General features: G+C 42.2%; 1 pseudogene; it reads left to right on the plus strand.

Moving 5' to 3' along the window:
• The first annotated feature begins 18,534 nt into the window (after positions 1-18,534).
• Positions 18,535-48,334, plus strand: LOC147345349 (small ribosomal subunit protein uS10 pseudogene; annotated as a pseudogene).
• The last annotated feature ends 23,755 nt before the right edge of the window (positions 48,335-72,089 follow it).

The following is a 72,089-nucleotide window of genomic DNA, read 5'->3' on the forward strand; positions in this document are numbered from 1 at the left end:
GAGGGACCAATGAAATGCAATAAACTAAAATATCAAAAAGAAAATTAGTGTGAAGAGAAGATGGAAGTCAGAGGTGGTGATGAGGATGTTTTGTCTTGGATGTGATAATTCCTAAGAGCCAATGACAAACTAGGAGAAAATTAGAATGTGCCTTAGGCCCTCCCTAGCCTGCTGCTGTCTGATCATCTGTCCAAACTTTACCCTTTAAACCAGCTGCCAGGATCACCAAGGTGAACAGAAGTCACCAGGCTGTCCCAGGAGATTGGGTTCCTGATGTCCCTTACTTCAAGTTCTCAGAAATTATGTGTATTTCCTTGTCTCTTCAACTTGGTAAAGAAAAGCATGAGCTTATGTTTTTCATATTGATGCTAATTGATAGTGATTGACATTCAGTTTGTTTATATTAGCCTAGACCTCTGGATGCGGTGTCCCCTCCACTCTGGACTTTCTCACTCTGACTCCACTCCTTGTAGACTAACTCCCTTTGTCCCAGGCAGGAATTATGAGTCCTGCTGCTGCTGCTGCTAAGTCGCTTCAGTCCTGTCTGACTCTGTGCGACCCCAGAGACGGCAGCCCACCAGGCTCCTCTGTCCCTGGGATTCTCCAGGCAAGAACACTGGAGTGGGTTGCCATTTCCTCCTCCAAGGCATGAAAGTGAAAAGTGAAAGTGAAGTTGCTCAGTCGTGTCTGACCCTCAGTGACCCCATGGACTGCAGCCTACCAGGCTCCTCCATCCATGGGATTTTCCAGGCAAGAGTACTGGAGTGGGGTGCCATTGCCTTCTCCGATTATGTGTCCTAGTAACCTCTGAATTCCTCAGTCCTCACCTAGGACTCCATAAAACACTCTTAAGTCTCCCCGTGATAGAGACAGTTGCTTTCTGTAATGAAAACTTTAATTGTTCATGCTTTTTGCTACAAATACTTATCACCCGCAGGGTGATTTATTAATATGGCTCTAAGAAATTGCATTATATTTTAGAGTATTAAAATACTGTAGCCTCATCTGAGGCAGTATTTAAAATATTTAAATATTTTAGGCTAATCTAAAGTAAAAATGGGCTTCCTAGCTGGCGCTAGTTGTAAAGAACCCACTTGCCAATGGAGGAGACCTAAGAGATGTAGGTTTGATCCCTGGGTCAGGAAGATCCCCTGGAGGAGGGCATGGCAACCCACTCCAGTATTCTTGCCTGGAGAATCCTATGAACTAGAGGAGCCTGGATGCTACAGCCCATAGGGTCACAACAGAGTCGACCATGACTGAAGCTACTTAGCACGCACACATGAAGCAAAAATATCTGAAACCAAGGCTTTGTTATACTAACCATGTGTACTTTTTCTTATAAATATTAATATAAACCCATGATGACTCAGCCTTAAAATGCCCATCCAGGTGCTACTTGCCTCTCTCTATAGGAAACAAAGTTGGGATGAGAAGGCATGGGCTTTGAACTCATCACAATCAGATTTGGCTTCACTTTGGGACCTTGGGAAAAGTTCATATTCTCTCTGAAGCCACTGTTTTTCCATCTGTACATAGGGTGTAATTACATCTATCTTTCTAAGGGTTGCTTTGAGGCCCTGAAGGATGTATTAGGCTGTATGTTTATTGCCTTGATCGGAGCTTCTGTCTCTCTACCCTCTGTGTTCAATTCTTTGAGAAGCTTGGATAAACTTTGACACAATTTTTATTATAAATATTGATCAAATGTCTCTCTCCATATATCATGCTTACTTCTGGTGGCTCATTTGGTAAAGAATTCACCTGCAATACTGGAGACTGGAGTTCAATCCCTGGGTCAGGGAGATCTCCTGGAGAAGGGAATGGCAACCCATTCCAGTATTCTTGCCTGGAAATTTCCATGGACAGAGAAGTCTGGTGAGTTACAATCCATTGGGTTGCAAAGAGTTGGACACGACTGAGTGACTAACATATAACACACACACACACACACACACACACACATATAGTGGAAGAGATGAGGACATTTGACTTTCTTTCATAGTAGAACATAAGCTTCTTGATACATGGGCAATATTTCATAATTCTTTGCATAACCTGGTGCCATGCATATGGCAGTGTTCCATCAATACCCGCTGACCATGTTGACTGATTTCTCATCCTGGCCAGAACCCTGAGTATTACCAAGGTGGGGCTCTGCTGGAGGTGTGGCAGTGAGATGGTCCAGCTCACGTGTTCCTTGTAACAGTTCTGGCTTTAAGACAGGGCCATAAGCAGATTCCCCAGCTCTCTCCCAGGCTTGCCAACTCCGGTACCATTTCCCATCTGTGTTTCTATTTTTCCTGCGAGAGTAGCTTTATTGATCTCATTAATTCTCTTTTCCATCTTTGGCATCAGGAGATGATCCTATCCATGCTTTAATGCCCCCTGTGTTCTGCAAATTACAAGATTATGATGAATAGAATGACAAGAAGTACTGTTTTCACCAAATCACAGTGAAAACCATGAACTGCCCTTCATTTAAATGGTGGGAAATAATCTGTCTTAGGGGGCAGAGGGTGGTCTGTTTCACCAAAGCTCGAGGGCTACAAACACAGATGTAGAATTTCTTATCAGCTGAGATATTTCCAGGCAAAGCTAAGCAACAATTCCTTCACTTGAGAATTTTTATTTTTGAATTCTTAAGGCATTTATAGATTTCCTAATAAGGGGATTTCTTTTCTTTTATAGCAATTACATTTGGGTTTTTTTTTTTTTCCTTCCTTAGATTGAAAATTAGTTTGAGGATGTCTTAAAAGGAATTATCTGAGGGATGCTGGGGCTCACAATTTAGAACTCAATAAGTACTTTATAAAAAAGATTTCTCTGCTCTGCTGTAAAGACAAGAAAATCTCTCTTATGCAAGTCCTTTTAGTTCGATAACTAATTAAAATCACAGCTACCACCAACAGAAAAGTTTCTCCTGATCTTATTGGGTTACTTAGAACTCTTTGCAAAAGAAGGAGAAAGAAGAAAATCAGCAGCTTCTCCATAGACTTGGAGCCCCAAGACCAGGGGTTCCTTCAGCTATATGGGTCTCCCCAGAGCTTAGTATGTAGGAGGAAATGGCAACCCACTCCAGCATTCTTGCCTGGAAATTCCATGGACAGAGGAGCCTGGTGGGCTACAATCCATAGGGTTGTAAAACTCAGACACGACTGAGCACAAACGCATGCAGAGCTTAGTAGCACATCCAGAATAAAGTTGGCTCCTAGTAGATGTTGACTATAGAACAAAATGAATAAACTTTCTTTAAAAATGTTTTATTGAAGTATACTATTGTACATACTCAAACAGGCATGCATCCTAAATGTACAGTTAGATGAATTTCTACAAACTTTGATTCACCTGCATAACCAGAGCCCAAATCAAGACACAGAAGAGTTCTGTGACCCCAGAAGTCTCCTTTATGTCCCTCTCTAATTGTTTTTCTCCAGATATGACCACCATCTTGACATCTAATAGCATAGATACATTTTGCTTATTGTGAACTTTATATAAATGGATCATAGAGTATGTTTTCTTTTATGATTTCCTTCATTCAACATTATGATTCTAAGATTCATTCCTATGGATGTATGCAGTTACTACTTGCTTATTCTGTGATGGCATGTCCTATATGGATGCTATGGAATCAATATGTGGTTTATGCCCCCACTGTATATGTTGAAGCCCTAATCCCCAGTTTTATGGTAATTGAAGGTGGGGCTTTTGGGAAGTAATCAGGGTTGGATGAGGTAATGAGAGTGGAGCCTTCAGGATGAGACTAATGTCTTATATAAAGGCCTCAAGCCTGAACAAGGAAAGACCATATGAAAATATAAGAGAAGACGGCTGCCTGCAAACCAAGAAGAAGGCCCTCACCAGACACCAAAGCTATCTGCATCTTGATCTTGGACTTCTCAGCCTCCAGAATTGTGAGAGGTAAATTCTTGTTGATTAAGACACCCAGATTATGGTGGTTTGTTAACGTAGCCCACACTGAGACATGGGGATATACCACAACTCACCTATCTGTTCCACTCTCAATCCACTAGGCAGTTTCCAGTTTGGAGCTATTATGAAATGTACTGCTTCAAATCATCTAATATGTATGTTTTTCTTTTGGATTATATCCCCAGGAAGGGAAATGCTGGTTACATATATTTCAGCCTAGGTAGAAACTACCAAAAAATTTTCAGAGTGTTTATATCAATCCATACACCCAGCAAGAGTGTGATTCCAGTTGCTCCGTATCCTTGTCAACACTTAATGTTGTCTGTCTTTTTAATTTTAGTCATTTTGGCAAGTGTGTAGTGGGATCTCATTGCATGCATGTGTGTGTGTGTGTGTGTTTCTTTTATTTTGAGAAAATTGAAGATTCACTTGCAGTTGCAAGAAAGAATACAGAGATCCCACATATTCTTTACTCATTTCCCCCCAGTGGTGACATTTGTGTGACAATAGCACAATATCACAGCCAGAAAACTGATGCTGGTACAATTTTACATCAATACATTTGTCAGATGCCATCAGTTTTACATGTACTTATCTGTGTGTGTGTTGTCTAGTTTTATGTAATTTTACCATATGCGTAGATTCAGTGAGCATCACCATAGTCAGAACACAGAATAGTCTATCACAAGGGTCTCTCCTGCTGCCTTTTATATCCACTGCTGCCTCCCTCCCTTTCTCACACTCTCTGCCTCCCTCCCTTTCTCACACTCTCTCCTCTGCAACCATTAATTTGGTCTCCATCTCTTTATTTGCTATTTCAAGAATGTTATATATACCATGAAATTAAAAGACACTTGCTCCTTGGAAGGAGAGCTATGACTAGATAGTATATTAAAAATGAGAGACATCACTTTGCCCACAAAGGTCCACATGGCCAAAGCTATGGTTTTTCCAGTAGTCATGTATGGATGTGAGAGTTTGACCACAAAGAAGGCTGAACACTGAAGTACTGATGCTTTCAAATTGTGGTGTTGGAGAAGACTCTAGAGAGTCCCTTGGACTAGGAGAGCAAACCAGTCAATCCTAAAGGAAGTCAGCCCTGAATATTCATTGAAAGGACTGATGCTGAAGCTGAAGCTCCAATACTTTGGCCACCTGATGCGAATAGCTGACTCTGATGCTGGGAAAGATTGAAGGCAGGAGGAGAAGGGGATGACAGAGGATGAGATGGTTGGATGGCAGCATCAATTCAAGGGGCATGAGTTTGAGCAAACTCTGGGACACAGTTAAGGACAGAGGAGCCTGGTGTACTGCAGTCCATGGGGTTACAAAGAGTCAGACATGATTTAGAGAATGAACAACAATATACATAGAGTTATACAGTATCTAACATTTTGAGATTTAAAAAAAGTATTTACTTATTTATTTTTGACTGCATTGGGGTTTAGTTTCAGCATTTGGAATCTTTTGTTGCAGCGCATAGGTTTCTTCTCTATTTGCGGTGCACTGACTCCAGAGTGTGTGGGCTCAGTGGTTGCGACACGTAGGCTTAGTTGCCCCGTAGCACATGGGCTCTTAGTTCCCCAACCAGGGATTGAACCCATGTCCCCTGCATTAGAAGGTGGATTCTTAACCACAGGTGGTTGTTATTGTTCAGTGACCCCATGGACTGTAGCCACCAGGCTCCTCTGTCCATGGAATTTTCCAGGCAAGAATATTGGAGTCGGTAGCCATTCCCTTCTCCAGGGGATCTTCCCAACCCAGGAATTGAACCCGAGTCCCCTGCATTGCAGCCAGACTCTTAACCTTTTGAGCCACGAAGGAAGCCCCTTAACCACTGGACTACCAGTTTTTATACTTAGCATAATTCTCTTGAGGGCCATCCAAAGTATTACATGTGTCAGAATCATTCCTTTTAATTGCTGAGTAGCATTCCACGAAAGAGCTTTTGAAAAGAGAATAAGCATTCTTTCCCAAACAATCATAGTGGCTTAATTGAATTCTTTTATATTCAAGAGGCAATAAGCTAGGCTTTCACATGTTCTTTCATTTGTTTATTAATTCACCAATATTTTTTGAAATATCAACTGCATGCCTAGCATTGTTCTAGATCCTGGGCATACAAGAGTCACTAAAGGGCTCCACCTTGTAGGGGATTTTCTAGAGTCTGCATGGGGAGATAGACATACATTTAATGAGACAATACAGTGTTACAGATGCCAAGACAGCTATTTATATATATATATTTCACCTAGGAATGAAGAAGGAAATCACTGACTTTATGAGGGTGGGGATGGAAGATGAGTCTAGGAGACATTTTGAGGGGCATGACACATAAGCTAAGTCTTGGAAGGTAAATGGTTTCCCTGATGGCTGTTGATAAAGGAGGAGAGAAGAGAAAAAGGGCTCTCAGAGCAGAAAGAGCAGCTTGGGTATAAAATGGAGGTAATATACTCACTTCCGATTTCAGCACACCATGACTAGCTAAGCCTGAAAAGTGGGTGAGGGTGTTGAAGAGATGGAGAGTTGAGGAGTATTATCATCTTTCAGGAGCACAGTCTTAAGGCAGACAGTCCCAAGCTGATGTCCAGAAACCATCAGAAGAATCCTGATACTTCAAGATCTGTCAGCTCCAGCCATGCTGACTTTGCAGTCCCTCTAGATGTGGCCAAAGACAATTGCTCGAGTCACACACCTTTCACACCTTTGTCTTGGGAACATTTACCTCTCAGTTGTGCATAGCAGCATGAAACACACATACACACATCCATCCACCTACCCTGATGTTAAACAGCAAGCTTCTTCTTATCCCTTTGCCTGAAATGGAAGTGAGGAAGATCCTCTGAGTGATAATCATATAGGTCTTCTTGCTGCTCCTCCTACAGGACGGGCACTGCCGCATGCCTCCCATCTAGTCCCTCCTCCAAGTAGCCCTCTACTCTAGGGTAGGTATTATCATTATGCCCAATTTTTAGATAAGAAAACAGGGGCACAGTGAGGTTAAGTGAATCAGTCAAGGTTACAGAACTTATAAAAAGCAGGAAGTGAAAGCCGCTCAGTCGTGTCCCAATCTTTGCGACCCCATAGACTATACAGTCCATGGAATTCTCCAGGCCAGAATGCTAGAGTGGGTAGCCTTTCCCTTCTCCAGGGAATCTTCCCAACCCAGGGATCGAACCCAGGTCTCCCGCATTGCAGGCGGATTCTTTACCAGCTGAGCCACCAGGGAAGCTCATACACGATTAGTCTCTGGAGTTCAAGCTATAGGTAGCCTTGTGGAAAAAGGGCATGGGGGCTCTTCCTGAGAACTGAGAGGTCTCTAGGGCTCTGGATTCAGCCAAGGTGGGGACAGCTCACCTGCCAGGAAGTGCTGCCAGGATGAGAGATCTGGAGATGCATACTGTTGCATGAAAGCAAGCTCAGTCCTCCTTTTAAGAGGCTAATAGGGTGAAAACACAGCTCTCACTAGTCTATGCATCTAAACCAAGACACTTGAACCAATCCTCCTGCTCTCACGACAGTATCCAGGCCACAATTATTTCTCAGTCATTTAAACAGAGTCCATTACTTGTATATAAGAGTGAGGCAAAATCATACCCAAGGGGCATTTCTGAATATTGGCACATGCTGGCCCTACCTGGATTGTTCAGAGGAAACAATATGACCTCCTCTGACCTCCTTAGGATCCCATCCCAGGCCCACTGCCCCACCCCCGCCCCCGATATTTACCTTGATTCCCCAGGCTTGTTCAGAGATCCTTTTTATGTGTTTGCAGAGTATTTTGTGTTTTTCCGTCTGAGTTCTGATCATAATTTATAACATTATTATCTACTTAATAAACATCTTTTCCACTAAAATATAACTGTAGTAATACTGAGACGATGTTTAGTTTTGCTTATCATTTTATATCTGTGGTGCAGACCTGGCACATAGTAGGTACTCAATAAATGTCTCCTGAGTGGATGAATGAAAAACTGAGGGAATGAATGAGTCGGCAACAGCTTCAGCCAAAAGGACCAGGTGTCGTGTAATGACGTCAGTTCCCCACAACATCTTGGCCCCTCTGATGCTCTGGCCTGCCTGGACACCCAAGGCACGATCTTTCAGACCAACTCACGAGGTTCCCAGGCTTCTGGGAGCCCAGCCAAGCCCAGCCCCGCCAGCCTGGCAAGCCTGTATTTCAGTTCCTCGGTTTGATTTCCATCATCATCCATTGCAAGTGGGAGTTGTTGATTTTCTTTAATTAAGGCTGGAGGGATGGCTTCCTGAGTGGGTAATATATTTCCGGAGTTCAGCATTTCATCCACACAGCCCACATTTCACTCAGAAATGGGGCAGATTCATTAAAAGAATGGCCAGACGGCTTCCTCTTTGGTTGCTTGTTTGCCTACGTTTAATGAATGAATAAATAACGTGCCTATTCATTACCAACTTTTGAGTGGAAATAATTGCTGGGTTCCCTCATCTGCTTGGAATAATGTTCTTCGCGTTTGGAGCAACTTCTGCCTCGGTCGCTGCAGTATTTCCCCATCAATGGGCCACAGGCATCCTCCAGGGGCTGACGTTCACCTCCAGCTCACCTCTGTGAGAAGCAATCGCTCTTCCAGCCCTCCAGGGTCCCATTTGGTGCACTGGGAATGCTCATTTGTGGAAGGAGACCCTAGGACCCTAAGGAGTAAATGAGACTGGTAGGTCCATTGATTCTATGAGCACACCCTGGGGGTCCCTGGGACATGATAGTGTAATTACTACTAAGAAAGTCTAAATTCCTGTGTACTTTGCCAAAAAGCATTTTCCAGACAAGAAAGTACTCATTTGTCCTGCCTGTGACCGTGTGCTTAACTTAGGCTACAGGAAGCCTAGAGAGTGGTCATGGTGACCCTTGGTTGATAAAAGGGGCAAGTGACCCCTGAGACTTCATCATGCATCTCAATCACTGAAAATTATTAGCCAAGTGCCTATGCCAGGCATGGATTAAAGATTACTGATACAAATGGTACTGAAGAATTTATTTACAGGGCAACAATGGAGAAACAGACATAGAGAATAGACTTATGGGCATGGGGAGAGGGGAGGAGAGGTGAGATGTATGGGAAGAGTAACATGGAAACTCGCATTACCATATGTAAAGTAGATAGCCAATGGGAACTCTCTGTATGTCTCAGGAAACTCAAACAGGGGCTCTGAATCAACCTAGAGGGGTGGGATGGGGAGGAGGATGGGAGAGAGTTTCAAAAGGGAGGGGATGCATGTACACCTATGGCTGATTCATGCTGAGGTTTGACAGAAAACAGCAAAATTCTGTAAAGCAATTATTCATCAATAAAAAATAAATTAATTAAAAAAATAAAAAGATTACTGGATCCCTCATCTCTATCTGGGTCTGTGCTAATGCTGCTCAAATGGTCTCCCAGCCTCTTCATGACTCTGCCAGTTTTATTCTCTTCATGGTTGCACGGTGGTCTTTCAAAAACACAGGTATCATCATCACAATCCCCTGCTGAGAATCCAGAGTTTCCCCAGTGATTTCAGGATTCAGGACAAAATCCTTTGCATGACCCACAGGGCCCTCCATGAGTAATTCAGCCCTCACCTGTTCTCCAGCTTCTTGTCTGCCTCCTCTCTGTCTCACTTCATCATCTGCCTGCCACTGCCATGAAATGATATGCAGTGCCTTGAAGGGACTCCATGTTTCCCACCTCTAAGTTTCTGCCTACACATTCTTCTCCACCTCTGCCCTGTGCCCATCATGTATGCTTTGAGATGCTTGATCAAAGACTACCGATTCAAATCCCTAGAGAGGATAGGCAAATTACATAACGTTATGATGGGGGCCATGCATAAGGTGATAGGGAGTGGTGGGGCATGCAACAAATTGGAGAATGCCTGCCCTTTCTAAAAGGCACAGCTACCACTCTGCCACACCTAACTGCAGCACACTGGGGTGTGGACCCAGTGTTTTCAGATTCACGGTTTTTCAAGAGAAGTTGGGAATCTGAATTTTTATTTGAAATCTTCCAATTTTTTAAATGTGGGAAACTACTTCTTATTAATTTATTTTTAAGATTGTGGTGGGGTGAGGGGCAACCATAGTGGATTGGGGCTCTAAGCATAGATCGCAGATGTTGATCCTTGACTCTTCCTCAAAACTCTTCCTTGTCATGGAAAGTTAGTAACAGGGAGCCTCCTTAGTGAAGCCATTGCTTCTCTGTGTCTGCCTTACAATTTATAGCTCAGTTGAGTACTCCATGGGCCAATCTTTGTGTCTCTGAAAGTTAGCATCATATATGGTGTATGTCATGCTCAGTAAATGTAGGATGGATAGACAAACAATTAAAAGAACAAATGAATAAAGACATATTTTTTCTCATCTGTAAGCTTATAAGTTACACCCACTTCAGAAAGACTAAGGGATATTGTCATATCTTTTTTAATGGTCAGGAAAAGAACAGTCTTATACAACCAACCTTCAACTCTGGTCATAAAAGGAGTTGGCACCCATCTGTGAAAAGCTATTTGAGAGAGAACACTCAGTTCCCAGTCCCACTGCCTAAAAATATCCACCATCTTTTGGATCTGAAATCTCACTATTAACACCTAAATGATTGCACCATAGAATATTACCTTCGGAGGCCTCCTTGGGCAAGTAGACCTTCCCTGGCAGGAAATGTAGGAACTATGGTCTGCTCCTGAGAGCTAATATAAAAATGTTCGTGGTCCTTTTCCCATTTATGTCTCAACTCGTGGTGTGACCTTAAACAACTTTCTTCCCTTCTTATCACCAAGTTGCCCATCTGTAAGGAGAAAATTGAGAACAGGTATTGTCTGAGGTCTCTATTATTCTTGACGTTTGATGTGAAATGAGATAAGTGCTAAATTAGAAACTCAAAGTCAAGAAGGAATTGGGTGAGTGAATGACATGGGCTGGACGTGGAAGCCAACAATCCACGATTTTACATAAAATATATCCATTGTTTAGATGTCAGCAACTAAACATTTAAACAAGCCAACAAATCAAAACAGTTGTAGCAAAACAAAACATCGATATTAACGATATTGGCTCCATCTCTGAACCAATCACTGGGGGTGGGGAGGATGAAAGCTGATTGGCTAAACCTGTGCTGCAGGTCTACTTCTCTTGAGATGATTCTCTAAGTCCAAATCAGGAAAAATTAGACAAAAGCTACAGGTACTTTCTATAAGCCACAAACTGAAAAGAACAATATTATCAGGCTTCCTGCTGGTTTTTTTCTTCCTAGAGGCATGGGTTGTTTGGCTCAAAATGGCTTGATTTGAAGAAACCCATATACCTATTTTTAAGTGGATCTTTCTTTCCCCACAGAGGATTTCTGCAGCCTCTTCTCAAGGAGGCGGTGGTCCTTAATGATCCATGTACTTTCACTTCTAGAACTGCCAGTCACAGAGCAAGTCTGTTCTGGGAGACTCTGGTTCACTTCTCAGTTATTCCGGGGACTAGCTTTTGTTTATTTTCTTCTCTCCAAAGCATCTATATTTCATTCCTGCAGCGTCTCCATATCAGCACAATCGGTGGTTCTAGCAACCGGGTTCCTCTCGTGCACTGCCTCCTTCCTGATCAACTCTATGTATACTGATATAATTTATTTTGGTTGCCTGTTTTCCATTTGGGAGATCAATACACATTTAAATGAGAAGTGAGAGTATTTGCAGCCACATCAACTGTTGATCAGACACAGGGCAGGCTGCTTGGTTCTGTCTTGTTGATGAGCCCTCAGTGGGATTGTCCGGATCGCATCTTCCCACAAAAGGGGAGAGATGGAGAGAGAGGAAGAGAGAGAGAAAGGGAGGAAAGAAAAGAAGGAAGTGGACAGGAAAGAGAAAAGGAAAAAGGAGGGGGAAGGTGGGGGTTAAGGAGGGAAAAGAACAAAAAGGATAAGGAAAGAAAAAGGTGGCCAAACTAGCTTTCCAGTTTTGTTGGCAAATGCTGAGCACTTCTAGCCTTTTAACTTCTTCGTAGGTTGCTGTATGTTGAGACCTGACAGAGGATGAGATGGTTGGATGGCATCCCTGACTTAATGGACATAAATTTGAGCAAGCTCTGGGAGTTGGTGATGGACAGGGAAGTCTGATGTGCTGCAGACCAAGGGGTCACAAAGAGTAGAACACGACTTAGTGACTGAACAACATTCAGTAAATGCCTATGTGCTTGTCCCCTGTCCCAGACATTGGTTTTCCTAATAACTATTGAACCAATGAGACATCGATTCCCCCATAAATGGTAACCTCCTTCTCTCCCCAGTAGTGAAGATTGCTGCCATGTCCTTATGCTGTCTGCCATGCATGGTGAGGTGTCTCTCCAGGAACTGTGATTTTGACATGTAAGATTTAGATGTGTAAGACATGTAATACTTGTTCAATAAACTGTTCATGTCTCTGTTGCCGTCTCCTGGCTCCTCCTTCAGATTCAAGGCTGGGCAACTCCAAGGCTTATAGGTCTTTGGGGTGCAGTCCTTCAGATGCTCTCAACAGTGATGGGTTTGAGGGCCAAGTCCTTCTGACTTGGACCAGATCCTGTGTACCTGGGGGTTGTGGGGAGAGACAGTCCTTTGGTTTAGACTCCATGGCCCTCTTTCACTTAGTTCTCACTCTAGACACTGCCTGCTTTTTAAAGAGGAGCAGATGGTTGTAGCAGGCGTTTTTCCAAAGAGAAGCCAGCCAGGTCTAGCGCATGTGGTCCATCAGAGGAGTGAGGAATTAAGAGTCATAGTTGACTCTGCTTCTCCAAGCTTCCACCCAGGCCTGTGATTCTGTCCTCAGAGCCGGCTGTGGCATTTCGATTGATGGGGAAGTTATGGTTAATTTAATCAACGGAACTGTATATTTGGTTCTCCATCTGGATGAAAACACTGCTTCACACATCAAATCAGATATAGAAATCAATTCTGAATAATTGAATATGTAAATATATAAAAGAAATCAGAAAGAAAATAAGAGACCATATGTATAAACTTGTGATGGGAGAGACCTTCTTAAGCTAGACAGAAAGTCCAGAAGCTGAAAAATAGATGATAGAAAAACAGATTACAATTTTTTTAAACCTGTTCAACCAAAGACCACATGAAAACAAAAGGCAATATTAGAGACAAATTGCACGTTTGCAATACATGTGACTGACAAAAGGTGAATATTCCTAACAGCTAAAGGGCTTCTATAACCCAATAAGAAAGGAAATAAACAACCCAGTTTAAAACTGGGCAAAACACATGAGCAGGAACAAGCAAATTGTGAGCAGGAGGCCATTAAACCTACGAACATTGGCTCAATCCCACTGATAATCAGAAAAAGGTAAATTAAGACAACCATGTGGCATCACCCTTCTCCTATTTGTGGTATAATTGATAGATTGTCATGTGCCAGTGTTGGTAAGGGTGTGTGTGCGTGTTTAGCCACTCAGTCATGTCCGACTTTTTGCAACCCCATGGACGGCAGCCCACCAGGCTTCTCTGTGCATGGGGATTCTCTAGGCAAGAATACTGAAGTGGGTTGCCATCACTTCCTCCAGGGGATCATCCCAACCCAGGGATTGAACCCAGGTCTCCTGCATTGCAGGCGGATTCTTTACCAACTGTGCCACCAGCTGGTAAGGGTGTGGAGGAATGCAATTACACAACTCCACGTACAACTCATTGGAAAAGACTCTGATGCTGGGAAAGACTGAAGGTGGGAGGAGAAGGGGAATGACAGAGGATGAGATGGTTGGATGATATCACCGACTCAATGGGCATGAGCTTGAGTAAGCTCCAGGAGTTGGTGATGGACAGGGAAACCTGGCATGCTGCGGTCCATCAGGTCGCAAAGAGTCGGACACAACTGAGTGACTGAACTGAACTGATGTGCAGCGGGGGGCTTCTCTGGTGGCTCAGATGGTAAAGAATCCACCTGCCTTGTGAGAGACTAGGTTCAATCCCTGGGTTGGGAAGGTCCCCTGAAGGAGGGCACAGCAACCCACTCCAGTATTCTTACATGGAGAATCTCCCTGGACAGGAACCTGGTGGGCTACAGTCCACGTGGTCACAAGAGTCGGATACAACTGAGCGACTAAGCATAGCACATGTACAACTGATTTAAACTGCATAGGTCTTTTGCAATATAATTCTAGCAATATTTATTAGAATTCAATATATTTTTACCATTAGGGCCAGCAATTCTTTTCTGGAAGTACCTATTCCAGAAATAAAAGTTGTACAAAGGTTCATTTGTAGAAGGACACAGAAGCAGATGAGAGAATGAGACAGAGAGAGGCTGAGAACCATTCTGAATGCCTATCAAAAGGAAGAAGACTTAATAAAATATAGTAAACCCTACAAAACAATATGATAGTAGTCATTTAGAAGAATGAGTCAGACTATAACAAAAAGCAAAGAGGAAACGATTTATTTAGCTTAGTTCCTGATACTGAAGATGGAGGTTCGGAGCCAGCCCACCTGGATTTGCTTCTCTCCTTCAGCATTGATGGCTCAGATGGTAAAGAATCTGCCTGCAATGCAGGAGACTGGGTTCAATCCCTGGGTTGGGAAGATTCCCTGGAGAAGGGAGTGGCAACCCACTCCAGCATTTTTGCCTGGAGAATCCCAGGGACAGAGGAGCCTGGTGGGCTCAGTCCATGAGGTCACCAAAGAGTTGGACACGGCTGAGCAACTAACGCTTTCACTTTGTCATTTATTAGCTTGTAAAGTAATTAGCGTCACTGTGCCTAGGTTCCCTCTGTCAGCTGGGAAAACTACTGGGGAGATTAGAAGACTTATTATGTAAATTGCTTAGAACTGTGTCTGGTACCTAGTAAGCTTTAACAATTGTTAGGTGTTATTATTCATGACGCATAACTCCACTTTTTGTGATGCAGTTAAAAAGAAAAAAAAAAACCTACCCATAGATATAGATGTTCCTAGTGTTTGAATGAGGGGCAATGTACCAGATTTAGGACAAATGAGATTTAAAGGGGAAGATGAATCACTTTATCACTATAGTCTCACTATTGAAATGTTACAACTAAGACAGTTGATATTCAGCAGTTAGGCAACCTTTGGGCTATAGCAGTTGAGAAAATACTGATTTTTGTACCAGTCAGGAAAGAACGTCCTTGCTATCCTGACCATCCAGGGCCCTTTCTTTCCCTGCAGCCTTCCCCATGATCCAGCAGGGAAAGGGTTACTGCTTTGTCTGCCAGATCCTTGTTCCAGTCTCAGGCTTTGAGCCCTTGTCTATCATAGTTGTGTATTCTGAATATCGCCCCTAAAGACAGAGATGTGTTTAATAATGTAATTTAAAAATAAATCAATAAACTGTAACATGGGATATGGTGCAAGCCTCATTTCTGCATCTTGGTGATCTTCACCAAAGCCCAGGCTGACTTGTGTGATTTGCAAACTGCTCCCCTCTCCACCCTCAGTTCCTCCTGACAGTGATATTCAAATTACTCTCCACCAGAAGCTAGCACAGTAAATAATTGAACCTCTGAAAGAATATTAAAGAACTTAAAAAAAACATCCTAACTATTACCTTCACACGCTTTTACTGCAACCTACAGGGTGTCTTCCTGAGATTCACTGCTCAAAATCTCTTGAGCCCCAGAAGTCTTTCAGAATAATACCAGGAAATGAATACCTACCTGGTAATGCATTATAATTTCTAGGTCTGGCTGTGGATGGAAGCCAAGCCCAGGTTTGTACAAGTTGGAAAAGGATGAAATGTCCCTGGCTCCAAGTAAACAGCAGTGCCAATAAGAGATTTTAATGTGCTTTATCCCCAGAAGCCTGGAAGAAGTGAGCAGAAAGATTAGATCATCAGTCTGAGAGGGCAAAGCAAGCCCCTGTAAGCTGTCTTTTTGTACGGGGGTGGGGAGCAGTGGGAAAGAGGGGGAAGCTTCTGTTTAAAAGCACTGGTGACAGCGTTTCAATCCTGGAAACTATGTGTCAGGACTTTTGAGGATACTCTGAGGGCACCCATTTCACAGATGTTGAAACTGAGGTAGAAGGAAGGTAACTCTTTTGCCAACAGGTCCCCAAAGCAATACACCCTGGTAGGCAGGATGTGAAAGCAGTTGCCTCTGTCACTGAAGCCTGTCACTCGTCCTCTAGAAAGGTGTTTTCATCTCCAGGAAACAGAGAGTCACAGAAATGATGGTGAGACAGGTAGGTCTCTGAGATGTTTTAGGATCAGGTTCATTTGCTTCAGTCCCTGGATTAAATCTGTCCAGTCAAAGCAATGGTTTTTCCAGTAGTCATGTATGAATGTGAGACTTGGGCTATAAAGTAAACTGAGCGCCAAAGAATCGATGCTTTTGAACTGTGGTGTTGGAGAAGATTCTTGAGTCCCTTGGACTGAAACAAGATCAAGCCAGTCAGTCCTAAAGGAAATCAGTCCTGAATATTCATTGGAAGGACTGATGCTGAAGCTGAAGCTCCAATACTTTGGCCACCTGATGCAAAGAACTGACTCATTGGAAAAGACCCTGATGCTGGAAAAGTTTGAAGGCAGGAGGAGAAGGGGAGGACTGAGGATGAGATGGCTGAATGGCATCACCAAGTCGAAGGACATGAATTTGAGCAAGCTCCAGGGGTTGGCGATGGACAGGGAAGCCTGGCGTGCTGCAGTCCGTGGGGTCCCAAGGAGATGGACAAGACTGAACGACTGAACTGAACTGCATTAAAAATTAGTCCACTTCTGGGTGAAGCAATTTCTAGCTCATGATGTGTCTCAGTTAACTCATTTGTTTATTCATTATTGTTAATGAATCTAGCTGATTCATTTGTTCATTTGGCAAAGCCTGGTCTTCCCCCAGCAGCACACACACACACACCTGCCTTCTTCTGGCCATATTTACCTGCCCTTTGCCACTGCTTGTGTGGCGGAGTGACTTTGGAATGAAGATACCGCAAGGATCCCAGGAGTTCCCACCATGCCCTCAAGTGTGAGATTGAAGTGAGAGGAGAGGAGGAAAGATCCCGTGGGCACCTGGTGCTCCTTGGAAGAGATGTACCATGATTATATTTACATAGGACAGTAATTCTTCACCTCCTGAAATGCAGTACAATGTTAGGCAAAAGTTCATTTGTATGCTCCAATTTCTTAGGAGAGATTTTTCCTGGGGCTATATTTCCTCCAATTCTCAAGGTGATCTGTAGTCCCTAAGAGGTTAAAAACCAACTGTTGTGGGGTCTCTCAATCAAATGTTAGGACATTCACGTCCATTCAGTCCTTTTTTACCTTAGCAGATACTAATTCTTCCTATGGGGGAGTCCAGGTCAGGTGAAAGGACTATTATGGGGCATCAGACTGATGCTCCCTCTTTTATGGAGCTTGCATGTGAGTTAGAGACACAGACATTAAATGTTTCACCTGGTGGCTCATGAATATGATGGTGTGAAGAGCTTCAAAATATAAGGACAGAGAGCAATGGGGATGTTTCCTGGTCTAGTCTGGTTAGGGATGGATTCCTTGAGGCGGTGATATTTAAGCTGAGCTCTGAAGCATGAATAGTCAGGAGATGAAGGGAGAGCTGAGTAAACAGTGTTGTAAATTCTGGCAACTCCAAATGTGGTCTTCAGACCAGCAGCATCACCTGGGAATTGGTTAGAAATGCAAAATCGCAAGCCCTTTTCTGGAGGCAGTAAATAAGAATCTGAAGTTTTTAACAAGATCCCCAGGTGATTTATATTTGCACTGAAGGCTGAGAAGTGCTTCTCTGAAGAGAATGAACAGCATCTGAGGGACTGCCAGGAAGGTTGGGTGTTCCTAGAACTTGGAGAGAAAAAATTGGTGGTGATGGTAGAGATGAGGTTGGAGAGAAGAGGCAGGGGCAGACTCCATCAGATTCTCATAGCCACCATGAGCAAAAAAGAAATATTTGAAGGCAAATAATAATTAGGCTTTGGGCAAGAACTTTTGAAACCCTAATTTGGCAGCTTGAGTGATGGGATTGTATATACACAATAAGTGTAGAAAATAGCAAATACTGTGGTTATCCATCTTCCCTACTATACTTACCACACATCACCTGTTTCCTCATCTGTAAAACGGGGATAACAAAGCCTCCATTTCAGGGTTATTGGCTTCCCTGGTGGTTCAAACAGTAAAGAATATGCCTACAATGCGGGAGATCAGAGTTCAATCTCTCGGTTGGGAAGATCCCCTGGAGAAGGCAATGGCTACCAACTCCAGTATTCTTGCCTGGAGAATTTCATGGACAGAGGAGCCTGGCGCGCTACAGTCTATGGGGTCACAAAGAGTCGGACATGACAGAGTGACTAACTCTTTTGCTTCACTTCACTTTGGGATAGTTTAATGGATCGTTGCCTACCACACTCATAGACGAAGGTTTGATGTACAGAAAGTATTTCACAAACGAGTTTGTTTCTCACTGATTCAACAGATATTTGTCCTGGTTCTTCATCTTAAGCCCTTGAAATAGGAGCTGAAGATGCTTCAAGGAATAAGACGTGACCTATAGCCTCAGGGAGCCAGCATCACGGTAGGGTAACTGGGACTCAAACAGGCAATTAGGATAGAGTGATAGGCATGAAGCAGGAGAGTAGAGGGGGCTGGAGGAGTGAACACGAGATGGATAACATGGATTCCAGGGAGCTTGGGCACTGCCTCGTGGAGGAAGGGATGTCCAGGCTGAGCCTGGAGAATCCTGGAAAGCGGGAGTCAGGTAGCCCCAGGAAGAGGGAGGTGAGCATGAGGCCTGGAGAGGCACTGACAACATCAGAATCAAAAGGGAACCCAATGGAAAGATGCAAACAAAGAAATAAAGCCCATGAACAGAGGCTTCAGACAATGAGAAACCTGAATAGCTCTGTGATTGGAAGCAGAGCTCAGATACTTTCCTATCCAAAGAAATGCAAAGTGAAGCCGTGAGCTGCCACCTATCCATCAGAACAGCAGCACAGTAAGACAGGAGGCAAATGCCAAGGGGCATGGAGCTGGGAACCCTCCTTCCTTCCTGGTGGGGATGTAAACTGGCAAAACCATTCAGCAAAGCTGTCTGGTTCTCTCCTATATGTACACCCTGGGAGAGTTCTCACATAGATTCATAAAGGGATGAGTTTATAGCATCAGGTTTGTTTGTACTATTAAGAAATTGGAGGGAACCCAGGTGTCCATCATTAGGAGTTTGGGTAAATAAAATGTGATAAATGCATGTTACAAAAAAAGCATACAACATAAGGAATTCTCAAGCTAAATATATAGAAAGCAATACAGATAGATCTTAAAACAGTGTTGAGTGAAGAAAGCCTCAGGATATGGGTTATAACACAATGCTATTTATGCTAATTAAAAACACATTCACAATCAAAATAACTCTGCATATTTTAGAATATTTACCAATATCTATCAAACAGATGAGAGAGGCAAATGATATTGGGGACTAGGTGTGCAAGGGAAGAAATAAATGAATAATACAATAAGACAGGGGCCATCCATTGACCAAGTATGATAATGTGCCATGGGCTAGAGAATATGATTAATTCAGCTCTGTGCTCCTGGGATCCAATAAACAAACAATCAGTCAATAAAAGGGGGGAAAAAAAGGATGGGAATAAAGTGTTGCAGGCAGAGAGAATAACAAGAATAATACAAGTACAGTTTCCAGAGGTGGAAGAGAATGTGATGCATTCTGGACACAAAAGAGTTCAGTCAGGCTGGAACAAACACTGTAAGGAGAGATCAGACTATTGAGGGTCCTTGCTGCTGCTGCTAAGTCGCTTCAGTCGTGTCCGACTCTGTGCGACCCCATAGACGGCAGCCCAGTAGGCTCCCCTGTCCCTGGGATTCTCCAGGCAAGAACACTGGAGTGGGTTGCCATTTCCTTCTCCAATGCATGAAAGTGAAAAATGAAAGGGAAGTCACTCAGTCGTGTCCGACTCTGTGTAACCCCATGGACTGCAGCCTACCAGGCTCCTCTGTCCATGGGATTTTCCAGGCAAGAGTACTGGAGTGGGGTGCCATTGCCTTCTCCGGAGGGTCCCTGAAACCATGCTAAATAATCGAGATTTATCTTAAGGTCATAGAGTATCACTGAAGGATTATAATTGATATGATTCTGTTTTCAGTCCAAACTCTAGCAACAAGAGAACAAGGCATTCAGCTTGAGTCAGAGGCTCAGAGCATTTATTTGTATTCACGTGGTATATTTATCAAGTGTTAATGAAACAGGCTTTGGGAATCTTAGCATCCAAATTATGGACTTAATTTTTTCCCACTTTTAAACAAATTATGAGATAGTTGTTGACATTTACATCAGTAGCAACACATAAGAGGCAATGCACAGAGTCATACTTATTATGTGACCTTGAGCATAAATAAGTTGCTCAGAGTCCTTATCAGTAACAAGAGCAGCAGAACACAAGCACTTCCTACAATCCAGTCACTACTGACATTAAGCAGACATTAACCCTAAATCTTCACAAGAACCTTATGAGATGGATATTATTTCCATTTTACATGAACAAGAAACCAAAATGGAGACAGAGGTAATAAGTGATTTGCCCAAGGTCATTACCATGAGCTAGGTTAGGCTGAAACAAGCAATTCCATTATTAGGCTGTTTAATATCTCATTATACTGCCCTTACATGGCTCACTTCAGGGTTTGAGCCTTGAAGCAGTTCCTGCATATAGGCTAGCTGGCACAGTAGAATCCAGAATTCTAGAACGAATGATCTCTGGGCTCTATGGGAACTGTACACATGTTTTATTCACCCTGAATAGTTTTTTAAAATGTTTTTTTATTAATGGTCTATATTTGAAATCAGATTTTACACAATAATCCAGAATTTTATTTTCTTGTAAAAAGTTAGAAAATTTGGAAGGATTGATCTCCCATACCCTTCTGGAAATAATCAGTGAGAGCTGAGTAGCAGCTGCTTATTTATCAGGACATATACTTTCCAATTTTCCACATTCCTCACTCTTCTCTAGTGCACCAGTAATATTTTTCTTATTCTCTTTAACCACCTTAGCAGTAATAGACTTTGATGTTATGATGTAGGCAATAAATGATCTAATCATAGAGCAGATAAAGTAGTCCATGATTTAAAAAAAACAAAGATTGACCTATCTCAAAACACGAAAATGGAAATCTTCCTGGAGACTTACTTCCCTTGTCTCAACCCTTACTGGTCATTTTCTCTTTGGCCTTAATTTCCTCTTTTATAAAATAGCCAAGTGATACAACAGTAAGTATCATCAAAGCATGAGCATCAGAATTGTTCCTTTAGAAGCTGAATGCTAGGCTCAACTTCCCCACTAACTCCCTGTTCATTCAAATCTAATTACAAAATGATTTTTAATCATTGTAAAATAAATTCACTCTTCATGTCTGGAAATGTTAAAGCCCTAATTTAACAGCAACAACCAAAAAAATACCTTCTAATGGATTTGCACTAAGAAACAGAACATGGCCAGTGTTGTCAGATGTTCAATAATTTAACTGCAAATGAAGTGTGCAAAATACAACATTTGTATCATAAACCACCCGGCTTGTCACATAATAGATTTTTGAAGAGTCACATTTCATGACACTGAACCATGTTATGCTGGAACAGTGGAGTAGCCAAATTGAGGTTTATAGGTTCCATTTGTTTATGTAGAAAAGGATTGAGTCTCATTTCATCCAGTGGCAAGGAGCATGGAAATGCAATATTTCTCTGGATCCTGGCATTTGAAAGCAGTGGCTGGAATCTTTCCAAACAAATTGGAAAATGTAACTCATGTTCAAGCTTTCCTATATGATGAGATGTGGTTTGGGTTACCTTTACAAGTCTAGAAGGATTTTGTGGTTTCTTTGGTATCACTGACTCTGGTTGGCAGAGTAACAGTCCTCCCAAAGATGCCCTAGTTTTAATTGCTAGAACCTGTAATTATGTGAGGAAGTGGAAGTGAAAGTCACTCAGTCGTGTCTGACTCTTTGCAACCCCAAAGAATTCTCCAGGCCAGAATACTGGAGTGGGTAGCCTTTCCTTTCTCCAGGGGATCTTCCCAACCCAGGGGTCGAACCCAGGTCTCTCACATTGCAGGCAGATTTTTTACCAGCTGAGCCACAGGGAAGCCCAAGAATACTGGAGTGGGTAGCCTATCCCTTCTCCAGTGGATCTTCCCAACCTAGGAATTGAACTAGGGTCTCCTGCATTGCAAGTGGATTCTTTACCAGCTGAGCTGCCAGGGAAGCATGAAATTTATGTGAGGAAACATGGCAAAAGGGTATCAGGGTTGTAGAGGAATTAAGTTGCTTATCAGCTGGCCTTATGACCAACAGATTATCCTGAATTCTCCAAATGGCCCCAATATAATCACAAGTGTCCTTAAAAGTAGAAGGCAGGCAAAGGAGCAGAGCCAGAGAGAGATGTGATTATGAAGAAGGGCAGAGTGAATGTGTTGTGCAAAGAACTTGACCTTCCATTGCTGGCTTTGAAGTAGGAGGAAGAGGACCATAGCCATGGAATGCTGGCAGCCTCTATAAGCTGGAAAAGACCAGGAAAATTGAATCTCCCTGAAAGAATGGAAGGCAGCCCTGTAGATACCTTCCTTTTAGCCTGATGACGTTTTCTGGGCTCTTAGCCTACAGAACTGTAAGATCATAAATTTGTGTTAAGCCTGTGGTAGTAGCGGTGGTGGTGGTTTAGTCACTAAGTCTTGTAAGACTTGTAAGACTCTTACAACCCCATGGACCGTAGCCTGCCAGGCTCCTCTGTCCATGGAAGACATTGAAGTGGGTTGCCTTTTCCTTCTCCAGGGGATCTTCCCAACTCAAGGATCAAACCAGGTCTTCCGCATTGCAAGCAGATTCTTTACTAACTGAGCTACGAGGGAAGCCCTGCTAAGTCTATAGCTGGGGGTATTGTCACAGCAGCAGTAGAAAACTAGTACACTGACATTAAAACCATGTCCATAGGAAGAATAATAGAGGAGCACAGAGTCTCCTTTCACTCAAAATTAGTAGATTAGTCCCTGGTGGGTCAGTACTTAAAGAACCCGCCTGCCAAAGCAGGAGACGTGGTTCCATCCCTGGGTCGGGAAGATTCCTCTGGAGAAAGAAATGGCAACCCACTCCAGTGTTCTTGCCTGGGAAATCCCATGGACAGAGGAGCCTGGCGGGCTAGGGTCCATGGGGTCGCAAGGAATCTGCCACGACTCAGCAACTAAACAACAACATACAAATATTACCGTATTTCTTCAATTTTGCAATGCCTGTTTTTTCAAATTTTAGCATTTTTCAAATCAGGATGTATCTTACAATGGAAAAAAACAGTTAATAGAGGTTTTTTCCCCAAATCTTTCTAACAAAATCGAAAGATGTTATTAAATAGATTGTACATTTTAAAATCTTTAGCACCTTAAAATCATAACAAAGAGTAGTCGTTTCATGAAGCAAGCAGGTGGAATTCAATTCAACAAGCATTGATTGAGTATCTTTTCTGTGCAAAGCATGTTGCTAGGCACCTGAGTGGGCTGGACCTGAAAAGAGGACCACTCCTTTCTCCAAGATTTTCTCACAAAAAATGGAAAAATTGACCTCTGCATGATAAATTATACTAAAACGCAGACTCATATTGATTATGGCTTCAAAGACAAAATGCTAGGCTCAGGGACCAGGCCTGGCGAGTTTATCTCCAAGTTCCCTGGAACTATCCTGGGGTCCTAGCACAGAGAAGGTGCTCCTTTGACTGACTACATAAGTGTTTTAGAGCAGCAGTCCCCAACCTTATGGTGCCAGGGACCGATTTTGTGGAACATAATTTTTCCACGATCTGGGGCTTGGGGGTATGGCTATGGGATAATTCATGTGCATTACATTTGTCATGCACTTTATTTCTAATCTAATGTCACCACTGACCTTACAGCAGGTGCTGGTCCGCAGCCTGAAATCTGGGGACCCCTGCTTAAGATGCATCATCTCATTTTTCCACCAGGTGGATTACACTGTGTCCCCATTTTACCACTGAGGAAATCAAGGCTTAGAATGAGCAACTAATTAGCCCAGACACGCAGCTGCTAACAGCTTATTCCAGGGTTTCTTAGCCTCAGTACTACTGATACTTTGGGCTAGAGAATTCTTTGTGGTGGAGAGGGGCTGCCCTCTACACTGTAGTATGTTTAACAGCATCCTGCCAGTAGCGCACTCCCCTCCGCTTGTGACAACCAAAAACGTTTCCAGACACTGACACATGTCCCCTGGCAAAAGTCTCCCAACTGGGGACTTAAAGAAAAGGACACCAACATGAAAGTAGGTGAAGCCTTAAGATGTTAACATGTTCCCCAGATCTTTCATGCTCTTCCTTTAAAGAGTTGGAGCCTAATTCCTACCCTCCTGAGAATGGGGAGAACTTAGTGACTTGCTTCTCAGAAACGGAAATATGGTGGACATCATAGGGACATATGAGGTTAGTTACAGAAGGCACTTCAGGATCCTCTTTCTTCTCTGAAAGTGCGTGCTCTAGGGGAGGTTGCCTGCTATGTCAGGAGAACACACAGGCAGCCCTATGGCCAGTGAGGAATAGGACCTGCAGCCTACAGCTAGTGAGGAGTTGAGGACCTAGTTAATTGCTTTGGAGTGAACCATCTTGGAATTAGGTCCTTCAGCCCCAGTCAAGCCTTCAGGTAACTGAATCCTCAGCTGACATCTTGACAACACTCTCTTGAAAGACCCTGGGCCAGACTCACCCAACTAAGTCAGCCCGGGATTCCCGACCTTTGGAAATTCACTGGGGTAATATATGTTTGTGTTTTAAGCTTTGCTAAGCTTTAGACTATTTGCTATGTGGCAAAAATTAACTAATACAAAACCAATGACATGTTGAGGGAAGGAGGAGATGGTCCAGATGGTCTAGTATTTGGGGTGCCTAGCAGAGGGGGATGGAAAGAAGGCAAAGAAGATAAATTGGAAAGGCAGAGAGAAGTCAGGTTGTAAAGGATCTTGAAAGGCATGCTTAGGCACTGACCTTCCTTCTGATGGCAACTGGGGCCACAGGTCTTGTGCATTTTTCATCTGTGGTAACGCAAATCTGGACACTCTTCTGTTTGTCTCCCAAAGGCATCTCCTTGCTTTAAGCATAAAAGATAAACACTAAATAAAGCCGGGAGGGCCTTTCATTTTCTTTCTCCTAACAAGTCAGCCTCATCGTCTGCCGCTCTGTTGCAGTATCGTTCCCATCTGAACATAAACACACACACACACACACACACACACACACACACACACCCCCACAGACACTCCTCTGTCTTCTACCCCTTCCACACTTTCAGTTCTCTTATGCATTGGTTTCTTTTTTGCTCTTATATGCTTGGCCTGGATACCTCTCACTATCTCTGCCTTCTGGATTCCCTGGACCAACTGTACCTTTTTTGAAACCCTTTTCTGTCCTTCCCGGTCTGGGAAGGTGTCCCCCCAAACCCCTGCCTACATATCCCCGTACCCTCCCATTTTAGTCTGGGCAGATCTTTCTCCCAGTACTTTTGCAACTTTTCTGGACTAAATGGGCTGCAACTTATCCATTTCTGTAATTCTCTCCCCTGCCTTGACTTGACATGGTCACTGGCTTCATTTTTTTTTTTTTTTAAATCTCTGAAGAGGGTAGGTGTTTAATAAATATTTGTTGAACAAGTGAGTGAATAGATGACAGCTGAGTTTTTTTGACTGCTGCATCTGGAGAAATCTGTGTCCTTTGGTAGCTGGGTGATTTGTCTTTGATGGCTTCTGAAGAAAAATAAGTCTGGTATTAAGGAGTCTTATCTTGCCCAGTGGATGTATGTACCCTGTGTTTGTGCTGGACATAAACACGGATATAGCAATTGCAGGCTCCTTCTCCACAAATCACTGGGCCAGTTCCCCTCCGAGCAGACCAAGAGGCATTACCCTCGCTTTGAAACACGACCTAATTTCACTGACTCATGGGCAGAAATCCTGAGATTCTGGTCCCTTTTCACCAATGTCCCCAATTTTTTCTCATATGACAGGGGAAAAAAAAATAAAACAATCTACCCGTAACCTGATCATTTTCAAACAAGTTTGTTCCTATTAAGTCTTTGTTTAGTTGCTGAGTCATGTCTGACTCTTTTGCGACCCCCATGGCCTGTAGCCAGCTATCTCTCTTCATGGGGTTTCCCAGGCGAGAATACTGAATGAGTTGCCAGCTCCTGCTCCGTGTTAACTCTTTAGAGTCCATTAACTGTCGTGGCGTCTGTAAACTGGATTTGTTTCTGTAAACTTGGTTTGGCTTCAGGATATGAACTGGGAGAGGCTCTGAAGTGCTGCTGCCGCTGCTAAGTCGCTTCAGTCCTGTCCGACTCTGTGCGACCCTATAGACGGCAGCCCACCAGGCTCCCCCGTCCCTGGGATTCTCCAGGCAAGAACACTGGAGTGGGTTGCCATTTCCTTCTCTGAAGTGCTACCGAACTATTAAGGCAAATCAGTGAGCCTGAAATTTGAGAATTATGTAGGACAGAGGTCAGCAGACTAGTCCGCAGGCCAAATCCAGCTCTATTTTCATGACCTGGAGCTATGAATGAATTTTGCATTTTTTTAATGGTTACATTTCAATGATTATATAAGTACCCATGACATAGCTTCGATTTTACCTCTTTGCTTGCAAAGCCTATTTACTATGGATGGTCATTGAAGAAGAAGCTTATTGATCCCTGATGTAGGAGAGAGAAAGATTCCATCAGAGACAGAATTTGGGGAGTAGACATATATATCATGGGTTTTGAAGTTGTCTACAATAGGTGTACCGTGTAACACCCTCTCTGTCCCCTAGGGAATCTGTGTTATTTCTGTACAGTAAGCCCCTTACATGTGAACAAGGCCCACTCCAACAGCATGTCTGTGAGTCCAATTTTTAGTAAGTCCAATAAAGTTAGCCCAGGTGCCCAACTAACACGATCAGCTTTATAGTGCTGTACTACAATAGATTTTTAATACTTTGCACACAAATAATACATTAAAAACAAACACAAAAAACAAAGAAAACAGTTTTAATCTTACAATACCTTCAGAAGTACACTAGTGTGGTACAATAGCTGGCACACAGGGACTGGCATGTTTGTATCTTTAAGAGTTCACAGCTTGAGTGTTCATATGTAGGGGATTTATTGTGTTGGCCATTGAGACTTGTGAGTTATGGGTTCTTTGGTGGAGGGGTGGGGGGCACTCAATGAATGCATCTGAAAACAGAGATAGGGGATGCAGAAGTGGAGGCTTGGGTACCAGAGGGTAGCAGTCATCTGGTCACTTACAGCCTCCCTGTTTAGTGTCTGCAGGGTCTCCGATCAGGCTTGGAAGGAATGACACAGACTCATCACCTTTCTCTTCTTCCTACTGCCTATGTGGGCTCCAGCTTGCTGGGTCTCCCTGGCACTGTCCTTTGAGAGGGCGTGTCTGGCCTCCACTTAATCACGGGGCCCTCTCCTCTCCCAGCAGCCCATCATCCAAGCACACTGCCACTTCTCACAGAGAGCCCTCTTACCCATCAGGGGACCATAATGCCTGGCAATCATTTTGGCTTTTCCAGACTTAATGTTCTCTCTCCTCAGGTCCTTCCTGCCCCAGTGGAAAGCGTAAGCATGCTATTTTAAGACATCCTTTAGTACCAAAATACCACTTTGAGACACTCGTGTCCTTCCTTCCAATAATGTCTTTTGTTTAAAGCATAAAGAACTTATCAGGCAGAGGCGAGTCTTGGCTTCCTATGGGAAGCTAGCCAAAGGGCAGGTGGAGCCTCTAACCGGATTTCTGCTGCTCCAGGGCATCCAGGCTTCCGATCGCAATGCTCGGGGCAGTGGAGATCCTTTGTCTTCTTCAATTACTCATTCTCAGCTTCACAGACTGAGGACTAAGGGAAGGGGGTCCCTGGGGACCAGGCTTCCCGTGGATGGAGCATCACGGTGAAAAAAGGCAGACTGGTGATAATGTGCCAAGTGGGCACTCAGCCTGGCCATAGGGAAAGAACTGGAAAACATGAAAAATAAGAGAGGCTAGGCCATGTAAAGAGGTTTTTCCTACAACAGCAAAAATAATTGAGACTATCTGAAGGTAGTGCGAGTAGAGGGTGTCCAGTGACATCATACAAACTAACAGCTATTTGGGAGAATGAATTACAAGCAGAGCTCCCCACAGTTTTAAGTCTTACTTCCAACACTGTATTCCCCCCTCTTCATGGTAGCTAATATTTATTGAATGCTAACTATGTGTCTAACTATTGATGTTTTTGAACTTTGGTGCTAGAGAAGACTCTTGAGAGTCCCTTGGATTGCAAGGAGATCAAACCAGTCAATCCTAAAGGAAATCAACCCTGAATCTTCACTGGGAGGATTGATGCTGAAGCTGAAGCGCCCATACTTTGGTCATCTGATCTGAAGAGCTGACTCATTGGAAAAGACCCTGACTCTGGGAAAGATTGAAGGCAGGAGGAGAAGGGTGCAACAGAGGATGAGATGGTTGGATGGAATCATCGACTCAATGGATATGAGTTTGAGCGAGCTCCAGGAGATGGTGAAAGGCAGGGGAGCCTGGTGTGCTGCAGTTCATGTAGTCGCAAAGAGTTGGACATGACTGAGGAAATGAACAACAACTCTGTGCCAGTTACTATGCTAATCCATTTATAAGATTCAGCTTACTTATTGCAAACAACAATCCTACTGTGTAAGATTTATTGTTTCCTGTATTTATAGAAGAGGAAACCAAATCTCACAGAGGTTAAGCCACTTGCCCACCATCACACAGCTCATGAGTGGCAGAGCTCAGGCTCACATCTGGCCTCGACCTCAGAACCTGAGCTCAGGATTTCTCCATGAGATCGGGTTTCCCAGGGAGTTTGCCTCTAGGATCTCATCTCCTGTGTGAGCCAGGCACCAGCATATGCTTTGGAGGAACCAACTCCCATAGACAGCTGTCTAGATGGTGTTGATATTATAAATGGTGTTGTAAAAAATCAGGATATGGCTTATAAATCAGGCAAAGGGAAGTTATGATTCTTCTGGACACTCTAATCTATCTCCCTATAATTGCTTGTATATGAAACGCCTGCATGAAGTTATCGGAGCCTTCCCTGAATCGTCTGCGAAGGTAAGATTGCAATTTCAGCAACCCTTGTTACACAAACTAAAGCAATCTGTTCTCCTTAGACACTCTGACACCACTGACTTGCAAAAGGGTTGGAGCCAGGGATGGAGAGGAATTTGTTCATGCTCCTATTTCCAGTGAAAGTATGAAGGGTTAACTATAGAGCATCCTCTCTGCAGGTGAGGGCTCTGGCTTCTCAACAAACTAAGGAAGCAATCTTGGGGGTACGTAAGGAGAAAGTCACAGCTCCATTTCTTTAAACCATCTTTAACCTTTAGTTCTAGGAACTCTAATCAAAAATCAATTCTGTTTTTTTGTAGTCGATTTGACAGTAATTCTATCTCTAATAGCAATGGCAAGAGGAATAGTATGTCAGATAAACTCAGCAGCAAAATGACATATTCATTAGCAATTTACTAGGTGTGAAATTTATATCATGAGAAAGCATTCCTGAACAATACAGGGTCACCGTCCCCCTAGGGCGGGCAACCCATTCTACTAATTAATGGGGAACACTGGTGGGATTAAATGTCTGCTACCCAAATTATTTGAGTATTTACAGCAGAGTTCTTTTGTAGATACCTTGCACTCCGAAAATAAGTCAGGATCCAAAACAATAAACAAGCTGACATAACAAGATGATTGCAGCCTATTGTAGCCCAGAAAAATCTAATCTGGTCTCCTAACAGCATCGCAATCTTTATTGAGACTGTATGTGCCCCAATTCATCAGCCCACTTCGGCAAACTCTCCCTGCCCGTAATCATTCACTTTCAGGGTAGGCTCTGAACAGGTATCGACTTTAGAGCCTGGCAATTCATCCCTGCTTCTGCATCCCTCCATCAACATTCTTTGACAGTCTCTGAAGCAAGTTGGGAGAGAAAAATGTGGCCTCTGCAGGCAGGACCTCCAGAGACACTCTGGGAGCAGGCAGAAAGAGGGCAAGCAAAATTCTCCAGCTCAGTGCAAAGGGAGGACAAAACACTGGTGTCATATCTCGTCCCTGTTAAAATCCAAACAACATTCCCTGTGATCTACAGATCAAGTGGAATCATGAAATATCAGGACAAAAAGTATAGAGGGGAGAGATGCTTACGTTTAATGAAGGCCTTCAAAATCACTGTCTCATTTCAATCTTACATCCAACCCAAGATATAGGCACAATTATTAACCCCTTTTTCAGATGAGGAAACTGAGACTGAGGGAGGTAAAGAGATTCACACAGGCTAACAAATGACTTCTAAACAAGATTATTTAAACTAGCAGTTTTCCAGCTCTTTTTATTGAGGTAAAATTGGCATGACATAAACTTAACTGTTAACCATTGGGAAGATCCCCTGGAGGAGGGCATGACAACCCACTCCAGTATTCTTGCCTGGAGAATCCCATGGACAGAGGAGCATGGTGGGCTACAGTCTATGGGGTTGCAAAGAGTCGAATACGAATGGGTGACTAAGCACAACACACACAGGGTCCATCCAGCAGCAGTTGGTGCATTCACAGTGTTGTGTAGCTGTCACTCCTATAGGGCTTAAAATATTTTCATCGCTCCCAAAGGAAACCTCATGCCCATCCCCCACTCCCAGTCCCTGGATCCATTAATCTGTTTTGTGTCTCTATAGATTAAAAAACAAAAACCCAATCTACAAAACAAAAGTTGTTGCTGTCCAGTCAATAAGTCATATCTGACTCTTTGTGACCCCCACAAACTGCAGCATGTCAGGCTTCCCTGTCCTTCCCTATCTCCAGGAATTTGCTCAGGTTCATGTCCATTGAGTCAGCAATGCCATCCAACAATCTCATCCTCTGTCATCTCCTCCTCTTGCCCTCAATCTTTCCCAGCATCAGGATCTTTTCCAATGAGTCAGCTGTTGGCATCAGGTGGCCAAAGTATGGGAGCTTCAGCTTCAACATCAGTCCTTCCAATGAATATTCAGGACTGATTTCCTTTAGGATTGACTGGTTTGATCTCCTTGCTGTCCAAGGGACTCTCAAGAGTCTTCTCCAGCACCACAATTTGAAAACATTAATTCTTCGGTACTCACCCTTCTTTATGGTCCAACTCTCACAACCATACATGACTACTGAGAAAACCATAGCTTTGATTATATGGACAAAATAAAAGCAGAGCTGCTAATTGGAATTGGGGGCAGCATCTTGGAGCTTTGTGCCTTTAACCTTCCCAGACTCTACTGGGGTCCCACTCAGCTCTAGAGGACTATTATGGGGGACTCTTGGGAAAATCTGCTATAAGGGCTTCTGTCACAGTGCCATAATTATTTTTCCCTCGAGGGAACAGATGAGACTATTAGACTGTGCGAAGTGTTGTTAAGCTGAGACAGGACAAGGTTTGCTGAACCCCTGCTGAGCAGGAGCCCACATATCTCCACTGGGGACAGATGAGTGATACACCAGGGTGTAGACCTCAGTCAAAGCACCGTTTTTAGGAATCCTGCTTGTCTGCTTTGCTTGTTATACACATCTCAATGGACAGATGGGGAAGGAACTTTGGGTCCTTCCCAAGATAAGACAAAAGGAAGATATCATTGGATTTTGCCATGGACTCAACATTTGGGCCACAAAAAATGTCAGAATACAGCCCTCTTTCTTGCTAGAAAGGTCACCTGATATTCCAACCTGTCAGGTTTGGAGTTGAAGTTGGTGCAACTCTGTGTGATTTCCTTCCCACCTGTACTTATTAATGGTGAATTGGAGTCACTCATATAAACTTAATGCTGACCACTCGGTGTGCTGTACCTCTCCAACTCCATCTCTTTGTGAGCTTCCATACAGCCTGCCTAGTGGAAAATGACCCTTGCATCCTGCCCCTTGATTACAGATTGGGCCAAGTGTAGACGTAAATCTAAGTCTAAATTTGGATAATGGCAGCATCGCTTGGGGATTGAGAATGCAGCTCAGTCTAAGTAATAAAACAAACAAATGTACATAACAAAACAGAAACAGACTCACAGATACAGGAAACAAACTGGTGGTACCAGTGTAGGGGAGTGAAAGGGGAAGATAAAGTAGGGGATTAAGAGATACCAACTACTATGTATAAAGTAGATAAACAATAACAATCTATTGTGCAGCACAGGGAAATACAACTATTATTTTGTAATAATTTTAAATTGAGTGTAATCTATAAAATATTGAATCACTCTGCTGTACACCTGAAACTAATATAATAGTGTAAATCAACTATATTTCATTTAAAAAAAAAAAAACAGCATGTGGCTCAGGAGCTCTGCATCGTTGCTGTCATTCACTTGAATGAAGAGCCACACAATTCTGAAACCTGCCTCAGAAAGACACAGCTGCTACCAGAGAGAGAAGGAGAAGAATGAAGCAGACAAGCCTGCAGAAAGACGCAGGGTGAGAAACTTGGGTCCCCATCCAGGAAAGACAGGTACCTGGTCCCAGTTCCAGGCCCCTGGGAGACACGGCTGAAATTCCTGCTCTTAGTCCTGAACGATGCCCTGCCATTCTAGTCAGGGGTGCTTTGCTTGCAAGTGCCAGAAACACAACTCAAACTCACTCACGCATCCAAGGAGGCTATTAGCTTACGGAGCTGCAAAGACCAGGCACGAGGGCTGTGGTTACCAGGTCGATGTCATCAGGGTCCTCCTTACCCAGCTTTCAGCTCTGCTTTCCTTGAGGTAGGCTTCATTCTCTGGTGGGCTCACCAAAAGCTCCCAGATGTTCTGGCTGAGAAATGGTAATGGAGGAACTGCTCACATCCCAGGAGGTTTAGAAAAACTGGGAAGCTGATGCCCATTGGATGGTTTTGGTCATAAAACCACCAGGAAACCAAGACACTGACACTGAGTTATATGTTAACTCATCAACCCATCCTTAGAACTCACCATGAGGTGGAATCAGACCCACACAAACCATGAGGACTAAGGGAAAGAATGCAAAGGAATGCCACTCAAAATGATATTAGGGTGCTGTTCCAGAACATGGGTTCTGGGCAGCAAAAAGAGGGAACCTCTGCCATATCCTAGTCTCCCTACAAAAAAAAAAAAAAAAACAACCAAAAACCCATTTTAAGTTAGTCCAATAAGTTTCTGTTTCTTGTCATCAAACAGCCCTTGACTAAATATCTAGAAAAATTTGTGGGAAATAAAAATTATTAAGACAGATTTCAGCTGTCAAGGACCTTATCTTTTTTTATAAGGAAGTTAAAACCCAGTGTATGCAAATTGTACATCACAAGTAAAAGTTGATTCCAGAGGCACAGAGAACCCCAGAATTTCAAAGGCAGTGATATCGCCTGAGATAAGCAGGAAGTTCCTTACGGTATTTATTTGGCTTGGGGTTTAAGTGAAGACCATAAGGTTTCAAATAGACGGTGTATTTCTCGTTAAAGACAATGGTGTCATCAAACACCTAGAGGCTGACAAGTACAAGGTGTAAAGAGAGATGGTCAAGTTTATCTCCTAAAAATCTCTTACATCTATTTCTCTTCAGTTCTCCCACCTCCCGCTTAGCCTAATGTCTCACCAGATTCCTGGGGCAACCACTTTTGCTCCATTCTAAGCCTTTCACCACTTGTCTGCTAGAATGATCTTTTTCATCTGTTGATGACATACCCTACTTGCCTTCCAATAAGTCTCCCATTGCTCTAGGCTAAAATTCTTCTCCTGCCTCCTCTCTTGCACTCCAGTCCACCATGTTCTCTGAGTTATATGAATTCTCCAAAACTTTAGATGTGCTGGGGAGGCCACCATGTTGGGGAAATGCTTTCATCCCCACTCTTTGTGTGGTGATTAATTTACACCCTACCTTCAGATTTCTAGCTAAGGAAGACCACTTGAGCCAAGCCATTCAGATTGCCCTGTGATGCACACTCAATGTCACTGAGTATTTATCATTATTGGCCTTATTTCAATTAGTAAATAAAACTTCATTTGAGTGATTATTTTTTCAATGCCTCTGCACTCTACAGCAAGTTTCTCAGTCTTGGTTCTATTGACATTTTGGACCAGATAATTCCTTGCTATGTGCAGGGGAAGAGGCTGCCATGAGTGTTGCAGGATCTTCAGCAGCATCCCTGCTTCTGCCAGCATCCCTCAACCTTGAATACTCATTGGAAGGACCGATGCTGAAGCTGAAACTCCAGTATTTTTGTCATCTGATGCAAATAGCCAACTCATTGGAAAAGTCCCCGATGCTGGAAAAGATTGAAAGTAAAAGGATAAGAGGGTGTCAGGGGATGAGATGGCTGGATGGCATCACCAACCCAATTGACATGAACTTGGGCAAACTTTGGGAGATGGTGAGGGACAGGGAGGCCTGGCGTGCTGTAGTCCATGGGGTTGCAAAAGTCAGACATGACTGGGCAACTGAAAAACAACCTAGGTGACAGGAGCACACCCTTCCCACTTTAGTTGGAACAACCAAAAATATATCCAGACATCACTGCAGGTCTCCTGGGTGGGTGAGGACCAAAATAGTCCCCCATTGAAAACCGCCACTGTACAGTCTAGTCCTATAGACTCCATGAGGAAAGAACCAATCCAATGCCTGGTAAATGTATCTATTTGGTTTTCAATACCAGCATTTCACTTAGAGAGCTCTAAAAATTATTAATATGATGCATGATCTGACACCCGTACTAAGTAAGTAGGAATCTCTGAGGGGATAAGGTGAAGGGATTGAGATCCGGGCATCCATAAAAAAACAGAAAACTTCCCAACTGAATGTCTTGTGAAGTTGGGGTTGATAATCACAGAAGCAGGTGACCATTGCTGAAATCTTTGCTTACTGAATGGAAGGGAGGGATGAAAAAAGAGAGGAAGCAATAGACGGGAAGGGGAAGAAGGGGAGAGATGAAAAGAATACAAGGCGAAGAAGCAAAGGAAATAGAGAAAAGAAAGGAAAGGGAAAGAAACTCTTGTTAGATTGGGGTCACAAGAGAAATTGGGCTTATTGAGGCTGGAAATCTAATTTTGACCGTATGTGAAGAGCTACAAATATTATTTTGTTGTTTTGGTGTGTAGGTGATAGGAAGCCAACAGACATTTCAGAACAAGGACGCTTTAAGTTCAAAGCAATGTGTTAAGAAGTTGAATGGGCCATGCAACACAAGAGGAACTGGAGTGAGGAGACCCAGGAACCAACTGTGTTGTATTAAAACATTTGGGATAATAATAAATGGAAAGGAAATAAAGAACACCAAGGAAGGTGATGTTCTCCACAGGAAGAAGAATTAGATGATTATAGGTGCCAAGTATCGGGCTGTATTTGAGAATATGACAGCCATGTGCCCATCATTCTGCAGTCTAGTGAGGAGGATGGACATGGAAAACCAGTCCTAATGTAACGTTAAAAAGGGAAGCAGAGGATGCCCCTTGACCACAGAGAAGGTGCCTAATCTGGTCTAAAGGATCAGAATACACTTCTCAGCAGGAAAGCCCTTGATGCTCAGATCTCTGGGGTGAAGGGGATTGGGGTGGATGAGTGAGAGTAAGAAGGAAGGGAATTACGAAAATATAACTGGGTTGGGGTGGGCAAGAGCAAAGCTTAGTAGTGTCAGGTGAGGCAAGAGAAGATGTGGATGATCCTGGAGGGCTTTGTAAACCATGGCTCAGGATTTTAGACTTTATTCTTAGGGTCAGGATAAGCCATAGAGGTAAGTGTTTCTTAAATTTTTATTTATTTTATTTTTTATTGGAATATAATTGCTTTACAATGTTGTGTTACTATCTGCTGTACAATGACGTGAATCAACCAATTGTTGTTCAGTCACTCAGTCGAGTCCAATTCTTTACATCCCCATAGACTGCAGCATTCCAGGCTTCCCTGTCCTTCTATGTCTCCCAGAGTTTGCTCAAACTTATGTCCACTGAGTCAGTCATGCCATCCAACCATCTCTTCCTCTGTCACTCCTTTCTCCTTTTGCCTTCAATCTTTCCCAGTGTTAGAGTCTTTTCCAATGAGTCAGCTCTTCAAATCAAGTGGCCGAATTATTGGAGTTTCAGCTTCAGCATCAGTCCTTCCAATGAATATTCAGGGTTGATTTCCTTCAGGACTACTGGTCTGATCTCCTTGCTGTCCAATGGACTCTTAAGAGTCTTCTCCAGCACTACAGTTCAAAAGAATCAATCAACCATACATCTATGCCCTTTCTCTTGGACCTCCCTTCCACTCCCTCCATCCCACCCCTCAAGGTCTTCACAGAACACCAAGCTTCCTGTGCTTTATAGCAGGTTCCAATCAGCTATCTATTTCACACATGCTAGTGTGTATCTGTCAATCCAAATCTCCCAATTCGTCCCACTCTCCCATTCCCCAGCTGTGTCCACAGATCCATTCTCTGTCTGCATTTCTATTCCTGCCTTTGAAATAGGTTCATCTGTATCATTTTTCTAGATTCCACATTTTTGCATTAATATATATTTGTTTTTCTGGCTTACTTCACTCTGTATGACAGACTCTAAGTTCATCCATGTATCTACAAATGACCTCATTCCATTCCTTTTAGAGACTGGGTAATATTCCATTGTGTATATGTACCACAACCTCTTTATCCATTTATTTGTCCTTGAGCATTTAGATTGTTTCCATGTCCTGGCTATTGTAAATAATGCTGCAATGAACATTGGGGTGTATTTGTACTTTTGAATTATGGTTTTCTCAGGGTATATTCCCAGTAGTGGGAATGCTGGGTCATATGGTAGCTCTTTTGTTGTCACTGTTCAGTTGCTAAGTCATGTTCAACTCTTCGTGACCATATGGACTGTGGTAGTTCTATGTTTACTTTTTTTAAAAAACGTTTATTTTTTTTAATTGAAAGGTAATTGCTTTACAGAATTTTGCTGTTTTCTGTCAAACCTCAACATGAATCAACCATAGGTGTGTGTATATATATATACCCTCCCTCCCTTTTGAAACTCCCTCCATCTCCCTCCCCATCCCACCCCCCAGGTTGATATAGAGCCCCTATTTGAGTTTCTTAGCCATACGGCAAATTCCCATTGGCTATCTATTTTACATATGGTGATGTAAGTTCCCATGTTACTCTCCCCATACATCTCACCCTCTCCTCCCCTCTCCCCATGTCCGTAAGTCTATTCTCTATGTCTGTTTCTCTACCGCTGCCCTGTAAGTAAATTCTTCAGTACCGTTTTTATAGACTCTGTATATATGTATTAGAATATGATATATATCTTTCTCTTTCTAACTTACTTCACTCTGTATAATAGGTTCTAGGTCCATCCACCTCATTAGAACTGACTCAAAGGCATTCCTTTTTACGGCTGAATAATAGTCCATTGTGTATATGTACCACAACTTCTTTATCCATTCATCTGTTAATGGATATCTAGACTGCTTCCATGTTCTAGCTATCGTAAATAGTGCTGCAATGAACAATGGGACACATGTGTCTTTTTCAAGTTTAGTTTTCTCAGGGTATAGGCCTAGCAGTGGGGTTGCTGGGTCAAATGTGGTTTTATTCCTAGTTATTTAGGGAATCTCCATACCATCTTCCATAGTGGCTGTATCAATTTACATTCCCACCAACACTGCAAGAGTATTCCCTTTTCTCCACACCCTCTCCAGCATTTATTGTTTGTAGACTTTTTCATGATGGCCATTCTGACCAGTGTGAGGTGACAGCTCATTGTAGTTTTTATTCACTGTTTTTCCAAGATCTTAGATCATCTTTACTATCATTACTCTGAATTCTTTAATGAGAAGTCTATCTTCACTTCACTTAGCTGTTCTTCTGGGACTTTATTTTGTTCTTTCACCTGGGACATATTCCTCTGTAATTTCATTTTGTCTAATTTTCTGTGATGGTGGTTTCCATTCTGCAGGCTGCATGGTTATTGTTTTTCTTGCTTCGGCTGTCTACCACCGATTTATGAGTCTAACAGGCTTGTGTAGGCTTCCTGCTGGGAAGGGCTTGCCCACTGCTAGCTGGAGCTTGGTCTTGTCCCTCTGGAGCACAAGGCCATGATAAGGGGCATGTCCAGAGGGTTATGGTCTCAGAAGAATTTAAGCACCCTGTATGTTGGAGAAGACTCTTGAGGGTCCCTTGGACTGCAGGGAGATCCAACCAGTCCATTCTGAAGGAGATCAGCCCTGGGATTTCCTTGGAAAGAATGATGCTAAAGCTGAAACTCCAGTACTTTGGCCACCTCATATGAAGAGTTGACTCATTGGAAAAGACTCTGATGCTGGGAGGGATAGGGGGCAGGAGGAGAAGGGGACGACAGAGGATGAGATGGCTGGATGGCATCACTGACTCGATGGACGTGAGTCTGAGTGAACTCTGGGAGTTGGTGATGGACAGGGAGGCCTGACGTGCTGTGATTCATGGGGTCGCAAAGAGTCAGACACGACTGAGTGACTGATCTAATCTTATCTGATGAGATTATTTTGCTTCCTATTGGTTGTTTGGTCTGAGGCATCCCAGCACTGGTGCCTACAGACTGTTGTTGGGGCCACATCTTGGTAAGAAAATGACAATCTCCAGCAGGGCTCACACCAATGCATACTCCTCAGAACTGCTACCAACAATGTCTTTGACCCTGCAGTGCACCACTACTTCCCCCTGTCTCAGCAGGTGACCCCCCAATACTATCAGACAGTCTTGTCCAGTCTCTCATGAGGTCACTGCTTTTTACCCTGGGTCTTAGTGAACACAAGACCTGTGGAATTCTTGTGATCAAACCTCACTGGCTTTTAAAGCCAGATTCTCTGAGGGCTCCTCTTCGCATTGCCAGACACCCAGGCTAGTTAGCCTGACATGAGACTTAGAACATCTACTCCTGTGGGAGAACTTCTGGGGTATAATTATTTTCTAGTTTGCACACCCAGCAGGTATAGAATTTTATTTTGTCATGATTGCCCCCTCTACAGTCTCACTGTAGCTTTTTCTTTATCTTTTGATGTAGGTTATCTTTTTGGTAGGTTCCAGAATTTTTTGACAATGGTTATTCAGCAGTTAGTTTTGAGTTTGATGTTTTCATAAGAAGCACTGAACTCACATCCTTCTACCCTCCACTTTTGTCTCCATCTCTATATATTTCTTTAAATAATTCACAGAACATAAATATTGCACTGGAACTAAGAATGGTAAGTTGTTCTATGGGGTGGTTTGTAGCTCATGCTACTCACAGATTGCCAGGAGAAATATCAATAACCTCAGATATGCAGATGACACCACCCTTATGGCAGAAAGTGAAGAAGAACTGAAGAAACTCTTGATGAAAGTGAAAGAAGAGAGTGAAAAGTTTGGCTTAAAACTCAACATTCATAAAACTAAGATCATGGCATCTGGTCCCATCACGTCATGGCAAACAGGTGGGGAAACAGTGGAAACAATGACAGACTTTATTTTGGGGGGTCTCCAAAATCACTGCAGATGGTGACTGCAGCCATGAAATTAAAAGACACTTGCTCCTTGGAAGAAAAGCTATGACAACCATTCAGAGCATATTAAAAAGCAGAGACATCACTTTGCCAACAAAGTTCTGTCTAGTCAAAGATATGATTTTTCCAGTAGTCATGTATGGATATGAGAGTTGGACTATAAAGAAAGCTGAGTGCTGAAGAATTGATGCTTTTGAACTGTGATGTTGGAGAAGACTCTTGGGAGTCCCTTGGACTGCAAGGAGATCCAACCAGTCCATTCTGAAGGAGATCAGCCCTGGGATTTCTTTGGAAGGAATGATGCTAAAGCTGAAACTCTGGTACTTTGGCCACCTCATGTGAAGAGTTGACTCATTGGAAAAGACTCTGATGCTGGGAGGGATTGGGGGCAGGAGGAGAAGGGGACGACAGAGGATGAGATGGCTGGATGGCATCACTGACTCAATGGACGTGAGTCTGGGTGAACTCCAGGAGTTGGTGATGGACAGGGAGGCCTGGCGTGCTGCGATTCATGGGGTCGTAAAGAATCGGACATGATTGAGCGACTGAACTGAACTGAACTGAAAAATGAGTGATGTTGAGCATCTTTTCATGTGTTTGTTAGCCATCTGTATGTCTTCTTTGGAGAAATGTCTGTTTAGGTCTTTTTCTCACTTTTTGATTGGGTTGTTTGTTTTCCTGGTACTGAGTTGTATGAGCTGCTTGTATATTTTGGAAATTAACCCTTTGTCATTTGTTTCATTTGCTATTATTTTCTCCGATTCTGAGTGTTGTCTTTTCACCATGCTTACCGTTTCCTTTGCTGTGCAAAAGCTTTTAAGTTTAATCAGGTCCCACTTGTTTCCTTTTGTTTTTATTTCCATTACTCTAGGAGGTGGGTCATAGAGGATTTCACTTTGATTTATGTCATTGAGTGTTCTTCCTATGTTTTCCTCTAAGAGTTGTATAGTTTCTGGTCTTACATTTAGGTCTTTAATCCATTTTTAGTATATCTTTGTGTATAGTGTTAGGAAATGTTCAAATTTAATTCTTTTACATGTACCTGTCCAGTTTTCCCAGCACCATTTATTGAAGAGGCTGTTTTTGCCCCATTGTATATTCTTGCCTCCTTTGTCAAATATAAGGTGCCCATAGGTGCATGGGTTTCTTTCTGGGCTTTCTATCTTGTTCCATTGATTTATATTTCAGTTTTTGTGCCAGTACCATACTGTCTTGATGACTGTAGCTTTGTAGTATAATCTGAAGTCAGGAAGGTTGATTCTTCCAGCTCCATTCTTCTTTCTCAAGATTGCTTTGGCTTTTCAGGGTCTTTTGTGTTTCCATATAAATTGTTAAATTTTTTGTTCTAGTTCTGTGAAAAATGTCATTGGTAATTTGCTAGGGATTGTATTGAATCTGTAGATTGCATTTGGTAGTATAGTCATTTTCACAATATTGATTCTTCCTACCCAGGAACATGGAATATCTCTCCATCTGTTTATGTTGTCTTTGATTTCTTTCATTAGTGTCTTATAATTTTCTGTGTACAGTTCCTTTGTCTTCTTAGGTAAGTTTATTCCTAGACATTTAATTCTTTTTGTTGCAATGGTGAATAGGATTGATTCCTTAATTTCTCTTTCTGATTTTTCATTGTTAGTATACAGAAATGCAAGTGATTTCTATGAATTGGTTTTGTATCCTGCAACTTTGCTAAATTCACTGATTAGCTCTAGTAATTTTCCAATACTATCTTTAGGGTTTTCTATGTACAGTTTCATGTCATCTGCAAACAGTGAGAACTTTACTTCTTTTCTGATCTGGATTCTTTTTATTTCTTTTTCTTCTCTGATTGCTGAAGCTAGGACTTCCAGAATTATGTTGAATAATAGTGGGGAAAGTGGTCATTCTTGTCTTGTTCCTGATCTTAGGGCAACGCTTTTGGTTTTTCACCATTGAGGTTAATGTTTGCTGTAGGCTTATTATATATGGCCTTTACTATGTTGAGGTAGGTTCCTTCTATGCTCATTTTTTGAAGAGTTTTAATCACAAATGGGTGATGAATTTTGTCAAAGTATTTTTCTGCATCTATTGAGATTATCAGTTCAGTTGCTCAGTCACATCTGACTCTTTGTGACCCCATCGACTGCAGCACACCAGGCTTCCCTGTCCATCACCAACTCCCGAAGCTTACTCAAACTCATGTCCATTAAGTCGGTGATGCCATCCAACCATCTCATCCTCTGTTGTCCCCTTCTCCTCCCACCTTCAATCTTTCCCAGCATCAGGGTCTTTTCAAATGAGTCAGTTCTTCACATCAGGTGGCAAAAGTATTGAGATTATCATTTGGTTTTTATCTTTTAATTTGTTAATATGATGTATCACATTGATTGATTTGGGTATACTGAAGAATCCTTGCATCCCTGGAATAAACCCAACTTGATCAGCTTTTTGATGTGTTGTTGAATTCTGTTTGCTAAAATTTTGTTGAGGATTTTTGCATCTATGTTCATCAGTGATATTGGCCTGTAGTTTTCTTTTTTTGTGTTGTCTTTGTCTGGTTTTGGTATTAGGGTGGTGGTGACCTCATGGAATGAGTTTGGAAGTGTTCCTTCCTCTGCAAATTTTTGAAACAGTTTTAGAAGGACAGGCATTAGCTCTTCTCTAAATGTTTGATAGAAGTGTCCTGTGAAGACATCTGGTCCTGGGCTTTTGTTTTCTGAGAGATTTTTGATCACAGCTTCAATTTCATTACTTGTAATTGGATTGTTCATAATTTCTATTTCTTCCTGGTTCAGTCTTGGAAGATTTAACTTTTCTAAGAATCTGTCTATTTCTTCCAGGTTATCCATTTTATCCATATAGTTGTTCATAATAGTCTCTTATGATCCTTTGTATTTCTGCATTGTCTGTTGTAACCTCTCCTTTTTCATTTCTAATTTTGTTTATTTGATTTTTCTCTCTTTTTTTCTTGATGAGTCTGTCGAAAGTTTTGTCAAATTTGTTTATCTTCTCAAAGAACCAGCTTTTAGTTTTGTTAATCTTTACTATTGTTTCATTCATTTCTTTTTCATTTATTTCTGCTTGGATCTTTATGATTTCTTTCCTTCTATTAATTTTGGGTTTTATTTGTTCCCCTTTTTCCAGTTGTTTTAGGTGTGAAGTTAGGTTCTCTATTTGATGTTTTCCTTGTTTCTCGAGGTAGGATTGTATTACTATAAACTCCCCCCTTAGAACTGATTTTGCTGCATCCCATAGGTTTTTGAGTTGTCGTGTTTTCATTGTTATTTGTTTCTAGAAATTTTTTGAGTTCCCTTTTGATTTCTTCAGTAACCTGTTGGTTATTTAGAAACGTATTGTTTAATCTCCGTGTGTTTGTGTTTCTTACAGTTTTTTCTTGTAATTGATATCTAGTCTCATAACATTGTGGTCAGAGAAGATGCTTGATATGATTTCAACTTTCTTAAATTTACTGAGGTTTGATTTGTGATCCAAGATGGTGTTTATCCTGGAGAATGTTCCATGTGCACTTGAGAAGGTGTATTCTTCTGCAATTGGATGGAATGTCCCGAAGATATCAATGAGATCCATCTCATCTAATGTATCATTTAAGATACATTTTAATGTATTTAATGTGTTTCCTTATTAATGTTCTGGTTTGATGATCTGCCCATTGGTGTGAGTGGGGTTTCAAAGTCTTCTGCTATTATTGTGTTGCTGCCAATTTCTCTTTTTATGTCTGTTAGTGTTTGTCTTATGTATTGAGGTGCTCCTATGTTGGGCGCCTATGCATCCAACAATATTTACAATTGTTATGTCTTCCTCTTGGACTGATCCCTTGAACATTGCATAGTGTCCTTCTTTATCTCTTGTAATATTCTTTATTTTAAGGTTTATTTTGTCTGATATGAGGATTGCTACTCCAGCTTTCTTTTGCTTCCCATTTGCATGGAATATATTTTTCCATCCTCTCACTTTCAGTCTATATGTGCCTTTAGGTCTGAAGTGGGTTTCTTGTAGACAGCATATATATGGGTCTTGTTTTTGTATCCATTCAGCCAGTCTGTGTCTTTTGGTTGGAGCATTTAATCCATTTACATTTAAAGTAATTACTGATATATATGTTCCTATTGCCATTTTCTTAATTGTTTGGGGTTGATTTTGTAGATCTTTTTCCTTCTCTTGTGTTTCTTGACTATATATGTCCATTTAATATTTGCTGTAAAGTTGGTTTGGTGGTGCTGAATTCTCTTAGCTTTTGCTTGTCTTAAAAGTTTTTTATTTCTCCATCAATTTTGAATGAGATCCCTGCCAGGTATAGTAATTTTGGTTGTAGATTTTTTCCTCGCTGTACTTTGAATATATCCTGCCATTCTCTTCTGGCCTGCAGAGTTTCTGCTGAAAGATCAACTGTTAAATGTATAGAGTTTCCCTTGTTTGTTACTTGTTGCTTTTCCCTTGCTGCTTTTAATACTCTTTCTTTGTATTTAGTCTTTGTTAGTTTGATTTGTATGTGTCTTGGCATGTTTCTTGTTGGGTTTATCTTGTATGGGACTCTTTGCACCTCTTGGACTTGATTTAATATTTCCTTTTCCATGTTGGGGGAATTTTCAACTATAATCTGTTTAAAATTTTTCTTTTTTTTAAATTTAATTTTATTTTTAACTTTACAATATTGTATTGGTTTTGCCATATATCAACATGAATCTGCCACAGGTATACACGTCTTCCCCATCCTGAACCCTCCTCCCACCTCTCTCCCTGTACCGTCCCTCTGGGTCATCCCAGTGCACCAGCTCCAAGCATCCAGAATCGTGTATCGAACCCGGACTGGCTACTTGTTTCATATATGATATTATACATGTCTTAATGCCATTCTCCCAAATCATCCCACCCTCTCCCTCTCCCACAGAGTCCAAAAGACTGTTCTGTATATCAGTGTCTCTTTTGCTGTCTCGTATACAGGGTTATTGTTACCATTTTTCTAAATTCCATCTATATGCATTAGTATACTGTATTGGTGTTTTTCTTTCTGGCTTATTTCACTCTGTATAATAGGCTCCAGTTTCATCCACCTCCTTAGAACTGGTTCAAACATATTCTTTTTAATGGCTGAGTAATACTCCATTGTATATGTGTACCACAGCTTTCTTATCCATTCATCTGCTGATGGACATCTAGGTTGCTTCCATGCCCTGGCTATTATAAACAGTGCTGTGATGAACATTGGGGTACACGTGTCTCTTTCAATTCTGGTTTCCTTGGTGTGTATGCCCAGCAGTGGGATTGCTGTGTCATAAGGCAGTTCTATTTCCAGTTTTTTAAGGAATCTCCACACTGTTCTCCATAGTGGCTGTACTAGTTTGCATTCCCACCAACAGTGTAAGAGGGTTCCCTTTTCTCCACACTCCCTCCAGCATTTATAATTTTTCTTATACCCTTTCTTTTTCTCTTCTTCTGGGACCCCTATAATTTGAATGTTGGTGCGTTTGGTATTGTTTCAGAGGTTTTTGAGGCTATTCTCAGTTCTTTTCATTCTTTTTACTTTATTCTGCTCTTCAGAATTTATTTCCACCATTTTATCTTCCAGCTCATTGATTCGTTTTTCTGCTTCAGATATTCTGCTATTGATTCCTTCCAGAAAGTGAAAGTTACTCAGTCGTGTCCGACTCTTTGCAACCCCATGGACTATACAGTCCATGGGATTCTCCAGGCCAGAATACTGGTGTGGGTAGCCTTTCCCTTCTACAGGGGATCTTCCCAACCCAGGGATCAAACCCAGGTCTCCCACATTGCAGGTGGATTCTTTACCAGCTGAGTCACAAGGGAAGCCCAAGAATCCTGGAGTGGGTAGCCTATCCCTTCTCAGAGGATCTTCCTGACCCAGGAATTAAACTGGGGTTTCCTGCATTGCAGGCGGATTCTTTAACAACTGAGCTATGAGGGAAGCCCGATTCCTTCCATAGTATTTTTAATTTCAGTAATTGTGTTGTTCCTATAATTCTTCTAAGCCTTGGTTAATTGATTCTTGCATTTTCTCTATTTTGTTTTCAAGGTTTCTGATCATCTTTACTATCATCATTCTGAATTCTTTTCCAGGTAGTTTGCCTGCTTCCTCTTCACTTATTTGGACTTCTGTGTTTCTAATTTGTTCCTTCATTTGTGTAATATTTCGCTGCCTTTTCATTATTTTTTTAAACTTATTGTGTTTGAGGTCTCCTTTCCAAAGGCTTCAAGGTTGAATTCTTTCTTCCTTTTGGTTTCTGGCCTCCTAAGCTTGGTCCAGTGGTTTGTGTAAACTTTGTATAAGGTGAGATTTGTGCTGAGTGTTTTGTATATTTGTTTTTCCTCTGAAGGGCAAGGCTGAGTGAGGTGGTAATCCTGTCTGCTGGTGACTGGGTTTATATTTTTGTTTTGTTTGTTGTTTAGATGAGGCATCCTGCACAGGGTGCTACTGGTGGTTGGGCGATGCTGGGTCTTGTGTTCAAGTGGTTTCCTTTGTGTGAGTTCTCACTATTTGATACTCCCTAGGGATAGTTTTCTGGTAGTCTAGGGTCTTGGTGTCAGTACTCCCACTCCAAAGGCTCAGGGCGTGATCTCTCTCTCTTTTTTTTTTTTTCCTTTAATGCTTAGTCTGGTTTCACTTGCTCAAGCAGAGGCCTTGCACCCAGCTCTTCAGACCAGAGCTCCTTCTGGAAAATGGCCAAGTGGACACCCCAGCTCATACGTTTACTTTTTTAAAGGAATCTCCATACTATTCTCCACAGTGACTGTATCAATTTACATTCCCACCAACAGCGCAAGAAGCAACGTAGGGACACCAGGCAGATTTACAGTTTCTCAGATCTCATTTTTGCTCCGGGGTACAAAATAGAAATTTGGTAAAGAAAGCAGTCAGCAAACTATTTCCGAGGCTTTGGACCCAGCTGAGTGGAAAGGAGAATGTCCATATTAGCAGCAGAGGGGAGAATAAGCCAGGAACAAGAATTTCGGGACAAAAGGTAGTTGAGCATTTTCTTCTGTTATTGTACAAAAATGGTAGGTTTCCAACATGGAGTTTCCATGTTAAAAAGAGGGAAGTGTCCTGGGGTGCAGTAGGTCCTATAGACTGCAGGCGCTCATGTTTCAGTAAGGAGAGCCTGGTTTGAATGAGCCATGACTTCCTTCCACTCTGGGCAGTCAGGAATTTCTCCTGGGCAGTCTCTCTGTGTCCCTCAAAGATCTCAACAAAGAGGGAACACGGGCTATAAAGACAGAAAAACCAGAAAAATCCAAATTTCAAGCCCTGCCCCATAGCTGATCAGTTGGACCACTTCCTTAACTAATCTGAGCCTCAGCTTCCTCTAAAATACGGTATCAGTCCTTGCTGTGTGTCTGTGAGCATCACATTTGCTATGTTATGACAGATAATAACAAGTGGACAGTGCCTAGAAAAGTGGTCAGCAGTGGATAAAGGGTGATTTTCCTTCCTCTCTGAATGGAGGCTTCCAGATTATGTGGTTTCATTGGCAGCTTGGGCTATTTGCTGCCACACACTGTTACACCATGGCCTGCCTTTTCCACAGAGGAGCATTAATTCAAAGTCATACAGGTAGGAAAGGCTTAGGAGAAAGACTCCCTCATGTTCAGAAGACAGAGAAAAAAATTCAGGAGTCCAGGCAATAGAAATATTTGAATAATGACAGAGCCAGAACATTTGTAGCAGGTCAATAGACTGCTCTTCTCTCTCCAGTAAATTCTCCATCTTGAGTTTCTGTAATATCGGCATCTTTGTTACAAAGCGACTTCTGAGCTATTACTCTTATGAAGGTGTATTGAATGCATTTGAAGGAGAATGCTGCTTTATTACAGACCAAGGGCCTTGTGTTGATGATTTACAGTGTGGAGGTGTACGCCTGCCTGATACCATCCACAGAAGTGACAAATCAGGCAAAGGGAATGAACTTATCTTGATGCCTGGCCTGTGTGTTCAGCCAGGACTCTGTTGACTGCAACTGACAGACACACAACTCAAAATAGTTTAAGGAAAAATGGAATTATAAGGACCTGGAGGGATCTCGTGAAGAACGGATGAATCAAGCCCAGGAAAAGGCAGGAATGCAGGGAGACCTCAGGAACCATAAAACCAAGATTCAGACATACTGAGATTCTTCTTCCATTTCCTATAGCATCTGTCTGCTTGTTTTTTCCTTTTTTCTTTTCTCTCATTGTACATGGTTTGTAGCTACGCAGCAAAAAACACAGCTCCTGCTTTTTGAGGAAAATGCAGGTCACTGCTGCAGCGGAGCCCCAGGCCACCCGCTTCTGTTCCTGACCCACCACTGTTCACTCTCCCCAGGAACAAGTTGGTCAGGAAGCCTCACCTTACCTGTGGCTTTTAAAGATACTGTAAGTTGGTGCAGTGGTAAGGAATCCGCCTGCCAATGAAGGAGACACAGGTTCAATCCTTGGGTTGGGAGGAACCCTGGAGGAGGAATTGGCAAGCCACTCCAGTATTCTTGCCTGGAAAATTCCATGGACAGAGGAGCCTGGCAGGCTACAACCCATGGGGTATAAAGAGTCGGACATGACTGAGCAACTGAACACACACACACACACACACACACTACTCCGTGGAGCCAGTGGTGGTGATTCACCAGATTAGAATCACCCTCAGCCGCAACATGAAGTCTTTGGAGAAGGTTAGTGCTGAGCTGACCAGAGGTGTGAAGGAAAAGAACCTCAAACTGCAAGCATGGGTTCAGATGCCTACTGAGACTCTGAGAACAACTACAAGGATACAAGGAGGACTTGGAAAAGGTTGTTCTAAGACTTGGAATTATTTCCAGGCAAGGATGCGCAAGCAACATTGACTTGCACATTCTGAGATTGTCAAACAGATCACTTCTATCATCACTGAGTCAGGAGTCAAGGTTGAAGTCACCATTGCAGATGCTTAAACCTTTTTAATAAACTGATAAAGTGAAAGTGAGAAGTGAAAGTGTTAGTCGCTCACTTATGTCTGGCTCTTCCTGATGCTGTGCACTGTAGCCTGCCACTCTCGCTCCTCTGTCCATGGAATTCTCCAGGCAGGAATACTGGAATGGGTGGCCATTGCCTTCTCCAAGGATCTTCCCAACCCAGGGATGAAACCCAGGTCTCCCATGTTGCAGGCAGATTCTTTTACCATCTGAGCCACCAGAGAAGCCCCCAATAAATTGATAATCAGTTGTTTAAAAAAATGGCTCCTGCTAACTCCTGATTTTTCTACTTATGATGTCAGTCATTCTAGAGATACTGAACTCATTTCCTCAGTGCTAGTCTAAATGGCCTCATGAATGGACTCACTGGCTTAGCAGGGGTCAGGGACACCTTCTTTGGTCACTCAGTTCTTCCGGTGCAGAGAAGTATGCTCTGATGGGCCCATTCTGGATCAGATGTCTGCTCCTGGACCAGCTACCAGTGACAGGAGATGCAGGGTCATGTGAGAACACGGTCCCTCTAAAGGAAAACAAATGGATGTTGTAGGTGGAGGGACAATTTGGAGAAAAAGAGGCAGGCTGGCCAGACAAAACCAAAGATGGAATTTACCCTTCTCTTCTGGAAGTAAACACAGGAAGAACTCACTTGCTTCAAGTTTTACTCACTTATTTACTTCTCTTCCCTTATGCATTAATTCATTCAAACACTAAACACTTGTTAGAGCACTACCTGTCAGGTCATGAGCATTTTCTTGGTTTAGAATAAAGGAAAGATTCCTGCTCCTACTGTGGCTACATTCCCCTCACACTTTTCTGTCTCTGCTAGAGAAACTCTTACCCCACTTGCCAGTGAACGGCAGCTTCTAGACCATTTCAAGTCCATGACTACCCTTGTCGAGCAGTCTGTTCTCTTTGAAACAGCCAGCAATGGGCAAATATCACAACAGATATTGCCAATGTCTCAATAGTCACATAGACGCACATACATATACACAGACAGACACACACACACACATAAACACACACAGAGGCCAGGATGCAGTACTAGAAACTGAGAAATCACTGTATTTTCCTCTGGTGAATAGAGCATTTTGTCAGCCACATTCAGTTTATTGGATTTATTTGCCTCCTATAGGAGGCCTAAAGGCTTCCCAGGTGGCGCTAGTGGTAAAGAACTCACCTGCCAATGCAGGAGACAAAAGACATGGGTTTGATTCTTGGGTTGGGAAGATCGCCTGGACGAAGGCATGGCAAACCACTCCAATATTCTTGCCTGGAGAATCCCATGGACAGAGGAACTTGGCAGGCTACGGTCCATAGGGTCGCAAAGAGTTGGACATGACTGAAGAGACTTAACCTACACACACACACACACACACACACACACACACACACACGAGACCTATAGCATAAAGAAACTCTGAACTCAGGGACGACTCACTGGGTTTCTTTGAACAAGAGTTACTATCTCTTTGTCCTCAAATTTTCTAGTCTGAAAAGTAAAAAGATTGAATATGAAATAGATCCTTACAGCCAGTTTTGGGAGAGGAAAAACTAGGTCCTAAATTTTCAAAACTCTGAGTCTCACAAAGGAGTCTTTCTGATATTCCAGGTTGTGTTGGGTGGTCAAGTTCTACTCTGGCCTTTCCTTCCTTCCTTCCTTTTCTTCTTTCTATCTTTTTCTTTGCTTATTTATTTCTATCATTCTCTGCCATAGTCATTTTTTCTCTCTGTGTGTATTTTCTGCCACACTGTAACTTCTAGAAGACCAAGACGAACACTTATCCATTGTATCCCAAATGCCCAGGACGTAACTTGGCATATAATAGACACTGAATAAATGTTTATTGGGCTTCCCAGCTGGCACTAGTTTTAAAGAACCCACCTGTCACTGCAGGAGACTTAAGAGATGTGGGTTTGATCCCTGGGTGGGGAAGATCTCCTGGAGGAGGGCATGGCAACACACCCTAGTATTCTTGCCTGGAGAATCCCATGGATGGAGGAGCCAGAAGGCTGTAATGCATGGGTTGCACACAATCGGACACAACTGAAGTGACTTAGTATGCATGCAAATGTTTATTTAAAAAAAGGATGGGGAGATATGAGACATACTCTGCTGGTCAGCCTCACTTGTCCACAAAAGTATCTTATCCTGCTGTGAGCAAGATGTGTGATTACACTGACTATTGTGAGTGTGCAGATTAGGAAATTTAGGCTGTCGGGTCACACAAAAGCCACCAGAATTCACATCTCCTTAGATGTTCTCCTAACCTGGATCCACAGACAATCCTGGTCTAGCGGGTATAGCAGAGACCCATGAGCACACATTCAATCCACTATTAATGAGAAGGGTCCAGGCTGCTCAGATACTTTTTAAAAAGAAATCTTAATAACAGTTACTGAGCCCTGCTATGAGTCTGGCACCATCTAAGAGCCTTGACATTATCAAACCAGTGGGTCTTATTCAGAGTGACTTTGCTTCCAGGCACGATGGGCAAGGTCTGGACACAATTTTGATTGTCACTCTGGAGGGGTTTAATGCTTGTATGTAGTGGGAGAGGCCAGGGATCCTGCTAAACATCCCGTAATATGCCAGACAAACCCCCGCAACAATGAGTCCATCCCCAAGTCAATAGTGCCAAGGGTGAGAAATTCTGATCTAAATGAATCCCATCGACAGCATTATTATTATTATTTTCCTGATTAGACTAAAGAGAAATCTGATAAATATGTTATTTGCCCAAGTACCACTGAAGTTTTGGGTTGAAACCCTCTGCTCTTACTACTGAGCCTATAACTCTTGGCAGGTCTTACCTACAAGGAAGAACTAAACAGGGAACTTGACAGTGACAATCCCGAACCTACTTAGCATGCTGGGCCTTGAAGATCGCCCGCTGCTCCAACAGCAGATTTTTTACCTAGTTTCGTGTAAGGAACTGAAGATGTTACAGTGGCCAGACCTGGGAGTATCTTTAAATTGAATCCAGTTCCTCCTATTGAAACATAATAACTTTCAAACTAATCTAGTCTCTTCATTACCAGTGCTATAGCCAGTTGTCGAAATCTCTTTTGAGTTAGTAGTTAAAAGGCCCAGCCACACATCCGTAACGTTATTGTTGCTGGCTAAAATCCTTTGCAACAACACAAACATCACTCAGAATCAAATTATCAGATGTGCCGACAAGATGCTCCTCGATTTAATAGTGTGGTAAATGATGGCTGGGAGATGTTCTTTGAAGCTGTGGAGGCAAATGTGAAAGCTAATTCAATTCTCAAATGAATAAAAGTGAGAAACTGTTCTTATAAACCTGATATTACCAGAGATAGGGCCAGAGCCTGCTGCTGCCTTGCATGGGGGAGGAGAGAAGTGTAGAATTTACTTTATTTCTGATAATAAAGAGTTGGGATCTGCGACCACATAGATTTGACCTTGGTCCCCGGCAGAGGACTTGAGCAGGAGTGAGGGCTCATTTCCAACTCAGTTGAGAGGCGGGCATCGTCTGTCATCAGTTCCCCTGGGGGCCTCTTAAGAGAGGAAGGGGTCCCCTGAAGCGGCATCCAAGGCCTCGGGGAAATCACATTCCTGCTTATTAGACTTGGAGAGTATATAATAGGATTTCCTGAGAGCAAAGGGGATCTCAGATTACCTAGGCCACTGACTCTCCAATTACTCACCAGGACCCCAGGTTTTCACATAGGCATCTCAGGAATAAGGAGCAGGAAGCTTTGGAAGACACTTGGGGCCTGGAATTTGCTTTAATTTATTATACATACAGCTGACCCTTGAGCAACATAGGCTTAAGGCACGCAGGTGCACTTAAATGTGGGTTTTTTTTCCTGCAGGAAATAAATTCTAAAACAGTATGTGATCTGTGTTCGGTTGAATCGGTGGACATGGAACCATGGGTGTATGTGGACTAGAAAGCTGTATGTGGATTTTTGACTGTGTGGGGGTCAGCACCTCTATGGCCTGCTTTGTTTGAGGATTGGGTGTATACATATTGGGCTTTGTTTCTAAGTCACTCAGTCGTGTCCAACTCCTTATGACCCCACAGACTGTAGCATGTCAGGCTTCTCTATCCTCTGTCATCTCCTGGAGTTTGGGCAAACTCATGTCCATTGAGTCGGTGATGCCATCTAACTATCTTATCCTCTGTCGTCCCCTTCTCCTCCTGCCTTCAATCTTTCCCAGCATCAGGGTCTTTCCCAATGAGTCAGCTCTTCACATCAGGTGGCCAAAGTACTGGAGTTTCAGCTTCAGCACCAGTCCTTCTAATGAATATTCAGGACTGATTTCCTTTACGATGGACTGCTTTGATCTCTTTGCTGTACAAGGAACTCTCAAGAGCCTTCTCCAACACCACAGTTCAAAAGCATCAACTCTTTGGCACTCAGCCTACTTTATGGTTCAACTCTCACATCCATACATGACTATTGGAAAAACCATAGTTTTAACTATATGGACCTTTGTTGACAAATAATGTCACTGCTTTTTAATACACTGTCTAGGTTTGTCATAGCTTTCCCTCCAAGAGCAACTGTCTTTTAATTACATGGCAGCAATCACCGTCCGCAGTGATATTGGAGCCCAAGAAAACAAAATCTGTCACTGTTTCCATTGTTTCCCCATCTATTTGCCATGAAGTGATGGGACCAGATGTCATGATCTTTGCTTTTTGAATGTTGAGTTTTAAGCCAGCTTTTTCACTCATCTCTTTAACCTTCAACAAGAGGCCCTTAAGTTCCTGTTCCCTTTTTGCCATAAGGGTGGTGTCATCTGCATATCTGAAGTTATTGATATTTCTCCCTTGCAATCTCGATTCCAGCTTATGCTTCATCTGAATTAGATCTGATAGAGTGTCTGAAGAACTATGGACAGAGGTTCATGACACTGTAGAGGAGGCAGTGATGAAGACCATCTCCAAGAAAAACAAATGCAAAAAGGCAAAATGGTTGTCTGAGGAAGCCTTACAGACAGCTGAGAAAATAAGAGAAGCTAAAGGCAAAGGACAAAAGGAAAGAAATACCCATTTGAATGCAGAGTTCCAAAGAAGAGCAAGGAGAGATAAGAAAGCCTTCCTCAGTGATCAATGCAAAGAAACAGAGGAAAACAATACAGTGGGAAAGACTGGAGATCTTGTCAAGAAAATCAGAAATACCAAGGGAACATTCCATGCAACAATGGGCACAATAAAGGATAGAAATGGTATGGACCTAAAAAGGCGGAAGATATTAAGAAAAGGTTGCAAGAATACATGGAAGAACTATACAAAAAAGATCTTAATAACCCAGATAACCACAATGGTGTGATCATTCACCTAAAGCCAGACATTCTGGAGTCCAAAGTTAAGTGCGCATTAGGAAACATCACTACAAACAAAGCTAGTGGAGGTGATGGCATTCCTGCTGAGCCATTTCAAATCCTAAAAGATGATGCTATGAAAGTGCTGCACTCAATATGCCAGCAAATTTGGAAAACTCAGCAGTAGCCACAGGACTGGAAAAGGTCAGTTTTCATTCCAATCCCAAAGAAAGGCAATGCCAAAGAATGTTCAAACTACTGCACAATTGCACTCATCTCACACACTAGCAAAGTAATGCTCAAAATTCTTCAAGCCAGGCTTCAACAGTATGTGAATCGTGAACTTCCAGATGTTTAAGCTGGATTTAGAAAAGGCAGAGGAACCAGAGATCAAATCGCCAATATCTGTTGGATCATATAAAAAGCAAGAGAGTTCCAGAAAAAACATCTGCTTTATAGACTATGCCAAAGCCTTTGACTATGTGGATCACAACAAACTGTGGAAAAATCTGAAAGAGATGGGAATACCAGACCACCTTAGCCCCCTCCTGAGAAATCTGTATGCAGGTCAAGAAGCAACACTTAGAACCAGATATGGAACAATGGACTGGTTCCAAATTGGGAAAGGAGTACGTCAATGCTGTATATTGTCACCCTGCTTCTTTAACTTATATGCAGAGTACATCATGTGAAATGCCAGACTGGATGAAGCACAAGCTGGAATCAAGATTGCCAGGAGAAATATCAATAACCTCAGATATGCAGATAACACCACCCTTATGGCAGAAACTGAACAGGAACTGAGGAACCTCTTTATGAAAGTGAAAAAGTTGGCTTAAAACTCAATATTCAAAAAACAAAGATAATGGCATCTGGTCCCATCACTTCATGGCAAATAGATGGGGAAACAGTGACAGACTTTATTTTATTGGGCTCCAAAATCACTGTAAATGGTGACTGCAGCCATGAAATTAAAAGATGTTTGTTTCTTGGAAGAAAAGCTATGACCAACATAGACAGCATATTAGAAAGCAGAGACATTACTTTGCTGACAAAGGTCCATCTAGTCAAAGCTATGGTTTTCTCAGTAGTCATGTATGGATGTGAGAGTTGGACCATAAAGCAGGCTGAGCACTGACGAATTGATGCTTTTGAACTGTGGTGTTGGAGAAGACTCTTGAGAGTCCCTTGGACAACAAGGAAATCAAAGCAGTCAATCATAAAGGAAATCAGTCCTGAATATTCATTGGAAGGGCTGATGCAGTATTTGAAGGTCCTATACTTTGGCCACCTGATGTGAAGAACTGACTCACTGGAAAAGACTCTGATGCTGGGAAAGGTTGAAGGCAGAAAGAGAAGGGGACAACAGAGGATGAGATGGCTGGATGGCATCACCAACTCAGTGGACATAAATTTGAGCAGGCTCCTGTAGTTGGTGATGGATAGGGAAGCCTGGTGTGTGGCAGTCCATGGGGTTGCAAAGAGTCGGACACAATTGACTGACTTAACTGAACTGAAACGGGGTGACAATATCCAGTCTTTACATACTCCTTTTCCAGTTTTGAACCACTCCATTGTTCTATGCCTAGTTCTAACTGTTGCTTCTTGACCTGCATACAAATCTCTCAAGAGGCAGGTAAGGTAGTCTGGTATTCCCATCTCTTTAAGAATTTTCCACAGTTTGTCATGATCCACATAGTCAAAGGCTTTAGTTTAGTCAATGAAGCAGAAGTAGACATTCTTCTGGAATTCTCTTGGTTTTTCTATGATCCAATGGATGTTAGCAATTTGATCTCTGGTTCCTCTGCTTTTTCTAAATCTAGCTTATACATTTGGAATTTCTCCATTCATGTACCATTGAAGCCTAGCTTGAAGGATTTTGAGCATTACCTTGCTAGCATGTGGGCTTCAGGATAAGATATTATCTAGAGAAAAAGACATTTTGCTGCTCAAAGTCATAAACTCCACTAATCTCTTCACTTAGATGAGGAAAACTAGGCCCAAGGCCACCCAACCAGTCAAGGGCTACACTCCAACACCAATTCTCTGACAGCAACTGGGTACCCAATGATTCAGCTCAAGTCTGATACTAACTGCTTGGAATTTGCTCAAACTGCTGATGCCGGCCACAAGTCCCAAGAGCCACCCACATGTCTCCCTGACCAACGTGGCTATAAATTTGGTGGTCCCTATGATCCCCTGTGAAGGGCAGGGAAGCCTGTGTGCTACAGTCCACGAAGTCACAAAGAGTTGGGCACGACTTAGCAATGGAACAGCAACAATAATGATCCCCCTTCAGGTGTGATGATTACCTATTAATAGAAGGACTCAAAGAACTCAGGGAGTACACATTTGTGATTATTATTTTAATATAAAGGATAAAAATGTATGGCCAGATGAAGAGATTCATAAGATAACAAAGTTTGGGAAGACCCCAAGAACAGCAGGTTCTGAATCTGTGAAGTCTGGGGATGTACCATCCTACCTGTGCAGCCACAGGTCACCAACCAGGGAACCTCTGTCTTCTTGGTCAGAGTTTTTGTCCAGTTTTATTAGTTAGGTGCAATTGATTAAGTCATTGACCATGTGACTGAACTCAACCTTCAGCAGATCTCCCCTCCCAAGGAGGTCTGAGCAGAATGGGCTGAAATTCTTGAGCACACATTTGGAGAAAACTCTAATTTGAAAAAATAAATGCGCTCCAATGTTCATAACAGATTTATTCATAATAACCAAGACATGAAGATAACCTCAATATCCATTGGCAGATGAATGAATATAGAAGATGTGGGGTGTGTGTGTGTGTGTGTGTGTATAAATGGGTGCTCAGTCACTCAGTCGTGTCTGACTCTGTGTGACCCCATGGACTGTAGCCTGCCAGGCTCCTCTGTCCATGGAATTTTTCTGGCAAGAGTACTATAGTGGATTGTCATTTCCTACTCCAGGGGATCTTCCTGATCTAGGGATCCAACCAATGTCTCTTAGGTCTCCTTCATTGGCAAGCAGATTGTTTACCAGCTGGGAAGCCTATACACACACACACACACAATGCAATATTATCCAGCCACAAAAAAGAATGAAAAAAAATTCCATTTGCAGCAACATGGATAGACCTGGAGATTATCATCCCAGGTGAATTAAGTCAAATAGATAAAGACAAATATCATTTAATATCACTTATGGGCATGCATGCTAAGTCACTTCAGTCATGTCCAACTCTTTGTGACCCCGTGGACTATAGCCCACCAGGTTCCTCTGTCCATGGGACTCTCCAGGCAAGAATACTGAAGTGGGTTGCCATGCCTTCCTTCAGGGGATCTTCCCAACCCAGAGACTGAACCCGCGTCTCTTATGTCTTCAATGTTGGCATGAGGGTTCTTTACCACTAGTGCTACCTGGGAAACCCGATATCACTTATATGTGGAGTCTTAAAAAAATGATACAAACTAACTTATTTACAAAACAGAAATAGACTTACAGATCTAGAAAGCAAATTTATGGTTACGAAAGGCAAGTGGTGGGGGAAGAGATGAATTGCGAATTTGGGATTAACAGATGCAAACTACTATACTAAAATAGTAAACAAGAAAACAAACAAGGGCCTCCGATGAAGTACAGAGAACTCTGCTCAATGTCTTATAATAACCTATAATGGAAAAGAATCTGGTAACGAATACACACACATACACATATAACTGAATCTCTTTGCTGTACACTTGAAACTAACCCAGCATTTTAAATTAAATTCAGTTCAGTTCAGTCGCTCAGTCGTGTCCAACTCTTTGCAACCCCGTGAATCGCAGCACGCCAGGCCTCCCTGTCGTAACCAACTCCCAGAGTTCACCCAAACTCATATGCATTGAGTCGGTGATGCCATGCAGCCATCTCATCCTCTGTTGTCCCCTTCTCCTCCTGCCCTCAATCCCTCCCAGCATCAGGGTCTTTTCCAATGAGTCAACTCTTCACATGAGGTGGCCAAAGTATTGGAGTTTTAAGGCAATGGCACCCCACTCCGGTACTCTTGCCTGGAAAATCCCGTGGATGGAGGAGCCTGGTGGGCTGCAGTCCATGGGGTCGCTGGGAGTCAGACACGGCTGAGCGACTTCCCTTTCACTCTTCACTTTCATGCATTGGAGAAGGAAATGGCAACCCACTCCAATGTTTTTGCCTGGAGAATCCACGGGGCAGGGGAGCCTGGTGGGCTGCAATCTATGGGGTCGCACAGAGTCGGACACGACTGCAGCATCCTTTACGTTTTATGTTATAACTAAACTTTAATAAAAGAAAAATAACAGAGTAGGGCTAGAAGATCCAATCCTCTAATCTCACACACAGTGTTTCTTGTGTGGCCAGATCCTCCCTTTTCAAGGGTAACTAACTATCCTCCAGGAATCACCTCTTTACATAAACTCAGGTGCACTCAAAAGGGGCTCCTTAGGAATAACAAGGTTCTCCTACCACTTAGGAAATTCCAAAGGTATTTGAAGCTTTGTGCCAGGAATCAGAGACAAAGACCAGATTTTTGTTCTTTATAATCATACCCCCAGGGCAGAGTTTGACACCATCACTCTTCCTTTCTCTCACCCCAGATTTCCCCCGGAGAACTGGCTGAATGTTTTCAGAGTGTAGTGATTGTTGTTTTACAGAGGAGTAAAAGAGACTGAGAGACGCTGAGACCTCCGTGGCTAAGCTGCTGTGAAACTTTGGTCTCTAAATCTGAATTCCCTGAGATTGTCTGGAGGGTTCCATGTTTGTGTCCTATGGTTACTCTATGGTTATCACAAACTTACTGACTTTAAAACACATTTATTAGCTTACAGATCTGAAGGCTGGAAGTCTGAAATGAGTCCTCAGGGCTATGTTCCTTCTGGAGGCTCCGTGAGAACCTGTTTCCTCGACCTTTTTGTCTTCCAAGGCTCTTTTGCATCTTTTTATTCATGATCTTCTTCTTCTGTTTTCAAGCCTGCAGTGTAGCATCTTCAAATCCTTTCTTTCTCTCTCCGTCTGTTACCATCATGACATGATTTTCTGACTAACTCTTCTGTACCTCTCTTTTAAAGACCCTATAATTGTATCAGGCTCACCAGAGCTTCCCTGGTGGCTCAGATGGTAAAGAAAATGCCTGCAGTGCAGGAGACCTGGGTTCAACCCTGGGATGGGAAGATCCCCTGGAGAACGGAATGGCAACCCACTCCAGTATTCTTGCCTGGAGAATCCCATGGACAGAGGAGCCTGGTGGGCTACAGTCCATGGGGTCTCAAAAGAGTCAGATGCGATTTTCTAACACTTTCACTTTTCACTTTCACCAGGATGATCTTCCATCTCAAGATCCTTTACTTGATCCCATTTGTCTTATAAGGTAAGATGCAGTTTCTGGGCAAGAGGACATAAATAACTTTAGGAGGACCCTGTTCAGTGGACCATGGTTCTATGGTTCTACCATCATGGGCTTGGATTTTTTTTGGCCTTAGCCCATTTTTTTTTGCATCACAGATGAATGGCAACCACTGTTGCAGAGGAGGAGACCTTGTCTCCTTTCTCCAAGTTTGTTTCTCTGGTTGGCCCATTCCAAGTTTTGCTAAGGGGTGAGGATCTCTCACTTGAAAGGAGAGAACTTCTTTCAAAGCTAATGTGCTCTTCCTTTAACTCCCCCAGACTCTGTGTTGCTGGTCTGGGTTGCATTCTTGGATATCCCACATTGTAGCTGGGATAGGATGCTAAGAAATATTGTCCAGTCATCCTGAATCTGCTAGCTCAGCCCTCACTGGAGAGTCCTGCAAAACAGTTTTGGTATTTTTCTGACTAAATCAATTGGTGATTTATTTCCTACTTGGACAAAGTCTGGCCCAAATGGTTAACTGCCCAAGCAGCATTTACAAACCCATTTTTTCCCTCTCTTGTCATCCATTGATTTGCTGTGTGAACTTCAGGAATTTGCTTCCTTCTCCCATTTTTCTAGGAGAAAGCTGTAGTGAGAGCTCATGAGAAATGCTTTTACTCCCACGGTTCTGCAGAGGTCAGTGGTTTTCGACCCCCAGGGGGTTTTGCACGCCCTCCCTGCCCAGGGGATATTCAGCATTGTTTGGACGCATTTTGGTTGTGATGACATAGGGCGGGGGTACTCTTGGCATCTTGTGGGTAGAGGCCAATCTGACAGTGGCAGAACAGACCCCACAACAAAAGAATTATCTGGTCCAAAATGCCAGCAATGCTGCAGGAGGAAAAAGACATATCCTGATAATTTCAGTTTCTTTGTGTGGATTTACTTGTCCTCTCCATGGGAGGGAGGGAGTAACCCTGTTTGTCAGATTATGGGACAATTATTGAGGCACATTAATAAGCAGGCAGGATCTTTGGGCTCCAGAAGCTTCAAAACCAAGAGCCAGGGTGTCTACTTCCTCTGGTCTCATCTGCCCCCAGACGCAGTAAGTCTTCTTTCTCCAGTCCCGTTGCTGACCCCTGCAGTGAAAACAAGAAGCAGGGCATTGCTGCAGAAGACGGCGGATGAGGGAGGAGCCTGCCTTTCACTGGTGTCTGTGAGTGTGGACTCCAAGTCTGTTCGGTAAGTTTTGCTTCCATACACAGAAGTCACGTCCCTTTCAGCGTTTACATTTGGGGAGGGGGGGTCCATGAGCCCCTGTCTAAGCCACTTTTTATAATACAGTTTTATCGAATGATGAGGATTGGGTGATGATGGGAGTGGGAGAGTGCAAACCATCAATAAAGCTCATGGAAACTATACTGTGTATAAAGCTCATGGTCCCAACTCTTCATGTCAGTTTTCATTAACCTGGAGCAGAGGGAGGAAGGCATTTGAATCCCTTGCATTTGGATGTCTTGGTGACTTTGAGGTGAGGCATAAAGAAGGATAAGTACTTGGGGTTATTTATTTGTTTTTATTCCCCAGGCCCCGGGGAAGGCAAGGCTTTGAGCAGAGCCAGTTAAAGCTCTCCTCCAAACAAGGTTTTTCTCAGGCAAGGCTGTAATCCTCATAGGCTAGGGGAAACCAGCAGATTCCAGCCAGGCAGACTTCCTTGGTCTTGTCTCGACTTGAACTGTGACTGCTATCCAGGGAAGTCAAGTCCTTCCTCAGCTAGCAGGAAAATAAATGGTCAAGAGGAATTTTTACATTAGATTGGAGCAGAAAATCCTTCCTTCTACTGATGACAGAAAGACAAAAAAGGGAGGAAAAAAAGACGGGCCACTGCTATTTAGGAGATAAGTTATGTTGTCATATAAGCTATATAGTTATAGAGGATTCTAATTCTTCCTTTAAATGCAAAGGAAAACAATAATTTTGAAATGGCTTCATTGATCAGAAAATAACTACCGGCTGCAAACATTTATTCCCACTACAAAAGGCACAAGCCTCCTTTATCTTAACAAGAATATTATCTTGTTACAGTTAATAGTTATTGAACTGCCGGCTATGTCCCAGGCACTGTTTGAGGGTGCTGGGAAAATAATATCTAGTTGAATTTTCACTCTAATCCTTAGCCATAGGTGCTCTTATTACCTTGATTTTATAGATAAGGGAACTGAGGATCAGAGAGGTGAAGCAACTTATCCAGGGTCACATAGATGGATAAGTGTCAGAGAAGGACTTTTGAACTTAGACTGGGCTGGCAGATGATCCCTCTTAATCATTGTCTTATAGAATTTTTATCCAGATTGCTGTTGTTTTTCAGTCACTAAGTCATATGTGACTCTATGGCCCCACTGACTATAGCATGCCAGGCTCCCCTGTCCCTTATCATCTCCCAGAGTTGGCCCAAGTTCATGTCCACGTCGGTGATGCCATTCAACCATCTCAGCCTCTGTGATCCCCCTTCTCCTCCTACCTTCTATCTTTCCTAGCATCACGGTCTTTTCCAGTGAGTCAGCTCTTCATATCAGGTGGCCAAAATACTGGAGCTTCAGCTTCAGCATCAGTCCTTCCAATGAGTATTCAGGGTTGATTTACTTTAAGATTGACTGGTTTGATCTCCTTGCTGTCCAAGGGACTCTTACAGGTCTTCTTCAACACCACAGTTCAAAAGCGTCAATTCTTGGGTGTTCTGCCTACTTTTACGGTCCAGCTCTCACATCTGTACATGACTACTGGAAAGATCATATACAGACCTTTGTTGGCAAAGTGATTGATGTCTTTGCTTTTTAATGCACTGTCTAGGTTTGTCATAGCCTTCCTGCCAAGAAGCAATCGTTTTCTAATTTCACGGCTACAGTCACCAGTTATCCAGGTTGGTCTTCCATATTTTCACATTCAGACTGTCTTGAGAGTGACTAGAACCTCACTCTGTGATTTTGTTTTCTTGTAATGTCTTTGATAAAGTTTTGGTGTCAGGGTAATATTGGACTCATACAATGAATTAAGAAGTGTTCTTAAACTTTTCAGAAGACTTTGTGTAGAATAGATATTGCTGCTGCTGCTGCTAAGTCGCTTCAGTCGTGTCCGACTCTGTGCGACCCCATAGACGGCAGCCCACCAGGCTCCCCCCGTCCCTGGGATTCTCCAACAAGAACACTGGAGTGGGTTGCCATTACCTTCTCCAATGCATGAAAGTGAAAAGTGAAAGCGAAGTCGCTCAGTCCTGTCTGACCCTTAGCGATGCCATGGACTGCAACCTACCAGGCTCCTCCATCCATGGGATTCTCCAGGCAAGAGTACTGGAGTGGGGTGCCATTGCCTTCTCCAGACTTGATATTATTACCTTCTAAAATGTGTAGGAGAGTTCACCAGTGAGGACATCTGAGTCTAGAGTTTTCTTTGTGGAAAATTTTTTAATTAATTAATTAGTTTTATTTTTGGTTGTGCCAGGTCTTTGTTGCTGCGCATGGGATTTCTCTAGTTGTGGGGAGCGGGCTTCCCGTCGTGGCGGCTTCTCTTGCTGTGAAGCACAGGTTCTAGGGAGCTGGGGCTTCAGTCGCAGCATGAGGGCTCCAGAGAGTGGGCTCAGTGGTTGTGGCCCACAGCTGGCTTAGTTGCTCCCCAGCAAGTGGAATCTTCCTGGGCCAGGGATCAAACTCATGCCCCCCGCCTTGGCAGGCAGACTCCTATCTACTGTACAACCAGGGAAGTCCTGTGAAAAAGTTTTAAGCTATGATTTCATTTCAATAGATATCACTATTTACGTTATCAACGTCATCTTGAATGAGCTTTTCTAGTCTGCGTCCTTCAGGAAATTTGTCCGTTTCAACCAACTTGTTGACCGTATGGACATAAGACCGTTCATAATATTCACCTTCTTATAGAATCTGTAACAAGATCACTTTTCTCATTCCTGATAGTGGTATTTGTGTCTTGTTTCTTTTTCTTGATCAATCTGGCTAGATGTTTATCAAATATTTGATGGCCTCAAAGAATCAGGTTTTGTTGTATTAGTCTTCTCCCTTTTTTTTTTCTGTTTTCTATTTAATTTGTCTCTGCTCTTGTATTATTATATCCTTTATTCTGCTTACTTTGTGTCTAACTTGCTCTTCATTTTTATTTTAAGGTGGAAAATGAGTTCATTGATTAAGACTGTCATAGCTTGCTAATGAAGGCATTTAAATACTTCAAATTTCTCCCTAACTACTGCCTTAACAATATTCAATATCTTACCATATGTTGTTTTCACTTTCATTCAGTTCCAATACTTTCTAATTCCTTGTTTTCATTTCTTCTTTGACCCATGGGTTATTTAGATGTATGCTACCAAATTTCCAAGTGCTTGCAGTTTTCCAGAGATCTTTCTGTTATTCTGTTAATATCTAATTTAATTCCAAGAGAGTCAGAAAACATATTTTGAATAACTTGAATCCTTTTAACCATATTGGGACTTGTGTTTTGGTTCAGGGTATAGTCTATATTGCTAAAGGTTCTGTGTGGACATTGAAAACAATGAAAAGAACATGAGCTCTGCTACTATTGAATGTTCTGGAAATGTTAATTCAGTAATGCTAGTTCTGTGCTGTTCAAATCTTCTATTTCCTTGCTGATTTTCCCTTTACTTGCTCTATCAATTATTGAGAGAGAGTTTTATTTTTTGAGCTGTAATTGTGGAATACTTTGTTTCTCTTTGCATTTTCCTATTTTTGCTTTGAGTCTTTTCAAGGTCTGTTTATTGGATGCATAAACACATATGTCCTCTGAAGTAATCGACCCCCTTGTTACTACAAAGTAAACTTCTGTATTCTTTGCTCTATTTTTATCTGATAATAATATTGCTCTGGCTTTTTATAAAGATAGGGTTAACATGTTATATCTTTTTCTATATTTTTACTTTTAACCTATTTATGTATCTACATTTAAAGAACATTTCTTGTATTTGCAGCATATAATTAGGTCTTTTTAAAAAAAAATCCAAACTGATCTTCTTGCCTTTTAATAAGGATTCTTAAGCCACTTAAATTTAATATAATTATTAATATAGTTAAGTTCATGTCTAGCGTCTTGCCATTTTTTATTAGATCCATTTGTATCTATTTCCTTTCTGCTTCTTCCCTTTGTTGGGTTAATTGAGTGTTCTTTATGATTTCATTTTTTAAATCACAGCTTTATTGAGATGTAATTCACATATCATAAAACTCAGTCTTTTAAAGTGTGCAACTCAGTAGGTCTTAGTAAATTTAGAATTGTTCAACCATCATGACTGTCTAATTCCAGAACATTGTCATCATCCCCAAAAGAAAGCCAAAACCCATGATGTAGTCACTCCAATCCCCAGCCTGAGGCAACCCCTACTCTACTTTCTGTCTCTATGGATTTGTTTGTTCTGAACATTTCACATAAATGAAATCACAAAATACGCATTCTTTGGTGATGGGTTCTTTCACTTTGCATAATGTTTTCAAGGTTCACTCATGGGATAGGATATGTCTATACTTCAGTCCTTTCTATAACAGAATAATATTACACTGTATAGATATGCCACATTTTACTTCTGCTTTCATAAATTAATAGATACTCTGATTATTTCAATTTTTTGGCTAATGTGAATAGTGCTGCTATCATTGTTTATATTATATATATTATATACATATTTTCACATGACTGTATGCTTTCAAATCTCTTGGAGATATACCTAAGAGTGGAAGTGCTATCATATAGTAAATATGTTTAACATTTTGTGAAATTACCAAACTGTCTTCTAAAGTGGCTGGATCATTCTACACTCTCACCAACAATATGTTAAGGTCCATTACTCCAGATCCTCACCTACTCATTATTGTCTGTCTCTTTGATTATAACCATTGATGTAGGTATGAAGAGGTATCTCATTATGGTTTTGATTTGCATTCCCTAATGATTAATGCCATTTAGCATCTACCCATCCATGTACCTAGTGGCCATTTGCTTATCTTTGCTGGAGAAGTGTCTGTTGAAATCCTTTCCTCATTTTTAATTTTTTGTTGTTGTTGTTGTTGAGTTGTAAGACTTCTTTATGTATTTTGGACACAAGGTCCCTATGTGACATAAGATTTGCAAATATTTCTTAATCCGAGTACTGCCTTTTAACCTTTTTTCATGCTGTCTTACAAAGCATAAAGTTTTTTTATTTCAATGAAGTTTGATTTCTCTAATTATTTTTTGGTCTCTTTTGTTTAATGTCATATCTAAAAGGCTTTGCCAACGTAAGATTACAAAGATATACCCCTATTTTTTCTAGTGGTTTTATACTTACAACTCTTACATGTAATTTGAAATGTTGTGAGTTAATTTTTGGTGTGAGGTAGGGACAGAGCTTCATTCTCTTACTTGTGAATATCCAGGTATTCAGTATCATCTGATGAAAAGACTGTTCTTTCCCACATTGAATTGTCTTGGTACCTTTGTCAAAAATCAATGGACCACAAATGTGAGGGCTTATTTTTGGACTCTCAATTCTATTTTCTTGATCTATATGTCTAACCTTATGTAATACCACACTGCCTTGATTCTGTAGCTTTGAAGTATGTTTTGAAATCAAGAACAGTAAATCCAACTTAGTTCTTCTTTTCAAAATTGTTTTGGCTATTCTAGGATACACAGATTTTCATATTAGCTTGAAAGTTCCTGAAAAAAGTCCAGCTTTGATAGTGATAAGTAATGAATTAACACTGTAGATCATTTTAGAGAGTGTGGTAGGTATAATAATGACCCTCCAAGAAGTCAGCCATGTTCTAATCTTAACCTGTGAATATGTTACCTCACACAGCAAAAGGGACATTGTAGATGTGATTAAGTTAAGGATCTTAAGATAAGTAATATTGGATTATCCTGGTGGGTCCAATGTCCTTAGGGAGGAAGGAGGGTCAGAGTCAGACAAGATGTATTGTTGGAGCAATGGAGTCACAAGCCAAAGTCTGTGGGAAACCACCAGAAGTTGCCTAAAAAGTCTTAAATTGGGCTGGAAATGGAGGATATGGAGGTGAGCAAAAATAAACAAACAACAAAACAATCTGCACTCTAGTGGAGCTTAATCAAATAAACTTATCTATTTACAAAGTGCTTGCAGGGGGAGATAAGAGTTTATAACAACTGTCTTGGATTTAATATGTTGGGAGAAGGCGGTTGGCATCAGAATTAGTTGCCCAGAGGAAATATGAAAGAAAGAGGAGGGGCTAACTGATGAAGCAGGTGAGGGGAGTACTCCAGGCAGAAGAAACTAAACATGCAAAGAGGCCAGGAAGCAAAAAGCAGACTTCAGCTCTGCCTCCAGGCTTTCATCTCAGAGCGTGTTGTAGCAAGAGCTACTCCTTGGCTTCATTTTGCCTCATCACCTTGGAGGCCCCAGCAATGCTGGAATGAGCTAGGGGCTGGCTTGCTTGCTTTTGGAAGACAAATGTCTCTTTCCCTACTCTCTTGTGACACCCCCTACCCTAAATCACTTTCTGCTGCTCACAGGGTCCCACAAGCACCTGGCTTCCAACACGCCGTGTGAACTGACAGAGGGTCCTGCATGCTATTTCTTCTCTAATTAGCTAGTGCACCTGTGCTCCCGGAGACTTCTCCTGAGCCCATAAGGCCACCAGAGGTCGCATTAACAAGCTCGCTATAATAAGTCTTTGTGATGAAAGCTCAGGGTAATTAATTCTAACACTGGGAAGGGTTCACGACTAATTCCACTAAACTGTATTGTGAAATTAGGGCACACACACTCACACACAAATCATACTGTCACTTAGCAACTTCTTCTGATGCTTTTCGTTACATGGCTTCCTTTTCTTCCCATAATCAGCCCATCCATTAGGTACAATGGTATTCATGGCTCTTCTTGCTTTACAGACTCTAAGAAACTAAGGCCCAGAGAGGTCTCTAAAGTCACACAGCTTCAGTGCTGGAGTTGGGATTTCATCTCAGTGCTAAGTTATTACCAAACTCATGTTCTTTCTAATATCCTCCATGAGCTATGGTTTTGGTACTTTGAACTATGTTTTACATTCAGAACTTAACTAACCCTTCCTATTACCAGAGAATTGATGCAGCAGGCTCTTGCAGTTGTGGGTATTTATATATATATATATATATATTTAATTGGATGATCTCTGTTTAAATAAAACGTTTTGGCCTGGCGCATGTCCTGGCATTGCTGAATGTCTGATCCAGGGACAGACGCTTAAAGTCTCTGTCCAAAGCCTTCTGCCTCTCAGAAGACCTAACTAGGAAAAAAGGGTAACAGAAAGTAACTTGCTGATCCTAATTGCTTTGCCCACTCTACATGTCTCAGATCAAATACCATTTTGTCCTCTTTTTCCCCTTTAGGGGGGAATTAATTAAGCTCTAATTACACCGACAGAAAAAAATAGAAGCTACAATAAAATTATTATTTTTTTTTTAAAAAAGCTATTAACAAGGTCTGTGCACAGAGCTTGTTATAACCCAGGGAATGAACCTCATTTGAATTTTATGGCCTTTCCATTTACATTTTTTTATTAAACCTTTTCTTACAATCCTTAATATGTCTTCCATGGTATAATCATCCTTGGGAATTTTCAGGTGTTAAATTAGATACTCGGGGGCTCCCTGACTCCTCCTGCTTTTGGTCAGAGCGTGCTGTATTCCATGAGGCAGATTAATAATAATTTTTAAAAAACTGATTTAAGAGTTCACACCAATTTTTTGTTTTCCATCTGGAAGGAAGTCTGACTTACAGAGCCCCTCTGGTCCAGGCAAATTAAATGGGAGTGAACGTTTTCCTTGTCAGAGAGAAGTGGATTGCAATCAGGACATGCCACTTTAAGGGAGAAACACAATCCTTTCTCCCAAAGGGAAGCCAGCCATACAGACAGGCCTGGGCTGCTGTGAAGGTGGGAAGGACCTTCCCACCAGCAGGGATGGGAGAGGACCCCTTGCCCTGCCATGCTTCACAGCACTTTCTTGAATGTCAGAGCTTCAGACATAAACCATTCCAGAAGGAGATGTGACCCACCAACTGACCCTACGAAGGGTAGGACTGTGACTCAACCCTAGACCTGGACCTGTCCTGTGGTTTCACTGTCACATGTGGCTGGGTCACTGGGATAAGGTCTTTAGAATTCAGACTGTCAATCCCAAGTCTCCGTCTGCTGAATTAGAGCATCTAGGAATGGGGTCTTGGAATCAGTATTTTTTCAAATGCCTCCAGGCAGATTCTGATACTAGTCAGACATGGGAGTCATCTGATTAAAATGTCAAGTGTTAATCACTCAGTTGTGTACAACTGTTTGTGACCCCATGGACTGTAGCCCACCAAGGTCCTCTGTCCATGAAATTCTCCAAGCAAGAATACTGGAGTGGGTAGCCATTTCCTTCTCCAGGGGGTCTTCCGGACCCAGGGACTGAACTCAGGTCTCCCACATTGCATGCAGATTCTATACTGTCTGAGCCACCAGGGAAGCCCTCTAAAATGCCAAGAGTAGATGAAAAACACAAGCTTTCAGGGAAGAGAAACATATTATATGTCTCAAATAGCAGAGAAGAATGAAACATACTCCCAAGAGGTTGGAACTTTGAGCCTAGACATTCCCACAGGGGAATTTCTTTGAAACTTTCTCGTTTATCCTAAAAATGATATAATTTTGGATTCTACTTTAATAATAAGAATTATATACATATATGCATATATTCATATCCCAGATATTAGCTGGCTCCAAAATATGCTACCTTTCCTAGAATAGCCCATGCTCTAGCCAATGCACATACACAGACTTTTCTCAGATTTCTAAAAATCCCTGGTGGGATAAGGGTGGGTGCTTACAGCCTCAGGTTCATCTCCAGGCTCTAAATTCCTTCTTCCACTAAATTCACTTCTGGACCCTCTCACCATTCCGTTGTCACCATCTCTACTTTTTGATGCATGGAAAGTGATCCATATTTGATTTCCACTAAAATTAATTCTCAGAAGATACTGGTATGTACAGTACATTCTAATAATGATTATTTAGGAAAGAACAGGGGCAAAATAGAAGGGAGGAGGAATACTGATGTGCAGGAGTAGGCTCATATAGGCTCACAAGAGCCAGCTATTAAATTTTCAGGATTTTTGCAATCTGGTTGGTAAACATAGTTATTATTAAAAATTAAATTCTCCCAAATCATCCCCCGCTCCCTCTCCCACAGAGTCCTAAAGACTGTTCTATACATCTGTGTCTCTTTTGCTGTCTCGCATGCAGGGTTGTTGTTACCATCTTTCTAAATTCCATATATATGCATTAGTATACTGTATTGGTGTTTTTCTTTCTGGCTTACTTCACTCTGTATAATAAGCTCCAGTTTCATCCACCTCATTGGAGAATGGCATTAAAACGAATCACCAGTCCAGGTTCGATGCAGGATACAGGAAGCTTGGGGCTGGTGCACTGGGATGATCCAGAGGGATGGTATGGAGAGGGATATGGGAGAAGGGTTCAGGATGGGGAACACATGTACACCCGTGGTGGATGCATGTTGATGTATGGTAAAACCAATACAATATTGTAAAGTAAAAAAAAAAATTAAATTATATAAACTTATAATTAAATAGAAGAATTGATGCTTTTGAACTGTGGTGTTGGAGAAGACTCTTGAGAGTCCCTTGGACTGCAAAGAGATCCAACCAGTCCATTCTGAAGGAGATCAGCCCTGGGGTTTCTTTGGAAGGAATGATGCTAAAGCTGAAACTCCAGTACTTTGGCCACCTCATGCGAAGAGTTGGCTCATTGGAAAAGATTCTGATGCTGGGAAGGATTGGGGGCAGGAGGAGAAGGGGACGACAGAGGATGAGATGCTGGATGGCATCACTGACTCGATGGACGTGAGTCTGAGTGAACTCCAGGAGATGGTGATGGACAGGGGGGCCTGGTGTGCTTCATGTGGTCACAAAGAGTCGGACACGACTGAGCGACTGAACTGAACTGATAATTAAATAAACTATCCCAACCACATTACTTATCATTCATTTCACTACATCTCATTATTATCTATACCACTGAAGTTGTCTACTACACTTGGGTGGCAGAAATATTATAAAATGAGCTGCTATCACATCTCTTCCCAATTCTATGTTTGGTGGTTACATTGGTAGAAAGAAATCAGCCATGGTAGAGTCTTAATATCACATAAATTGATAAATTCAATAAATCAAATCTTGTTCTTTATCTAGACTTAAAAATTAATGAAGATGATATTAATAAGGTCAATTAAACTTAAAATGTGTTGTATGTGTGACTCACATAAAAGGCTGAAGAAATTTTTGTCAATATTTGAAAACTATTACCTGTGTCAACGAAGTAGTCACTCATGTCATTGACAAATGAATGAAGTTCCGACAGGGCTGTTACCCTTGTTTCACTTCCATCTTATTCATCAACATAAATGAAAATATCAACCAACATTCATGTCAGAACTACACTTGTAATCAAGTATTTATTTTTAGCCTCATTTTGTCAAATCGTGGTTGAATTGCAACCATTGATCAGATAGAGATACAAGAATTCTACAAAATCCGTGAATGCATTTTGTGAGAATCAAGTGGTTAGATGGGAAAGAATAGCCTATATTTTGTTCTCATTTGTAAATTGTGCGCTACACATCCTTCATATCAGTAAAGATATGAATAAGCTTACGTGTTTCTCCAGAGAGCTAGTTGTTAAACATTTAGCAGTCCACCATAATAATATAAACACATTGAATAGTGAGTTTGTGTGTGTGTGTGTGTATATATATATATATATATATATATATATATATATGTATACTCTCTCACCTCAAAAATAGTTAATTTTTCTTCTCCCTCCCTCTCTATCCGGTGCAAAAACTAATTGCTTTCTTTATCTTCTGCAGAGCTATTTAATCATATCTTTTATTGGGGTTTCCAGATGGCTCAGATGGTAAAGATGGTATTTCCTGCTTGCAATGCAGGAAATGTGGATTTAATCCCTGGGTTGTGAAGACCCCCTGGAGAATGGAATGGCAACGCACTCCAGTATTCTTGCCTGGAGAATCCCATGGACAGAGGAGCCTGGCGGACTACAATCCATGGGGTCGCAGAGAGTCCCACACGACTGAGCAACTAATACTTTACTTTATTAGATATTCGGTGTTTGTGGGTTATCACCCAAACATGCATGTCCCTTTCCCCATCAACAGACTATTACATTTTCAATGTAGAATGCACCCCTCCTCCAGTCTCAGTTTTATGTGAGCAGAATCCCTTCCCCAGCTACAGGGATTAGCTCTGAGAGACTTAGCCAATCAGCATGTCCCAGCTTCCTGGCTACAGTGATTGGTTCAGAGTTGAACATGACCCAGTGCAGGCGAATGACAGAGAAGGAAAGCCAGGTCTTAAGGAGGTGATATTAGAAGAGATAAATTCCTTTTCTCTGGACAATGTATTTTGAGATAGGAACTACTTCAGCCTCTTTATTATCCCAAGGAGAGAACTCAGAACTGGGGTATGGGAAACTACCAGAACTTGAGGATGAAGCCAGACACCATGGAAAGTAAAGTGCGTGTGTGTGTGTGTGTGTGTGTGTGCAATGCACGCGAATGCAAACTCAGTCCCTCAGTCATGTCAGACTTTGTGCAACCCTATGGGCTGTAGCGGCTCATCTATCCATGGAACTTTCCATGCAAGAATACTGGAGTGGGTTGCCATTTCCTCCTCCAGGGGAATCTTCCCAATCCAGGGATGGAACCTGAGCCTCTTGTGTCTCTTGCATTGACAGGCAGATTCTTCACCACTGTGCCACCTGGGAAGCCCCCACACTACACTTGATCTTAGCCAAAAGGCAAGAAAGCAAAGAAGATACACAAAATCTGGGTGCTTGGTAAAATTATTTGAAGATAAAGCCTTATCCAAAACCAAATTTTCCTAACTGTTAGGTATAAGAACTAATAAATTCCCTCTGTTTTTAATGCCAATTTGAGTTCATTTTTCTGTCACTTGAAACCAAAAATATCCTTCATTTTTACATTTGTTTTGACTCTTTACGTCAGGGTCCTCACTTTCTACC

Source organism: Bos grunniens, chromosome 25, assembly GCF_055505025.1.
Source record: "Bos grunniens cultivar Pamir isolate PY7600 chromosome 25, Bosgru_T2T1.0, whole genome shotgun sequence".
NCBI classification, from domain to species: Eukaryota; Metazoa; Chordata; class Mammalia; order Artiodactyla; family Bovidae; genus Bos; species Bos grunniens.